The sequence below is a fragment of the Esox lucius genome, chromosome 20, assembly GCF_011004845.1.
Source record: "Esox lucius isolate fEsoLuc1 chromosome 20, fEsoLuc1.pri, whole genome shotgun sequence".
Taxonomy (NCBI): Eukaryota; Metazoa; Chordata; class Actinopteri; order Esociformes; family Esocidae; genus Esox; species Esox lucius.
The window spans coordinates 23,632,420-23,694,507 of NC_047588.1; the positions used below are offsets into that span (position 1 = coordinate 23,632,420).

Sequence of the window (62,088 nt, forward strand, 5' to 3'; positions counted from 1 at the left end):
CAAACAACTTTAAACAACAAATCAATTTCCCATTCTGCCTTCATATCTGACACCCAAAAAAACAAAAGTTTATTTTGACTGTAACACATTGATTATTGTTGTGGCTTAGGTAGACTGTTAAGTGCTTTGGAATGTTAGGGCTTGGGATTCTCCAAAGATAATGAACTGTACAACTGATCCAAGCATGGTCTCTAGGACATTCGATCTGGGATGCAGTGGGATGATTGGAGAACCTCCAACCCAAGTAGCACCAGGCAAGCCGTTCAGAGCCCCTGCAGTGCCAAGCAAGCCTTCCAGAGTCGTGGGAACATCCGGAGTGTCATTCAGATCCCTGGCCCTGCAGCAGCCTGCGTCCCCAGTAGGCTGTGGTCTGATTATTAGGAGAAAAAATCTGGTGCAAGCATCCTTGCCTAGGTGCACCTGCTCCAATCAGGCTTCGCCAAGGTGAGGAGGAGGGGACCCAGGAAAAGCAGCTCTGGGCAGCAGAGGAGGAAGAAAAGTGGGTCATGCTGTTTCTCCAGAACTGCCACCGTGAGGCCACTAGCTGACACCGCCTCACCACCTTCCCCAGCAAGTATGTTTCTGCCTGATACTTGTGTTAATAAAAGTACCCTAAACACTGGTCTCGTGTCTGGCACGTGTCTCTCCGTTACACAGTACGTACATATGCAGTGGAGTCTGAGCCGCAAACTGTATGCACCTTTGTTTTGACTTATTATGTATATTCACTGGGGTGTATGCCAGAGTAGCTTCTACCAAGCAATAGGGTCACAAGCTACTCGTGATATTAGATTTTTTATTACAAAATTGCTATCTATTTAACAATTTAACAACCAATGTATAACTGGCAAAGTGAAACAATAATGATAAAACGTTACAAAGGATGATTGAATACCTTGGATGGATTAGGAAAATCATCATAGTGTTTATGGCATTTTCTTTTTAATTTTCTTAAAATGTTTACACATTATATTCTGTATTTCAGAATTATGGTATGTGCTGCTAACTTATTTAATATTTAACCTGTAAAATAACAGGAAAAATCAATAATGAGAAAACATAAAAAAAATATCTGTTTTTCCACAGTTTGATTGCTTGTTTAAAAAAAGCATTATTCCTTTTACTTATATTCAGCTACATGTTTGTTGAGACTGGTTTGAAGATGCCATGGAGCTGTTTTGGGCCTACCTGTTGATTATGTCCAGGGTTGCTTTTGGCACTTGTTTGGGGGGTTGGGGGTGTGTGTGTCAAAAAAAGTGAAGACCACTAGGATGATGAAAGTTCCTACGATAGATATTTGTTCAAATATAGACAATTGTTGTTAAAAAGCCTTTTTCCAAAGAATGTTTAATAGTATAGAGCATTTTTAAGGAACAGAAAAAAAAATCTTATAAATCAGGTAGTTCTTTCTTAAAATATTTTTCTGTAATATTACAGTTTCTTTCTGGCACCTGTGTGGGAAGTCTTTTACTATTACTTTTGTTTTTACCGTGTACTAGTTAAGTTACTGGAGAAATAGCCAAGATTGGAGAAACTCAAGTCGAAGACCAGTCACAAGCGGAGAAGCAGTAGTGTGAATATATCAGCACAGACAGTGTTGCAATGGCATTTATAAATTTATTTTCTGATTTAAAATGATGTATTAAGTTCATATTAGAAGACCAAATTGCGTGCAGCAGTGCCAAGAATGTTTTGAATGACACAATGTCTTTTCTACAGTATCTACAGATATGGACCATGATACCAAGATCTTTGCCACTTTTAAAAGGACGTGTTTTTGGAGCCTTTCTGTGTATTTTTCCTGGTAGCTTCATCATGGCACTCAGAAATATAAATTATGGGTTAAGTTACCCAAAATCAGTTGATTTTAAAATAAGAAAAAAATTTAAAAAAATAATTCAGATGTTTCTAACAAGCAGGACCCTGAAAACTGAACATTTCTTTTAAACTTTTGGACAGAAGTGACACCGAAGAAGTTTAAGCATACAGGAAAGTTACTACTTTTGCTTTGTATCCTTTTTACAAACCAATGGAGAAGTGAAAGGGGTAGGGATGCAATGCCTTTGCAATTGAGATATTTTCCTCTGTATTTTTGTTAATTAACTTCACTTTGAGTTTTGCTAGCTGTGGACATGTTCTCTGACCATAAAGAAGAAAACCAGAACAAAATGACGACTCTGTGTCAGTCCTGCAAGTAGTTCTGTTGATCCAGACATCGTTATTCAAAGTGTGTAGCTGGGTGTGTTTGACACATACACTCACCTAAAGGATTATTAGGAACATCTGTTCAATTTCCCATTAATGCAATTATCTAATCAACCAATCACATGGCAGTTGCTTCAATGCATTTAGAGGTGTGGTCCTGGTCAAGACGATCTCCTGAACTCCAAACTGAATATCAGAATGGGAAAGAAAGGTGATTTAAGCAATTTTGAGCGTGGCATGGTTGTTGGTGCCAGACGGGCCGGTCGGAGTATTTCACAATCTGCTCAGTTACTGGGATTTTCACACACAACCATTTCTAGGGTTTACAAAGAATGGTGTGAAAAGGGAAAAACATCCAGTATGCGGCAGTCCTGTGGGCGAAAATGCCTTGTTGATGCTAGAGGTCAGAGGAGAATGGGCCGACTGATTCAAGCTGATAGAAGAGCAACTTTGACTGAAATAACCACTCGTTACAACCGAGGTATGCAGCAAAGCATTTGTGAAGCCACAACATGCACAACCTTGAGGCGGATGGCCTACAACAGCAGAAGACCCCACCGGGTACCACTCATCTCCACTACAAATAGGAAAAAGAGGCTACAATTTGCACAACCTCATTAAAATTGGACAGTTGAAGACTGGAAGAATGTTGCCTGGTCTGATGAGTCTCGATTTCTGTTGAGACATTTAGATGGTAGAGTCAGAATTTGGCGTAAACAGAATGAGAACATGGATCCATCATGCCTTGTTACCACTGTGCAGGCTGGTGGTGGTGGTGTAATGGTGTGGGGGATGTTTACTTGGCACACTTTAGGCCCCTTAGTGCCAATTGGGCATCGTTTAAATGCCATGGCCTACCTGAGCATTGTTTCTGACCATGTCCATCCCTTTATGACCACCATGTACCCATCCTCTGATGGCTACTTCCAGCAGGATAATGCACCATGTCACAAAGCTCGAATCATTTCAAATTGGTTTCTTGAACATGACAATGAGTTCACTGTACTGAAATGGCCCCCACAGGCACCAGATCTCAACCCAATAGAGCATCTTTGGGATGTGGTGGAACGGGAGCTTCGTGCCCTGGATGTGCATCCCACAAATCTCCATCAACTGCAAGATGCTATCCTATCAATATGGGCCAACATTTCTAAAGAATGCTTTCAGCACCTTGTTGAATCAATGCCACGTAGAATTAAGGCAGTTCTGAAGGCGAAAGGGGGTCAAACACAGTATTAGTATGGTGTTCCTAATAATCCTTTAGGTGAGTGTATGTTTAACCCATGAAAGTTTGTTTGATCGCTAAAACTATACGATATGTTTAACCCATAAAACTAAAAGATAAACAACAGCTGTTGGTTAACAATGTTGGTACTGTTAGAAATCTGCCGTTTCGTATAGTGGTTGTAATAATTAGCATACCCGTTTGTCAAGGGAGAGAGAAAGTATATTATTTATTGCAGCATTAGAAAGTCTTGTTCATGAGGTTACGGACCTGGTCTTCCTTACACAACCTCAATCTCAGTCAATCTCTTCTCACTGTAATGTTGGTTACCAGCTAGCCTATACATTAAGGGCGTTTCTAACTTTTTAGAAGTCAACCCCCATGCCATATGGCCATCGTAAACATTCCTGTCATTAGAGCACAACCTACAGAGAGGTTTCTGTTGTTCTCATTATCTAGGCACATTCACTTCCAATGAAACGTACATTCATATTGTAATTGTTAATGCTCAGATTCCACAGTACCATATTATTTGCATTGGTTGCCAAAAAGCCCCTGACCTATTCTCTCATCCACTGAATTACAAAATATATATTTGGTAAACCTTTTGCTTGGTATTTTATTTTAAAACACTGACACTCAAAATCAGTTATTTTAAGATGATATTTGTTTATCTTGGGAAATATTTATTGGGGGGAAAAAAAGAATATGTTGCTTGTATAGGTATTCAACCACTGCACCAGTTAACACAATTTTAAGAAATGACCCTAACAAGCAAAAAAGCTGCTGAAATCATTGGTTAGGAAAACGCATGTCAAAAATGTTATAAATTGATTTGCATTTTAACCCTGTAAGGTCTACATTGGAAAAGGGTTTTGAGAATTTTCAAAACCCATTTGTGAGTTTTAATACTGAAACTAAAAGAATGAAGTATTCAACAAGAAATGGGGGATTGTGGAGCCACTGGAAAAAAAAATTTGGAGTACGATTTGATTCAAGACAAAATAAAAATACAGGTACTTATGATCAGGTCCCAGTAAAAGACACTTGTGTTTACATTCCAATTTTGGAAACTATACAATGTATCTGTCGCAATTCTTATATTTGTGAACTACTTGCAAAACCATTTGTATCAAAAGACAGATATGAAGACTTTTGTGATGGAAGTTATTTTAAGTCACATCCATTGTTTTCAAAAACACAGATATTGTGTGGAAAAGAGCTTTTTGAAATGCACTGCAGTGAGTTGCAATCAGATCCACAAAAGATGTGTGTGATGGGTCTAAAGAAGAATTCTACTCTTAACAGCCTACAGTACTTTCACGTTTGCTACAACTTTTCTTTGGACATAATGCATGACATACTTGAAGGGGTGGCTCACTATGAGAGAAAGTTACTGTTTGAATATCTCTCTGAAAATGTTTTGTCAAAACCTGATCTTTTGTCACAAATCTATGCTTTTGACTATGGCTACTTGGAGCGCGAAAATCTTCCGACAAGGGTCAACTTGGACAGTATAGGCAATAATATAGGACTCAACTATTCAGACTCATTGTCTGGTAAGAAACATTCTTTTGATTTTTGGTGACATTGTGCCAGAAGGTGACAAACCAGAATTGGACTTTGCTGTTGCTTTTACTGCAGATAATTAACATCATATTCTCTCCATCTGTTACACTAGGCATGACTGTGCATTTAAAGCATTTAATAATGGAACATCATGACTTGTTCAAACACTTGTATCCAGGTAGAAACCTGATTCCTAAACATCATTTTATGTTACATTACCCGTCTTGTATTGGAAAAATTGGACCGTTAATACATATGTGGAGTATGAGATTTGAGGCAAAATAGCATCCAATTGGGAAACATCTCCTTTGAACCATGTTGAGTACAGACCTTTGAAAACATTTTAATGTGGACAATGAGGAAAATGGTGAAATGTTCGCCCAAGCCCTGCCCGCTGTAGCAAAAGACATCTTCTCTACTAACTGGTTAAAGATCAGCGGGGTAGAGTACAGAGCCGGGTTAGTCATTTGCAGTGGCACAGAACAAGAAATGCCTGTGTTTTGCAGAATAAAAAACATACTTTTAGTCAAGTGTAATCTACTTCATAGTGAACAAGCTTATGGTTGACCATTTCAGTGAGCACTTTCATGCCTACAACGTGTTTGAAAGTGATGAAATAATTGTGATGAAAGCAGACGGTCTTCAAATGTATAAGCCTTTTGACTTACAAAGTGCTTATGGTGGAGATGATAGCCTTTATATTGTACCATTATGTTCTCTGTAAATGTGCATAGAGTTCAGTTTTATGGTGCTTGGATATTTTTGTCATTAAAAAATAAATTAATCATTGTTTATTTATTTTTTTCCTGAATAACACTGAATGATTTAAATTAACACTTAAGAGTAAAGGAGTAACACAATTTAGAGTTAAAAAGTGTCATGAATTAACACTGTGAATGTTAGAAATTAACACCCTTGGTGAAAAGGAATAACACCAGTTTAGTGTAAAAATTACTCTTAAATGTGATAAGAAACAACACTTGAGTGTTCATTTTTTAACACTATTATGGAGTTAAAACATTACCACTGTCCAAAGTGCTGATTTAACTCTGAACTGGTGAGGATTATATAAACTCAGGGAAAGTGCTAAATTTGACACTATGGGAGTTGAAATAACACTGACGTTTTTGCTGTGTACTAATTAATGGTTTGCAGAGGGGTCAAATACTTATTTCACTCATTAAATACATTTTTGACATGTGTTTTTCTGGATTTTTTTGTGGTTATTCTGTCTCTCACTGTTCAAATAAACCTACCATTACAATTATAGACTGGTCATTTCTTTGTCAGTGGAGTAATGGTGAACAAATCAAGCACATTAAGAGCTCTGCATAAAACTGTCCTGAATGGGAGGGTGGGAAGAAGCTTTTACTCAAAAAGTACCTTCTTAAAGCAAGAGATTTAACCAGCAGAGTGGGAAAGTGTTTTATGGTCAGATGAGACAAGGACGCATTTCCACCGCAGGTTTGTCTTGGTTAGTATTGTGAAATTCACAGTTGGGTCAGTTTTTCCATTTCCTACGGCCTGTTTTGAACTACAGCATGTCTACATTTTTTAGCCTGTTTTGACTTCTTGTACTGAGTAGGAACTTGAAGACAGGTGGGTCTTCAAGTTTTGTACTCAGATTACAAATGTTGCAACTCAATGTTGGTCTCAAGCAATGACAGTTTTGTTCATTTTGGATGGCTATAGTCTGTATTTGGGACTCAAGGACATAGAAATAACAGCAATAATTAAATACTAATGTTGTTTATCAGCACAGCAATGCATTGTTTTTCTTTGTTAACATGCATATAGCTATGTGTTATTTAACACCTCAGCCACTCACTGTCGTTGCTCATAAGTATATAACTACAATACATAGAAGAGCCAAAGTGATGCTCAGCGGTTAGCTGGTGTATTAAGACAGGGCTAATCTGAACAAGTCAAGATCAATCTAATTTACTTATGAAGCCCTTTTTACCTCAGCAGTTAAAACACCCAGCCTGAAACCCCAAGAAGCAAGCGACAAGTCACAGTAATGTAAAAAAAAAGACTGGACTCAATAGGAGCCAATTAATGTTTTTTTTTATAATGCCAGTGTTTATGTTGGTGACTGGTTGCCATCTTTAGCTGTGGTCTGCAGATTAATAATTTGGGTAAAAAATTACCACATTCCACTATACCAACAAAAATGTGAATGTGTTGCCTTTTGTGCATGTTTCAGATTTTGTGGAACAATCCTTTTACACTCTTGTTGATTTAAAATGTAAATAAATATCAATATAAAAAGTAATCAACAATATTATTTTTATTTTTTTTACTATTGGCAAAGGTGATAAAAAATACTGAAGCATATGGTGAAATGAACATACATTAGTACAGCAGAATTATGAAAAATTGCTTGTGGCATCAATGAGTCAGAAAACATTTAGTCTAAAAAGACATTTAGTCTTCAGTTTCAGTCTAAAAAGTATAATGACATCATCCCAACCACAATGGCAAAGCAACATTGAAATGGCCCAAGAAGGCTATTGATGTGTATTTGTATATTCCCGAGTATATAGTATTTGAATAATGTGAAATAAGTACCATATACAAAACAGTTCAGAGAGTAAGTATTTGGGTTTGAACTAAACTACAAGCACCAAGTTCAATTAAAAGAGTAACAAACTTAGAAAAAATCCAACAGTTAATTCTTGGGGAATTAGGACTAGTCTACTCTTCTGTGATGTTTTCACATAAATTTGACTAGAGGTTTTTAATTGGTTTTGATTTCAGAGAGTACCTCTGCATGGAGAGTGAATTACAACTTACAGTATGGATGCATAGGTGCATTTACAAAGTACATCTGATCAGCCAATCAGTCCTCATCCCAACAGAATTTTAAATCCAGTCCTTTAGTTTGTTCTTTAAGGACAGCTGAGAATTTGGCATCCTGCTCAGGACTGAAATGGTTTTTCCAATCCCCAGCAATCCCTGAAAGTACAAAAAAGTAGTTTACTTTACCTGTAAAACAAAATGAATTGAAATAACTATATCCCTGTCACAACCGCCGTTAATGCATTTTTCTTCAGAACCCTTTTTCCTCAGAACCATAGTTGTGCTTGACTTGAACAGGAGCGGTCACTTATTCATTTGCAACAGTATACGGGTAACTGTATTTGGCACTGGAATTGTGCTGGATTGATCCAGAGCACTTCAAATGAGCTTTTTTCAATATAGCAACGTTGAGTAGCCTATGCAGTCATGGCTGTGAATCATGCTGTTAGACAGAGCGCCTACGCTTTCAACGGCGGCATGTTGTTTACGGCTGAACAGAGAGTAATTGCACATTAGTACTCATACGTTAAAACGGTCAGCGATATTCCAAGGTGCAACTTGCAATATCTATAAGAACAACCATGCCTCTCCTCTAACCCTTTTTCTCAAACTGATCCCTAGACACTGTGTGTGCACAAATCCATTGGTTAACCTTTTTTGAGTTACCTGAACCCCATTCTAGCCTAATAATCAATGTACAATACCTCGAAAAGCATAGGCGTGATAGGTCTTGTTATATCGTGGTATCTTAGTTTTTACTTTTAGAACTAGTTAGCAATGTCCCTTTCACAAGACTGACTGACTTGCTGACTTAGTTAATATTAGCAAGATAAGATGTGTTGGAAAAATCATTCTTGCTTTTATGAAATTCCAAAATACTGATTTTTGGTACACAGTTTTTTGCTAGATGTTAAATAACTAAACAGGCTAATTAAGTAAGGTCAGAATTAATAACATTATTTACAGATTGTTTTCGCAATTGCCTTAATGGTCCTAAAGATGCTGCCACAACGATGTGTTACATCACTTAACCAATACATGGAGTGCGTAGCCAGCCATTTAAGCTTATCAGTTGCCACTACCTTTCCTAAGGAAGGGGGACTTGCTGCTATCCATTATCTCTTGTGGCACCAGCGAATAGTTTGACATTGCATTTGTCTTCATGTTGCTGAAACAGCAGTGCCTGGCAACACAGTCTAGAGCCTCCTCACTTAGTTCTCGACCAAGAAAACATGAGAAGCGTTCCAACACTCCCCGTAGGTCCTTCAAGAGAGAAATTGACAAAACATGTTTAGTAAACACTTTGTGTTCACTATCCTTTCCTGGATATTTGAAATGAGGTGTTTGCACTGATTAGTTTACCTTCACCATTTCTTCATATGAAATATATAGGATTCTATCGCCCAGATCAGAATTATGCCAGGATTTCACATGGTCTGTCCACTTTCCAAATAACACTGTATAGAAACACATTTTAATTGCAAATTAACCCAGATATTTTACAATGGATTTATAATGGATCCCCTTTATTTATATTGCCTTGCATTTCTCACCTTGCCCAGAGAGAAACTTGTCTAGAAACTCATCAAACGTTCCAGGGTCATCTAGAAAACTGGCCATCTTGTGGAAGTGAAAAGATGACACCATAACATCTTTCGGGTTCCTGGTTACATAAATGACCTGAAGAAAACAAAACGTCTTAATGGGATAGTTCAAGATTTTGGAAATCAGACCATGTATCTACAATACACCCCAATAATCAGATGATACCATTTATGTCCACACTTAGCATCAAGAAAGTTAGATTGTTTCAAAAGCCGGTGCTAACTAGCATATCCACAATGACTGAAAATATATATCTGCTTGCATTCCAGCAGATACCACAGACTTCAGACATCAGTGAGCTAATTCTAGTAAAATGCAGTCAAGTGCACATAAAAATCCACAAGGAATAAATGTAACTCTGAGGAAGCAGGTAAAGGGCCTCATTGAGAAAATCCTAATGTTTTCCTTCAAAGGAGTTCTAAAGGCAAACTCACAATGGCTCAGTATAATAGTGTGCCTGAAAAAAAATATAAGATAATGATATTAAAGTGTGGCGCTGTGCTGGAAGTCAGTCCATTTGACCCAGTGGTTCAAAGTCAATCCCTTAAAGAGGCTGCAATAGTCTTGTACTATATCTCTACTGATCTCAGTTCCTAGATTGTACCTTGGCTTTGGAGGAGAAGAAAGAGCAAGGCATGAGATGGTAGGGCAGATGAGAAACCATTGCACGTGGTGAGGTCTGACGATCCAGGACTAGGGCTGCTCTTGTCTCCTCCAGCCAGGGAACCCGGTCCCAGTTGGGAATAGTTTGCACTGGAGTCAGTTCGCCTCCATTTAGTATTAAGGGGAGAATCTCTTGCATCCATGTGGTTCCTGAGAAACAGTTGTATTATAGGTTTTCTTTTGGACTATATTGATTACTTTTCTGAAAGTCAGATAAACTAATCTTTATGTATTTGCATCTAGTATTAAGAAAGTAGTTTTACAAGAAAATGATAATTAGCTAAACACAAAGAATTAAACAGTAAATCCCAAATGAACCCATCCATCCTCCACTCCAAGACGGGTTCCCATCTCCTCTTCTGCTTATCTGGCTGTATGAAATGTTATGCAAATCCTCCTTTGCCTAACAATCACAGGTTGTTAGGGTGACCTACTATAAAGGTATTATATAAGGTATTCTGTGTTGTCAAATCAATCTAAGATGGACTCAAAGTTCAGTTTTTATCTATGCTTGAGGGCATGTTGGGACAATTAATTAAGATATATGTATAGGAAATACTCTCTGGATTTTCTGGTGTAGATAAAATGAAGCCATCAAAATGCAAGCAAACATGCTGCCAAATATACATGTGGATATACATTGAATAATATTATAAACGCAACACTTTTGTTTTTGCCCCCATTTATCATGAGCTGAACTCAAAGGTCTAAGACTTTCTCTATGTACACAAAAGGCCTATTTCTCTCAAATATTGTTCACATCTTTGTCTAAATTTGTGTTAGTGAGCACATTTATCCTTTGCCGAGATAATCCATCCACCTCACAGGTGTGGCATATCAAGATGCTGATTAGACAGCATGATTATTGCCCATGTGTGCCACAATAAAAGGCCACTCTAAAATGTGCAGTTTCACTGTATTGGGGGGGTCAGGGGGGGTCCGAAAACCAGTCAGTATCTGGTGTGACCCCCATTTACCTCACGCAGTGCAACACATCTCCTTCACATAGAGTTGATCAGGTTGTTGATTGTGGCCTGTGGAATGTTGGTCCACTTCCCTTCAATGGCTGTGCGAAGTTGCTGGATATTGGCAGGACCTGGAACATGCTGTTGTATATGCCGATCCAGAGCATCCCAAACATGCTCAATGGGTGACATGTGCAGTGAGTATGCTGGCCATGCAAAAATACTGGGATGTTTTCAGCTTCCAACAATTGTGTACAGATCCTTGCAACATGGGGCCGTGCATTATCATTCTGCAAAATGAGATGATGGTCATGGATGAATGGCACAAAAACATGCCTCAGGATCTCATCACGGTATCTCTGTGCATTCAAAATTCCATCAATAAAATGCACCTGTGTTCGTTGTCCATAACACACGCCTGCCCATACCATAACCCCACAGCCACCATGGGCCACTCGATCCACAACGTTGACATCAGCAAACCGCTAACCCACATGATGCCATACACACTGTCTGCCATCTGCCTCTCCAAAGTGCCAGGCGCCATTGAATGTGAGCATTTGCCCACTCAAGTCGCTAACGACGATGAACTGCAGTCAGGTCGAGACCCCGATGAGGACGACGAGCATGCAGATGAGCTTTCCTGAGACGGTTTCTGACAGTCTGAAAAACTTTGGTAATGCAAACCGATTGTTGCAGCAGCTGTCCGGGTGGCTGGTCTCAGACGATCTTGGAGATGAAGATACTGGATGTCGAGGTCCTGGGCTGGTGGGGTTACACGTGGTCTGCGGTTGTGAGGCCGGTTGGATGTACTGCCAAATTCTCTGAAATGCCTTTGGAGACGGCTTATGGTAGAGAAATTAACATTCAATTCATGGATAACAGCTCTGGTGGACATTCCTGCAGGTGCATTGTGCGGTAGGATGGAATTGCACATTTTAGAGTGGCCTTTTATTGTGGCCAGCCTAAGGCACATCTGTGCAATAATCATGCTGTCTAATCAGCATCATGATATGCCACACCTGTGAGGTGGATGGATTATTTCCGCAAAGGAGAAGTGCTCACTAACACAGATTTAGTCAGATTTGTGAACAATATTTAAGAGAAATAGGCCTTTTGTGTACATAGAGAAAGTCTTAGATCTTTGAGTTCAGCCCATGATAAATGGGGGCTAAAACAAAAGTGATGCGTTTATAATTTTGTTCAGTGTATATTTGAGATAAGTAATTGTTTGACATACAATAGTATAAGATTGAAAACATCAATTTATCACATTTAATGGCAGGTCACATATTAAAAAACAATATTAATGTAAGGAATGGGTCACTGTTAAATACATGAAAATGGAATAAAAATATTTTTATATTGTATGGTCGCCACTGAACTTGAAGCACGACTGACAGCTTCCCCATCTGCAACTTGTTGGTAGTCTACGCATTGGTGTGGGAGGACGTCAGTTGCCCTTTCCTACTATGTAAAAAAAAAGTATATAGTAATAATAAAACAAGTTGCTTACAATTATAATATAACAAAGTTTCCTAAAAAGTTGGGACAGCGTGCAAAATGGAGAGATAAAAAACACAATGTAAAGATGTGCAAATCATTTAAACCCTTTAATTCAATAGAAAATAGTAGGCTACAAAGTTGTCTATTTTATTTTTAAATGTTGAAACTGAAAAATTGTTCCTTGATATGCCCACTTTGAATCTAATGGCAGCAACACGTCTCAAAATGCTGGGACAGGGGCAACAAAAGACTGGAAAAGTTGTGTAATACAAAAATAGTACCAGATGGAACATATCTCACAACTAATCAGGTCAATTGGCAACAGGTCAGTAAAGTGTTTCTGGTATCATAATCAGAAACCAGTACATATAAAGTATCATACGCTATATCGGTCAATATACGTTTGGGTGGGGTGATCGTAAGGACAATTATTGTTTTAAACTTCAGAATACAGTACCTGCAGCGCCGCAATATAAACTGGCAATAACAGAAAGCGAAATAAATTCCTCCAATTATTTTCAATTGTTCTTTGTAGTGTTCTGTTCTTACCAGACTTTGGATATGTCACCACGAAAATATCATCGTCATTCACTTTCATTTCCTCTGCGTATTTAAAACTCTCTGGACTGTGGGTTTCATTAGGACATAAAAGTCCGTGATAAACGATATATTTTCCATCATTTGTCATACCTATAACACAGTTAACAGCTCAAAATCGAAATTTCTTAGCCTTAAAAGACGTCTGGACGGTTTAAAAGTGTCACAGGCACTGGATTTTGAAATGGAATGTGCATTCCTTTTTTCCCCCTCCTTGTAAGTGGTTGCAAAATTAACCCTCAGGTATAGAAAGATCGTGTTTCACGTCAGAGCAGTTTTTAAATTCTTGTGACAATCCAAATGTACAAACTTTGTGTTATATAATGTAAGCTGTGGCGGCACGTGATTGGCTGTGTAGTATAGGGGAGGTGTCAAATGGGGACATTATTTTTAAATCAACATAAGCAATCAATTGCCCAAAGAAATAAAACGTGGTCGATCGCTACAACAATAAATATCCAACTAAGGATTCTGATTCACACAAGGACTAAACTTTATCGAGATACATAACCGTTATAGTCACCATCTGTGAACGCTCCATGATTACCAGTGATTTTGGAGTGCAGTTCATCTCTTTTTACGGACTCAGATCTTTTCCAGTCGATCAGTAAAGAGTTAGAATCCAGTTGGAGTGTTTTTAGATGTAACTATTCAATGTATTTTGTCTCCTTCTGTTTCAAGTTTGAACACATTGTGCATTCAGAGATGCCATTCGGCACACCGCTATTGTAAAGAATGTTGATTAGACTGTCTTTACTGTCAGCTTGAACAAGTCTGAACATTCATCTGACTTCAAATTAGCAAGGTGTTTTCACCCACATAACTGACACTCACTGTTTTTTATCACACCATTCTCTGTAAACTCTAGGGACTGTAGGGTGAAGATTCCACAAGGGTGGGCTGGGTACCTTTTTTGCCAGGAGTTTACACGGTCTTGGTATCAGCCTCTGACTGAGTGACGACCCATTTGTTATATAGCATAGTGGTTAGAGATGCAGGCTGCCACCCAGTAGGCCGGGTATTGAATCTGGTGAGGGACAGGCAGGCTGCAAGCATCAGGAGCTACATACAGTAAACCAACCAAGAGCCAAAAGGAAAATACAGCTGCGTTGGCTGAACTGTCCACGGAGGCAGGCAGGGTAGATTCAATAGATGTGTGTGTAACAATTGAAAATCCAAATACAGTGGCAGTTCTAAATGTGCCATGAAGGAAATGTTGAGGTGCCAGTCAGCATGTGCAAATTAAATACAGGAATAGCAGCAGTGACACATACCTGAAGACAACTGAAAGCATTATCAGACTTTTAAGGCAGTGACAGAGTCCAGTAGTACACAGTGTGTATAGTTAGTGATGGGATGTCACAGAATTCAGCAGGGTTACAGCAGATGGAAAGAAACTGTTCCTGAGCCTGCTGCTGTGAGAACGGACTGAACGGTTTTCCCACCATTTGCAGGGCTGTTCGGTCGGCTACGGAACAACCACCAAACCATACTGTGGCGCAGTTGGTCAGAATGCTCTCGATTGTGCAGCGGAAGAAGTTCACAAGGATCTTGGAAGACAGATGGGCTTTCTTCAGCCTCCTCAAGAAGTACAGGCTGCTGCACCTTTTTGACCAGATCTGAGATGTGGAAACCCAGGAATTTGAAGCTGGACACACACTCCACCTCAGTGCCATCGATGAGAACTGGGGGGCATGACTGCAGCATTTAGATTCCTGTAATCCACAATGAGCTCCTTGGCTTTCTTTGCATTGAGAGCCAGGTTGTTATCAGCGCACCATGCCGCCAGGCGCTTGACCTCCTCCCTTGAAGGCTGACTCGTCCTTTTCACTGATCAGGCCTACCACTGTGGTGTCATCGGCGAACTTAACGATGATGTTGGAGCTGTGTACAGGAACGCAGTCATGGGTGAAGAAGGAGTACAGGAGGGGGCTCAGCACGCAGCCTTGTGGAACACCAGTGTTCAGTATCAGGGTGGAATAGGTGAAGTTGTCTAACCTGACAGACTGGCATCTGTTGGTTAGGAAGGCCAAAGTCCTGTTACAGAGAGAAGGGCTGATCCCCAGGTCATGGAGTTTGTTGACCCACCTAGAGGGAATGACCATGTTGAATGCTGAGCTAAAGTCTATGAACAGCATTCTCACATACAGTGGGGCAAAAAAGTATTTTGTCAGCCACCAATTGTGCAGGTTCTCCTACTTGTTAGCAGTATAAAAGACACCTGTCCACAACCTCAAACAGTCACACTCCAAACTCCACTATGGCCAAGACCAAAATTCTAGACCTGCACCAGGCTGGGAAGACTGAATCTGCAATAGGTAAGCAGCTTGGTGTGAAGAAATCAACTGTGGGAGCAATTATAAAAAAATGGAAGACATGCAAGACCACTGATAATCTCCCTCGATCCAGGGCTCCACGCAAGATCTCACCCTGTGGGGTCAAAATGATCACATGAACGGTGAGCAAAAATCCCGGAACCACACAGGGGGACCTAGTGAATGACCTGCAGAGAGCTGGGACCAAAGTAACAAAGGCTACCATCAGTAACACACTACACCGCCAGGGACTCAAATCCTGCGGTGCAAGACGTGTCCCCCCGCTTAAGCCAGTACATGCCCAGGCCCGTCTGAGGTTTGCTAGAGAGCATTTGGATGGTCCAGAAGGGGCCTGATAGAATGTCATATGGTCAGATGAAACCAAAATAGAACTTTTTGGTAAAAACTCAACTTGTCGTGTTTGGAGGAGAAAGAATGCTGAGTTGCATCCAAAGAACACCATACCTACTGTGAAGCATGGGGGTGGAAACATCATGCTTTGGGGCTATTTTTCTGTAAAGGGACCAGGAAGACTGATCCGTGTAAAGCAGACCTGGGCAAACACCGGCCCGCGGGCCACATCCGGCCCATTGTACGTCCCTGTCCGTCCCACGTGAGGCCAATCATAAATTATAGGGATGCACCGAAATTTCGGCCACCGAATAATTGACACAATATTTTCTTTCGGTGTTTCGGTTTTTGGTTTTCGTCCTTTGGAAATGTTATTTTGAAAAGTGTTACGTTTGTATTACTGATGTATGGACGTATATACGTGCGTGAGCTGAGAGTGAAGGTGAACAGCGACAAGTGACGCTAGCCAGGTTACTAAGAAAAGAAAAGTTGATAACGAATGCCGTGTTTTCAACAAGACATGGACTGCCAAGTATTTCTTTACAGAAATTAAAATTAAAGCCGTTTGCTTAATCTGTGGTACACAGGTCGCTGTGTTAAAGGATTATAATTTGAATCACCACTACACAACCAAGCATGAGGATAAATACAGAAATGTGTCTGATGAAGAGCGCGCGTGGGAGCCTGATACGTTGCTAGCAAAACTGCAAACCCAACAAGGACTTTTTATGAAACTTCACACCCCCAGAGATGCAGCCGTCAGGACAAGTTATGTCATTTCTCACAAAATCGCCAGAGTTTTCTGACAGAAAGTTTATTGGACTCTGTTGCGTTGTTGTGCCCGGAGAAAAAGGGCGCATTTTAGAACGTGTCACTCTCCCGACGAACTGTAACGAGGCGGGTTGAGGACATCGCTGGAAACTTGGAGCTTCAGCTGAAGAACAGAGCGGCCGACTTTGACTATTTTTCTCTGGCTTTGGATGAGAGCTGCGATGTACATGACACCGCCCAGCTACTCATCTACTTATGTGGGATAACTGCAGACTTTCAAATCACGGAGGAGTTTGCAGCCATGCAGTCAATGAAAGGGACAACCACTGGTAATGACTTGTTCACAGAGGTAAATGCATGTTTGGACATGTTAGGACTGAAATGGGACAAACTGGCAGGTGTGACAACAGACAGTTGTACATCAGGAAGTGTTATGTAAGACAGTGTTAAAAATGAACCATGTTGTTGATGCTGTAACTAAAACATTAACTTCATCCGAGCAAAGTTCAGGTCAGTCTCACTTCAGGTCAGTCTCACTGCTGGACCTTTACTCCTCCCTCAAAGAGGAGAACTTTCCACACCTGAGCAGGCATGCTCAGAGGATTCTAGTCCTCTTTGGATCTACCTATGTATGTGAACAGACATTCTCAGTGATGAAATTCAACAAATCCAAACACAGATCCTCTATCACTGATGACCACCTCTCAGCTGTCCTTCGCATAGCCACCTCAGACATTCAGCCAGATTTCAGTGCCCTTTTTCAAGCCCAGAACAGACTGGATAATTCTCACTGAAGAGGTAAAATGAGGTGGAAAACATTACAAGTTATTGTTTGTTGTATTGCTGTATTTCTATAAACTTGTTAAGTTGTTTTTCATTGTTTGTGGAGATTAACAAGTAAAAAAATAATTGCACTGATTCAATAATTGCTTTTGTCTTCTTATTTGACCTATACACCACAATTTCACATTGCCTAATATAAATATTTACACAATAGTTTTATTCTTCCGATTATCAGTACCAGCTATTCAAAATATATAATTTAGTGCATTTTACAATGGAAGAAAGTTGAGCAGAATTAAGTTCAAGTTATCGTTGGTGTGGCCCTCTGACACAATTCAGGTTTCTCATGTGGCCCCTTGTAAAAATGTATTGCCCACCCCTGGTGTAAAGGAAAGAATGCATGGGGCCATGTATCGTGAGATTTTGAGTGAAAACCTCCTTCCATCAGCAAGGGCATTGAAGATGAAACGTGGCTGGGTCTTTCAACATGACAATGATCCCAAACACACCGCCCAGGCAACGAAGGAGTGGCTTCGTAAGAAGCATTTCAAGGTCCTAGAGTGGCCTAGCCAGCCACCAGATCTCAACCCCATAAAAAAATCTTTGGAGGGAGTTGAAAGTCTGTGTTGCCCAGTGACAGCCCGAAAACATCACTGCTCTAGAGGAGATCTGCATGGAGGAATGGGCCAAAATACCAGCAACAGTGTGTGAAAACCTTGTGAAGACCCACAGGAAACGTTTGACCTCTGTCATTGCCAACAAAGTATTGAATTTAACTTTTGTTATTGACCAAATACTTATTTTCCACAATTAATTTACCAATAAATTCATTAAAAAATCCTACAATGTGATTTTCTGGATTTCTTTTCCTCATTTTGTCTTTCATAGTTGAAATGTACCTATGATGAAAATTACAGGCCTCTCTCATCTTTTTAAGTGGGAGAACTTGCACAATTGGTGGCTGACTAAATACTTTTTTGCCCCACTGTAAGTGTTGGATTTGTCCAGGTGGGTCTGGGCAGTATCTAGAGCTATGGAGACGGCGTCCTCTGTGGACCTGTTTGACCGGTAGGCATACTGGTAGGGACCCAGTGTTGAGGTGAGGCAGGACTTGAGGTGGGCCAGAACTAGTCTTTTGAAGCACTTCATGATCGTGGGGATGAGTGCTACAGGTCAAAAGTCATTCAGGCTAGATGCAGAAGACTGCTTCAGCACTGGCACAATGGTTGCAGTCTTGAAGTATGTGGGGACCACCGTCTTGGCCAGTGACAGGTTGAAAATGTCAGTGAAAAACTCAGCCAGCTGACCAGCACACATTCTGATCACACACCTGGGGACACCATCACGACCAGCAGCCTTGCGTGCATTCATCCTGCTCAGTGCAGACGACACATCTGGGGCAGAGAGACGGGGGGGGGCATACGAGGGGGGTTCAGCTTTAATGGCTGGCTCTTTGTTGTCCCTGTCGAAGTGAGCGTAGAACCTGTATAACTCTTCGGTGATGGAGACTGTTGCTGGCTGTGGGGGTGGGGTTATTTGGCCGGTAGTCAGTGATGGCTTGGATGCCCTGCCACATGCGTCAAGGATCACAGTTGTTGTTCCTTGATCCACAGTTGGTGATAATTTTTTGCCAACTTGATGCCCCTTTTCAGGTTGGCCCTGGATGAGCAGCAGGCCTCCACGACGACAAATCTGAACGCAGCGTTGAGTACCTTTACGTTCATCCAGGGCTTCTGGTTGGGGAAGGACTGATGTCATTAGTGCAGGTGCTGATGTAATCCAGATCAGAACAATATGAACTTGAATATGAACTTTTGACTTTCAACACTCGCAGAATTATCCTTCCCACCCGAAACCACCCTGGTTATAACGGTCTCGTTTGGTGAGATGAGACAAGTTGTGTCATTGTTTTGAGGCAGCATTCTAGACAGTGCCCCTTCAAGTTGTCTTTCATTAATTCTAATATTCAAATTCCCTAATCAATTAGCTTTGGCTTACATCTTTGCTAATAGCTAGCTAAGCTTTGCAAAGTATTCCCTAAATGTACAGCCATGCTTTTGTCCTTTTCAGTAAACTTTCCATTTCAGTAACAAGTGTATTTTTCCAAGTAATGAGCATTTTGTAGTTATTTGATGCTACCGAGATGCCACTGGTAGTAAATAACTAAAATGTTTGTTTTTAACAATCTTTTCTTTAACAGTGAAATGTGAACATTTTTACCTTATGTTACTATAATACACACCGCTGCAAGTTAGAGCAGTTATGTTTTGAACATTTTAAAATGGGTCCATATAAAACATGCATACCACACTATGATATCAAAATATATTGCATAACTTTAGCTGATTTGTGATTAGTTTCAGTAAATATAATTTCTAAATCACTGGCATATTTCAGACTCTGAGCCACAGTCGGCAGGGAGAGTTAATTGTGAAGTAAGCACCTGTCTGATGTCATGCCACACCTGATATGCAGTGTAGGGGAGAGTTGGGTAATACGAGCCAGTTGTTTCCTAGACAAGGGGAAATGAGACAGAAATAAAACATTTACATCTACCCTTATTTCAGGATGTCCCCTGACAAGTCAAATGACAAGTATGTACCAATGACAAAGGTGGTCTATAGTTTCCTATATATTTTATAATATTGACTTAATGCCTCTTGACTGAAAAACATGCCAGATCCCGGCTTGTAATAATTGCTAATATTACAGGCTCAACAAAGTTCACCTCAAATTCCTGTGACTGGGAGAGGTCACAATGTTGGTTTTGCATTGGGCCATTTCAATATAATCAGATAACTTTGGACAATGTCAAATTGCTGTAATTCAGTCTGACAAATCAGTCAACACCAAAATATAAAGCAGTGGTTCTCAACTTCAAATCTACCAGGTAGTTTAATGTAGTCATCTGGTGTCCCAGGTCTAGACCAGGCCCTAATTTGAGGGCTAGAATGAAAATATATAATTTGGGGCTTGGTGTCTGGAGTTGAGAATCATTGCCTTGCAGTATACTGAAACACTTTCATACAAGGAGCTAAACCATAAAGCTTAACATTTTATTTTTGGTAGTATCTAGTGTAATAAGCACACAGTGCACCAAAGTACTATATTAAAACATTTATTGAACACTCATGCCTCACTAAACCAGTTTGTGGGATCACTCTACCACATGTTTTACGTAATCTTACAAATATGACAATATAAATAATCCATTACGTTGCTTAATTCATAAAGAACAAAGGGTGCCAATGTTTTATAATTATTTCTAAGGAAATTAAGTTAATCTCATTCATACCTGCAGTAACCAAGCTGAGCACAAAGTAACAGTATTGTATCATCAGCATAGATAAAAAGGTAATTTAGTAACGGTACTAATAAGGCATGTTCTTTCATATGCTTGTTATAAATAATGAATCATACTTAATCCAACAAAAATAACATCAGCTCGAAGTATCATAAATCGGAATTATGAATGATGACATTCCAGCACCCTTTCTGTGTGATAAAAAAAATGTTTTGTAGAGGACCAGTCTAGTTGAAAGACCCTGTGTGTGTACTAAAGAACCCAGACAGTGTCAGTTACTATGCACCAGTGTGACAAAGAGGAACAGGGAACAAATGGAGATGGATCCAGTGAGAACTGCCTTTACTAGGAGGGCAGTCCAACTCCCCAGCAGGAATACATGGACAAACAACCTAAGAGGACAGAGGAGAAAGATTAGAGCCTCTTATAATATGCCAGTTACTATGTAACATATGTTTATTGCACTAACTTCTAATTATTACAGTGGATGATATGATCTTGGAAGGTTTAATTGTTTTGATTACCAATGTTTCCTCTAAGCAACTTCACGAAATTAGCATTTTATAGATACTTTATAGATATAATATTTTAATTATATATTTTACACAATTATCAACATGATAAGGACCAAGATTTTACATAAAAAATAGGTACATTACATAATAGGTACAAAAAGATAAGCAATCAAAACCTAGACTAAAACCTACTTGGACTGGATAATGTACCAATTATGTAATTACAGAGTACATTATGTATGATATAAATGGTTGCCATCTCCTTGAAAATGTATAATTGGTACACCTAAGACAAGAGTTGTTTTAGTTAAGCTTAAAAAAGAACATTACATCTTTGAAGCATTGAGAAATAGAAGGGTGATGAGCAGACTTCCACAGGAAAATATTCTACATCGAGCTAATGAAGTTTTGGGTCCAAGGAGAACAAGTCTTCTGGAGTACCAAAACAGCCTTCAACTGGCATGGTTGCAGGTTGATATCATGAAAATAAACACTTTGTGAACACTGATCATTAACAGTCAACAATGTCTTTAAAGGGCCCTACATAAAAGTATTAAAACAGTAAAAAGTCAAAATTGCTTTTGCTGTACAGTCAAGGCACCTGAAAAGACAATTAAAAGATTGAATGAGGATCACGTATAGACCACCACCTTTCATTTGTTTGTTTCAACATGCATCTTTCACCAATTAAGAGTAACAGCACTTTCAGAGTTCCAATCCCCTATTTTGTGCCAGCACACGTATTGGGAGAATTATAAGTATAGAATTGTGTATTTATTCTCTAATCCCTTGTGTGCAATAATAACAATGATCCAGCGACCAACTGACGTCACTAAACTCTTGGTATCATCCTCTGAGGTGCTTTGCCAAGCCTTTACAGAATCCATTTTGAGCTGTTGCCTGTCCTTTTCAGCAAGTGAAATGCATGTTCAGTTGGATTTAAATCATGTGATTGACTTGGCCAGTCTAAAACATTTTACTTTTCTCCCAGATGAAGACATTGGTTGCATCGGCAGTGTGTTTTGAGTCATTGTCCTGTTTGATAGTGAACTGTTGCCCAATAACTTTGCTGGCATTGTCTTGTACATTGGTAGCCAAGATGCTTCTGTACACTTCGGAGTTCTGCTGTTGCCTTAATTCGTTACATCATCAACAAAGATTAGTAAGCCCACAGATGGCAGGCTCTGGATCATCTGTAGTTCCTTTTTTCTTCACACTTTCCATCACTTTGAAAAATATTCTACCTTTGTTTCATCTGTTCAAAACTGTTCTGGCTCATCTCTTTAGTTTTAGCAAATTCTAATCTGGCCTTCCGGTTTTTGGTGCGGATCAAAGTTTGCATCTTGAAGAGTCCTCTTCTCTTTTAGACTCCAAATTTCTAGCTTTTCTTTCATAGACATCTCCCTAGTCTTCAAATTGGATTATTACTACTCTCCAAACACAGACTCCAAAAGCAAAGAATAGAACAAATGACACATTCAGAGCTGAACAATCAATGCAACAGGAAACACCTGATCAATTAGAAACAAATGTGAGCCAAATGTACCAACACTGATGCTCACATAAATGGAGTATGGAACTCAGACTACGCTGTCATTCTTTGTTGGCAAAACATAAATGTAACTGACAAATAAAATGAGACATTCTGTACCTCTGCCTCACATTCATCTTTTAATCGTATTTTCATATGCCTTGGGATTTTACAGTTACTGATGGAGGGCACTGGAAATGTTGCTACAAAGACCACTAGTAGTGTACAGACAACTTTAGTACCATGCCCAGAAAAGGTCAGCACTATTAATTAAAATGCTACTGTGAGCACGACCATTTCTGGAGTATGCTGTTCCAGTGATCCCTTTTCTGGCTATGTTTAGGTATGTGAAACTCACTCCATAAGGAAAGCCTTGTAGACACACAGCCCAAGCAGTACAGTCACAGGTAGGCGGAAGCTCTTGGGGAGGTCATAGCGTGTGAACATCCACACCACTGCTGCCATGGCTATATAGTGCACCTGAAATAGCAGAAAGAAACACTGATTTCTTTCCTAACCGCTTCCAAACCCACCATCCAAGTACTCATTATCGATTGAAAATCAATACAAATTATTATATGATTCAGCAGTATATCAGTGAAAGGTGACTTACCAGGCTGATATTGGAGTCAAAGCTCATTTGTATGTATTTCCAGTCAAACTCAATGCCCCTGGCACCCACCCATAGAGGGATACACCTGTTGGACAGGGCAAGACGATTAAAGACAAAATACACCAATGGAATTACACAAACTTGCCACTTCAATATTCCAGTGAGATTTCACAGTAAATGACCCACGGAAAGCAGAAAGAGATGTTACCTTGACATAACAAGCTCTGCTGTAGCCCACCCCATTGCTGCCACCATGATCTTGTATTCGCCCTTTCCAGCATTCCTGGACATGACCAGGTGCAGGCCCAGAAGGTCAGCTAGGTCAACCGTGGCCTTCATAAACTCCCCAACAAAGTCATACACTCCAGCTCCCCCCTCCCATGTTGGGAAGAATGTGGCTAGAAACAACATCTGGAAGAGTACCGTTATAATAATGCTGGTTACATAGTTATCAAAGCAGTGTTTCATGTGCATCCCCATGTGATCAGCTCTGCTGATGGAATGATTATATATTACATTGCAAGTCAGAACAGACATTTTTCTAGGAAGGAATTAAGTTACGGTAATAGCCCTGCTACAAGACAGACATCTACGTTATTTTTCATCAATCATTAGGCAGAGGGAATCTTCCATTTGAAGTCAATGAAAGTTGCGTTTCATCCAATGGCATTGTTGAAGCTCATGATTCACCAAGGTTTGATTCTCAATGGCTGATGCATGCATTCATTTGGTCTTGTTAATAAAAGGAGAAAAAAAACAATGGTTGTTGGTTTCTGATGTAGCAGGTAGAACGTCAACTGACACGATTCTGATGGTAAAGCAATGCAACACTTGTAGTGATGCTGAAAAGTACGGTTGTCCCAGACAAAAAATAAATACTGGTCAACCAACAGTATTGAGTCTTTCAGCTCATGCACTGGTCGATATTTTAAGATGTGTATTTTTCCATAAAAAGACATACTATGTTTTAGTGAACACAACTATATGCCCTGAGCTTGTCTGATGCATTAAAATCCAACTGAATTATTACAAATAACTCCAGAGGGAATGAACATCATTATTTTAGATGCCAGAGATCAAAGAAACAAAACAAAACCTGATCATTCACAAATTGTGCAGTTATGCTCCTGGCACCAAAGCATTTTCATAACACAAGACGGATTTTGTATCTTCATTTTGTGCAAAAGTCTATCAAATATCCATTGATAGTTGAAGATGAATGCTGCATAGAAACTATTCTACAGGAAACTCACTTAGAATGTTAGTACGTAAGATAAAGTAAGGTGCACCATAAATCACCTGCAAATTGAGTGGAATGCTGTTGTTCAAATATTTTAATCCCGGAATGGCACTTTGGGTGCCGTCTATTCCTTTACATTTAACAAATGCTCTTATCCAGTAAGTGCAAAGATGTTTGTACAGGCCCAGCATGGGAATCAAACCTAAAACCCTAGCATTGCAAGTACTCTACCGCAGTATGTGCTTGATCAAACAATGCTTTTTAAAAACTGATCGACAATACAAATCTTGGTTGACCGAAAGCAAAACGCATTAACAACTGACCAGTCGACTAAAGGGGGTCAGCCCAGAGTTATTGAATGCTCACCTTACATAGCTGCACAAATAGGTAGGTAGCTCCTGCTTGGACACATCTCCAGAATGCATTGTATTCTGATCTATAAAAGAAAGAGATACATTTTTTACATCTTTTTTTAATCCATCATTGAGACACATGGTTGGCTACAGTGGTAGCAGGACCCTCCTAACACTCAAAGGAAGCTGACCTTTTAACTATTCAGTAAACATTTGACACTAAAACATTTTTTACTTCATTTTACCAAGTAGGTACATTGAGCCTTACACTGAACAAAAATATAAAAGGCAATATGTAAAAAGTTGATCGCCTTTTTCATTTGCTGACATAAAAGATCCCAGAAATGCTTAATGTGCACAAAAGGCTTATTAAACAGCATGATCATTCATAACAGAACTGCACCTTGTGCTGAGGACAATAAAAGGCCACTACAGTAAAATGTGCAGTTTAGTCAAAAATCTATACCACAAACATTGAGGGAGCATGCAATTTGGAACTGCAGGAATGTCCACCAGAGCTGTTATGAGATCAACCATGCAAAGATGTCAGACAGGATGAGGCAAATAGTGGTCACCAGACACTGACTGATCCTCACCCACACCCTGACTAACAGATGTATGTCTATATTCCAGGTCAGATGACATCCATATATTCCGACCATCATTCATTTAAATTAACTGCTTCCCTCGTAAAATGTACTGTTTTCCACGTAAAATATTTGATATTGCTTCATGTTGCACTTCTCTCTTTGTTTAGTGTGTTTTGACCGCCTGGCATAAAGCCTCCTGTTGAGCAGTGATTAAGAGCATGTGATTGTAATAATTTAAGCAAGTGGGCTCAAGCTACCATAAGAGTTGATAGAATGTACAATTGAAATTTCATCTCTGGAGAGCCACAAGTGGCATTGAGGCCCAAAATAATTTTAAAACAGTTTAATGACTATGATATGAGAAAACAAAGAATGGATTCCACAGTAGCACAATAAATGAAGCCTTTACAGAATATCCCCATCATCCCATTGACCGGCCCAAACATTTCTGTTGTATTTTGAGTGAAAGTTTTAAAAACCTCTTGTTGCTTGGTAATTATGGGATGTTGTGTGTAGATCAGAGGACAAAAATCTATACATTTTAGAATATGGCCGCAACGTAACAAAATGTGGACAACGTGAAGGGTCTGAATACTTTCTGAATGCACTGTATGGCATGTACATAACATTATGACCACAGATAGGTGATATAACACTGATAATCTTGTTATCTTGGCACCTGTCAGAGAGTGAGATATATTAGGCAGCAAGTGAAAAGTCTGTCCTCAAAGTTGATGTGTTAGAAGCAGGAAAAATGGACAAGCGTAAGGATCTGAGCGACTTTGACAAGGGCCAAATTGTGATGGCTGGATGACAGAGTCAGAGAATCTCCAAAACAGCAGCCCTTGTGGGGTGTTCCCGGTCTGCAGTGGTCAGTACCTATCAAAAGTGGTCCAAGGAAGGAAAAGCGGTGAACCGGCGACAGGGTCATGGGCAGCCAAGGCTCATTGATGCATGTACAGACCGAAGGCTGGCCCATGTGGTCCGATCCAACAGATGAGCTACAGTAGCTCAAATTGTTTAAAAAGTTAATGCTGGTACTGATAGGTGTCAGAACACATAGTGGATCGCAGTTTGTTGCAGATGGGGCTGCATAGCCACAGACCAGTCAGGGTGCCCATGCTGACCACTGTTGAAAGTGCCTACAGTGGGCACGTGAGCATCAGAACTGAACCACACAGCAATGGAAGGTGGTGGCCTGGTATGATGAATCATGTTTCCTTTTACATCATGTGGATGGCGTGTGTGTCGCTTACCTGCAGAACACATGGCACCAGGATGCACTATGGGAAGAAGGCAAGTGTGATGCTTTGGGCAATGTTCGGCTGGGAAACCTTGGGTCTTGCTATTCATGCGGAAGTTACTTTGACATGTACCACCTACCAGAGCATTGTTGCAGACCATGTGCACCCTTTCACATGTTTTCATTTGAGTATTTGTTTTTATGTTATTGTATTTTCATATATTTTTCTTTGTAAAGCACATTGAATTGCTTCGATGTATGAACTGTGCTATATAAATAAAATGGCTTGCTTTCATAGCAACGGTGTTCCCTGATGGCATTGGCCTCTTTCAGCAGGATAACGTGCCCGGCCACAAAACAAAAATGGTTCAGGAATGGTTTAAGGAACACAATGAGTTCAAGGTGTTGACTTGGCCTCCAGATTCCCCAGATCTCAATCCAATCGAGCATCAGTGGGATGTGCTGGACAAACAAGTACGATCCATGGAGGCCCCACCTCACAACTTACAGGACTTAAAGGATCTGCTGCCAACGTCTTGGTGCCAGATACCACAGCAGACCTTCAGAGGTCTAGTGGAGTCCATGCCTCGACGTGTCAGGGCTGTTTTGGTGGCAAAAGGGGGACCTAACCAATATTAGACAGGTGGTCATAATGGTATGGCTGATCGGTGTATGTGCTTATGTGCCAAATGCCATCAAAACCACTTGCTTGTAAACATGGAACTTAATGGCTACATGAGCAATTACTGTTGAATAAAGCTTATTTTAGTAATGGTGATTTTGGTCTTTATGCCTTACAAACTAGAAACTATGAGGAATCCTAATAGCCAGATACTGCCCATCCATATTCTGTCCATATCCTCCTACCTTCATCTGTGTGTGTTTAAAATGCAACTGCAATTAAATTATACAGCAGCGCCTAACTCTTTGCTCCATCAACCACTGAGGTAGGGTTAAAACAAATGAACAGTTGCACTAGGCATTTGCTATTTATTCATGACATGACTGGTAATAAATTATTTTTATTCTTTTAACATTAAGGACCTCACAGATTAAGTTTTAAACCATTCACCCATCTAATTCACAATATAAATGTGCTTGAGGTTCTGATACTTACAAGCCACTGCATTTGTAGGTGATAAAGTAGGGGAAATAGGCCAAGGCAAAACAGTTCCCGAAATGAAATAGCGTCATACTGCCAGGGAGTTCCACTCCGGTGAATCCTGTGAAAGAAACGAGACAGGACACACTTATTTTAGTCAGCTAGGAAGCTACATTTATTCATAAATTTATTTAGGAAGCTATCTAGCCAAATTGCATGTCTGAACTGATAGCGTGCACTGTCAATGCCTGAACTGTCAGTTGTATTTAAAGCAAAGTGAAGTTAATAAAATAATGTATTAGGGTTGGGCAGTGCCTGGACCGACAACATCCCACTGACCTTCCCAAACATTGTTGATAGACAATGGCATTTTTATTCATAAATTGGTTGTACAGACAGGAATACCACAATATAAAATACTTAAGTTAAATAAATTGGAACTTGTTACCAAGGCCACAAAAAGGTTTTCTACACTGCTAAAAAAAAAATTAGGGGAACACTTAAATCACATACCAGAACTCGATGAAGATGATATATTAAAGAACAAAATGTTTACTACCCTTTGTGTAATTCGTTGAGAACAAAATGAAATAACAACGGTCAACGGAAACCAGAATCAACCGACCAACCGATTTAGGGCTGAATTCAAACTCACACGGAAAATCAAAGTAAACTATTGAAATCACAGGCTGTTCCAACTTGTGTGAATTTCATCACTGCAATTCATAATGGGACTCAGTAGTGTGTATGGCCCCTATGTGCCTGTATGCACTCCTGGCAATGTCTGGGCATAATCTTGATGAGATGATGGATGGTGTCCTGGGGGGTCTCCTCCCAGACCTGGATCAGGGCATCAGTGAGCTCCTGGACAGTTTGTGGCGCTACTTGGCGGTGTCGGATACACTGATACATAACATCCAAGAGGTTCTCAATTGGAATCAGGTCTGGGAACATGAGGGCCAGTCAATGGCATCAATGCCTTCATCATCCAGGAACTGCCTACACATTCTGGCCACATGAAGCCGGGCATTATCCTGCACCAGAAGGAATCCAGGGCCCACTGCACCAGCATAAGGTCTGATGAAGGGTCTGAGAATTTCATCCCGGTACCTAACAGCGGTCAAGGTACCGTTGCCTAGCATGTGGAGGTCTGTGCGACCCTCCAAGGATATGCCTCCCCAGACCATCACAGACCCACCGCCAAACTGGTCATGCTGGATGATGTTGCAGGCAGCATAACGTTCACCACGGCGTCTCCAGACTCTTTCATGTCTGTCACGTGAGCTCAGTGTGAACCTGCTCTCATGGTGTGAAAAGAATGCAGTGCCAATGGTGGATCTGCCAATTCTGGTGTTCTCTGGCGAACGTCAATCGAGCTGCATGGTGCTGGACTGTGAGCACAGGTCCCACTAGAGGACATAGGGCCCTCATGCATGTTTCTGACAGTTGGTTCAGAAACATGCACACCAGTAGCCCACTGGAGGTCATTTTGTAGGACTCTGGCAGTGCTCCTCTTGTTCCTCTTCGCTCAAAGCAGCAGATTCCGGTCCTGTTGCTGGGTTGATGCCCTTCCATGGCCCTGTCCAGCTGTCCTTGTGGAACGGCCCATCTCCTGGTACCTCCTCCATGCTCTTGAGACTGTACTGGGAGACACAGCAAACCTTCTTGCGACGGTACGTATGGACGTGCCATCCTGGAGCTGGACTGCCTGTGCAACCTGAATAGGATACAGGTACCGCCTCATGCAACCAGTAGTGACAAGGACACTAGCAAAACACAATACTAAAGAAGAATCAGTCAGGAAGGATAAGGGGAGAGCAATAGTCTGTGGCCACCACCTGCAAAACAATTACATTTATGGGTTTTGTCTTGCTGTTGCTTCTCCAGTGCACCTGTCATCACTTTCCTTTGCACCAAACAGATGACATCGATTAACAATCAATTTTGCTTCGTAACTAGACAGATTAATATCCTTGCAGTTTAATTGACTTGGTATTATACAGAGATGATTAAGTGTTCCCTTTATTTTTTTAGTGTATATAGTGACAGCATCACACAGTGGGGATGCTACTCAACAGTACGGACTGAGCATCATGTTCAACAGTTGGAGGAAATACCGCAAGAGAATCGTCTTCAGTCCGCAAAAACATTATCGGGAGGACAGTCTTTACAGGTCAAGCAACATTGGAGCTCAGTAACAAAAAGGAAAATGCCCTACATTGACCCAGTCTAATCTCAATTCCATTCAGAACTGCTGCACTGTTGGAAAATTGCGGTCCTCAAGCATCATCCAACAAACCTGAAATATCTGGAGCACATCTGCTAAGACAGGAACAAAATCGCTCTGACACTGAACAAAGCTGGTACTTACCCAAAAAGGCTTACATCTGATATTGTTGCAAAATGTGCTTCGGGTTTTATATGAGGAGTAGTCTACGGTGCAGCCAATTAGTATTTGGACAGTGACACCAGTTGTTTTGGTTCTGTACTCCAGCACATTTGGATTTTAAGTGAAATACTGTACAGTATTGACTGAGATTAAAGGGCCGCCAGTCATCTTTAATTTGAGATTACTTACAGTACATTCGTAAATCGTGAAACATGCAGCCTTTTATACTGCTGGTCAAAGAGAACTATATGAAGCTAGCTTTTTAAGACTAACTGTAACCAACATAAGCCTCTTAAATTAGCTAACTTAGCCGCGAGCAAGGTAATGTCAGAAAACCACCCTGAATCTCCTCTTAACGTTCTGCTTCTCTACGGACTTATGTCGAAGATATAACACATTTCATATGTATTTAAATAAAGCAGGTTAAATGTGCAGACATAAAACTTAAATTAAAATAATTAGTGTACTTACTGAAATTGATTTTTTTATTGGTAATACTAGCTAGTTTGCTCACTCTAGCTACCAATGAGGCTTTAATAGGTAGATCATTGGATGAATACCGGAAGCTAAACTAACAAAGTTCGCGATATAAATGACCCCGGTTACACTCCGACCTATTGTTCCTCCCACTTGCTTTCTACAAGTTTTATTCTTTCTTCTTCACTGCCACCTACTGTTCTGGAGTGTGGGGCTGTTAACGACTTGAATATTTTTTGCTGTTGTGATTCTAATGAATGTACCCAAATCCCTACGTACGTTACTAATCTGAACCCCTATCTCAAAATACCACCCAGTTACCTAAAGGCTGCGTTTACAGTCAGCCCAATTTCCTTAGATGTGAAAATACCAATAAGGGAAAAACATTTTAGATTTGGAATGGAAGAAAAAGGAATATTTGTCCGTTGGGCAAATTTCCCATCAAAAATTGAGTAATTAGTGTTAACTGCCTTGCTCACTGACAGAACAGAAATGTTTTCACCTTGTTGTTCAGGAATTGAATCTAGTACACAACAAATTGCAATGTGTATGTGTTCAGTACCAGCATAAACTTTTTTAGCAATTTAAGCTACAAGTGCATCAATGAGCCTTGGCTGCCCATGACCCAGTCACCGGTTCACAACTTTTCCTTCCTTGGACCAATTTTGATAGGTACTGACCACTGCAGACTAGGAACACCACACAAGGGCTGCAGTTTTGTAGATGCTCTGACCCAGTTGTCTACCCATCACAATTTGGTCCATCACAATCAAAGTCGCTCAGATTCTTACATTTGCCCATTTTTCCTGCTTCTAAAACATCAACTTTGAGGACAGAATGTTTACTTTCTGCCTAATATATTCCACCCACTTACAGGTGCCATGATAACAAGATTATCAGTGTTAATCACTTCACCTGTTAGTGGTCATAATGTTATGGCTGATCAGTGTATTTTCCTTGTTTATTTAACAAAGGTGGTTTATTCAATAAAAAAATCTGATTTCATGTTTTCAAAATAAAACCCTTTCATTCAATAACTTGTGGGACCTCCGTTAGCAGTGATAACTTGGAGTAAACGTCTCCTATAGCCATTAACCATCATCTGACATCTTTGAGCGATTTTTAGCTACTCCTCCTTATAAAACTCAAGGTTTGAGGGGTGTCTGACATGTACTTCCCACTTCAGCACTTCAATTGGATTAAGGTCGGGATTATTGGCCAATCCAAAAAAATCTTTCTCTGTAGACATTCTTTGGTAGATATGCTTGAATGCTTTGGGTCATGTCTCATCTGAAGACCCATTTTCACCCAAGGTTTAGCTCCTTTACGGTTTTCCTGATGTTCCGTTTAAGAATCTCCCAGTACACCTCTGATTTCCTGGTTCCCTTGATGACATGCAGTCGACAAGGTTTATAAGAGCACAATGTGTGACTGTTGGCAATATTCTTTGTGTGGTAGGCAGTGTTGGATTTTCACCAAATAGTGGTTTTGATTGTGACCAAAACATTTTTTTGACCCATCGGACCAAAGAATGGACTTCCTGAAATGTTTAGGTTTGTCCAGGTGGTCTCTGACAAAGTTGATGAGCAGTTTAGTTCTTTTTTGACAGCTGAGGATTCTAATTTGTTGATCCAGTGTTCTCATTGTTGAAGCATCCACAGTAGCCAGAGATGCAGAAACGGATTTCCGCAAATCTCAGATATTATGCTTAGGTTGACATTTAACTGATTTATTATTTTTCTTGTGGCTCTTGGTTATATTTTGGAAGGACATCCACTTCTAGGCCGAGTTGCTGTCATGCTAAATGCTGTTCATTTGTAAATGATTTGCCTCACAATGGACTGATGGTGCTCAAATCTTTTTGACATGTTGTATAGCCTTCCCCGTACTGATGTGCTCCCAGTTGGTAAAATCAAACTCACCACTTCACTCATGATTTCCTCTGAACTAACATATTAAATTGGTAACCTGCCATGTCAGATAAACACTGGTTCTTATTAAAGATTATATGGTGAATACTAAAAAAAGTGATAATTGCACAAGGGATTCAGATACTTTCAAGCATCACTTCACACATATGAGACTACAAGTCAATTCAAACTGGAAGATGGACTGGCAACAATGTGTAAATGGGAAATATCTTGTACACTCTGAACAATTTTGCATATTTGTTTATAACATTCATGCTTGTGTCTATACTAGTAGTACAGTAAAACATAGGGCCCCTTTAAGGTAATAAGGTCATCTCCCAGGGGCTCAGATTTCTAGTTAGCACAGTCCACATTATTAAGTACTTGAGCATGTGAAAGGCATATTCAATTTAGTTGATTATCAAGGTGTTTTGGGGTGCAATGTTCAAAATTCCATATGGGTATCTGAAAATCCCATATGGAAAAATCATTGGTGAAATAAATAAGAGCCCCTTTCAGATTTCGGTTCTAGGTGTTATGGGGATTATTGTGATTCAGTCTATACTGTTATATGCTTTGTAACAGATTCATGTAGTTTTTATGAATGCATTATGAAGCATTCATAAACTCTACATATTTTAAAGCGGGACCAATATTGCTATGAATTCTCATCTCTGAATGTTTTTTTGAGCTGGTATATGACACCTCAGTGTATTTCCCCAACAGTACTTTCCAATGTGCAATATATTGCACTAAAGTGGCAGCTCTGGGGAAGAAAAGCTCTGGGGCATGTTTGTGTGTGGTGTGACAACCGTGATACAATTATTGGTACTAGGCAGCCTACAATCAAATGTTGCTGACATTTGGGGCTTTGTATGCTGACTTAAGATTTGTTACTGTCAAGGGAATTGCATTTCCACCTTCGAACCAAATATCTACCCATAAATTGAAAGACATTTCGGACTGCATGTCGTTCGTTTAAAATGTTTGTTCCATTAGAATTTGGGCAGTGTGAATCCATGGGCAGTGTGAATCTGACTTCATGAGAATGGAAACAAAGTATTTCACAGACTACAAAGTGAGAAAACGATCAGAATACCCTGATACTATCCCAACTAGATGTTTTTGGAGGAAATTTGCTATTTCAATGAGACTTTACCTTTTTTATAGACAGAAACTTTTTTTTATCAACTGCGATGTTAAACTTCTAAAAGTGCACAGAGAACATGTATAATGATTTTTCTAATGTTTAACATGTCAAATCATAAAATTATCTTCATAATCTGTACCCTGTCATTTCTTCTAAATGCAGATGCACTTTCTGCCCACTTTACAGCACTGCTTCAGCTGTCATATTTGAGAGCTTTCTTGTATTTTAAAGTGGGACCAATGCACTTATACACTTATTCAAGTCTGAAAACATGTTCTAATAACACTGGGCAAAAAACAATAAGAGGCAAGACAGAGACATTCATATAGGTTTTCCAGATTTATTACTCTTTTAGCAGAGTTACAGTAGCTTGTCTTTCTCACTTAAACTATAATTCTTTAACACCAATATCACATGGTAACACCCAGTATGGAAACACCTACAGCAATGCTCTGGGGAGACAGACACAAATACTCTCAAGTTAAAACCGTCTCAAAGGGGGATTTTTTTATAAAGGAAAAAAAATACTTGTACACACAGCCTTGTCTTGTAAAGAGTTGTGAAGGACTGGGGTGCTAGGGTGTGATTCTATGGCTTGGCTATGGACAGTGCTAGTGGATGGAAAAGGTGTTGTGGTCCCATTCGTTTTCTGGAGCAGGAAATTTACTCCTTGGAATGCATGTACAACAACAGATCGGCAACACGGTGGCTGTAACCAAACTCATTGTCATACCTGTAGAAACAGAGACAGTGTCATAATTAAGTTGAGTGCTGGGTATAAGCAAAAGGAGGTCTACTACTGGACTGTGAAGGAACTAGTGCTGGGCATAATGGAATAAAATCCATGTTGAGATATATTGCCTGGTAGATGAAGTAGTAATACATAGAACAATGCGTTCATAACCATGTTCATCACTGACTTTAATGAATACCCTTTAAACTACTACTGCTACTAATTACATTTTTTATATCATCCATTATCTCATTAGAACCACCTATATTACAGTAACTAAAATGACAAATTTCACATTTCTTATCGTAAAGAACAATATTTTAAAAATCCATGCGATAAGTGGTTGCAATTGTCCGTGTCTATTATATTTGGTTTGTCATCCGAGGTCTTAGAAGATCAATGGAATTAGATATAAGATGGAAGATTTTATCAAATTCTAATGGAGAAACCTACCAGGAAATGAGTTTGACAAAGTTGTCATTGAGGGAGATGCCAGCGCCAGCATCAAAGATGGAGGAGTGAGTGTCTCCAATGAAGTCAGAGGACACGACCTGGTGGGACAAAATAAAATTAGCAATTAGAAACCCATCTAAATAACACCTTATGTTTATAGCAATTGAGCAGTCTTACATAGTCAAAGACCCTTGCCCTGTCAACTATACATTTTTGCAGTTCTGCTCTTCCACATTAACACAGTTCATACATGCTTTTTTATACTGTACAAAGCATTTTAAAATATTGGTCCCGCTTTAAAATATGTAGAGTTTATGAACGCTTCATAATGCATTCATAAAAACTACATAAATACAAAGCATGTAATATGAATCACAATAATCCCCATAACACCTAGAACTGAAATCTGAAAGGAGCTCTTATTTATTTCACTAATGATTTTTTCAGATACACTTCAATCACGGTCTGACACTGGGTTGAACATTGCACCCCAAAACACCTTGATAATCAACTAAATTTAATATGCCTTTCACATGCTCAAGTACTTCATAATGTGGACTATGCTAACTAGAAATCTGAGGTCCTGGGAGATGATCTTACTTTGAGCAAACTGTACATTATTTTTTGGTTGCCGTTAAGAAGTTGAGTTAATGTTCTAAATTTTAAAGGTAATTTTAGTGCAGCATTGCTAAAGTAGTTTGCATGCCAGAAAAGTTTGTAGATACCTGTATTTGAGTTTTACAGAAAATGTATTAATCAACAACAAAAAAGCATAGGGTCAGTGGTCTTTGCAAAAACAGCTGATTAATGATACAGTAAAAGCACATGTTAAGAATTGTGCAAACCAAGGGGTGGCCCACAAATAGGGAAATAACAATACAGGAAAAAAGTATTAAGTAGAAGGGAACACAAAAATGATTCTCTTCATAGAGAACCTATTAACCGGGTTCCACTCCAATCAGCTAAACAAAAAAGAAGTAGCGGCTTCCTTGGGCACACCAAAACCACCACTGGCAAATTGAGGAGTGAAAAACAGGGCCTTGTTAGTTTACTAGAGTGGCCTGTACAGTACTGACAATCCAGTAGATATGAGTGGTCCTAATAAACTGGCCACTGAGTGTTAATATTTGTTAATACACTTACTGAGTCCTCGGTGTATCCCAGGTATCCTTTCATTGGTCCGTGGGCAGCTTTCTTGACAGCCTCCTTTATCTCAGCGTAGCTGCCGGGCCGGGACAGGCGGCAGGTCAGGTCCACCACTGACACATCAGCAACAGGGACACGGAAGGCCATGCCAGTCAGCTTGCTGGTAGAGGCGAGAGAAACAGAGAGTTGCAGGCACAATCACATAAATGTATTCAACACAGTCTCTCTCTTACACACACACACAGTTTGATTTTCTATCCTTGTGGGGAAACCCAGAAACCCATGTGTCCTGTCCCCTAGCTCTAATCCTTACCCTAACCTAACCTCAATAACCTGACCCTAAACTTAAAAGAAATACATGCCCAACTGCAAGATCTTCCCTAAACCTAAACCAGAAATCCCATTTTTACTATCGGGGAAAAGCAAAAAAACATTGTGGGGACAGATTGGCCAGGTTTTACATCTTCATGGCGACGTTGGGACCCCACACATGCACGTGGATCACAAACACACACTCCTACTGACCCGTTGAGCTCGGGGATGACCTTGCCTACAGCCTTGGCTGCACCGGTGGAGGCGGGGATGATGTTCTGGTGGGCACCACGGCCATCACGCCATGCCTTTGCAGAGGGACCATCCACAGTCTTCTGGGTTGCAGTGTAGGCATGGACTGTAGTCTGGGAAGAGGTACAGAGAGAAAAAGAGGAAAGAGATAATAAGCATGGGTTCCATACCGTCAGTGGATGGATTGATATGGATCACAAGACAAAAAACTCATCCTGATCCTGGTTTATCATCAGGGTGCAGGGACAGACAGTGGAATGGAAAACACCCACCATTAGGTGCAGGGACAGACAGTGGAATGGAAAACACCCACCATTAGGTGCAGGGACAGACAGTGGAATGGAAAACACCCACCATTAGGTGCAGGGACAGACAGTGGAATGGAAAACACCCACCATTAGGTGCAGGGACAGACAGTGGAATGGAAAACACGCACCATGAGGGCTTCTTCGATGCCAAAGTTGTCGTGGATGACTTTAGCCAGGGGGGCTAGACAGTTGGTGGTGCAAGATGCATTGCTGTGACCAGAGAGAATGACAATAGGTTACCGCACCAGAGGACTTTAACCAACCAACACAACCTGACCAATCAATTATTGTAGTGTATGAGGATGACTAGTCCTGCGTAGACTTCTGAAGGAATAATTACGCAGGCACTGGTCCAAAATAAAAGAGACTCACCTGACAATAGTCATGCTGGAGGGATCGTACTTGTCCTCATTGACACCCATGACAAACATGGGGGCATCAGGGGAGGGGGCAGACACCACCACGCGCTTAGCACCGCCCTGGATGTGGGACTTTGGAATCACAAAAGGAAACACATTGAGCACATCTTAAATTGCATTCACACTTAATGCTGTGGCTCTTAATAGTATTCACCTCCTTTGGATGTTTCCACATTTATTTATTGTGTTACAACATGATATCAAAATGGATGTAATTCATTTTGACCATGACAACACAAAAGAAGCCCATATCGTCATAGTACAAAATAAATTCAGCAAATTGTTCAAAATGAATCAATATCCAAAAGAAAATAAATGTGGAATAAAGTTCCAAGGGGGTTAATAATTTGAGTGCCACTGCACGTGGATGTAACTCATAGACACGTCCTAATAAAAATACATATTAACTATTAATTAAGCAAGGCCTTGGCTATAGTTGTCAGTGCTTGGGGGGATAAGCGCCTCAGTTGATAGGAGTATCAGCTTCTTTCATCAGCCTGTAAGGGAACTGCTACTTACTGATGCCTTGTCGATGCTGAGGAAGACTCCGGTGGATTCAACAACGTACTCAGCTCCAGCATTACCCCATGGGATCTCATGGGGCTTCATACTGAAACAGAAAAATAGAATTACAGTTTCCTTCTCTACCCTGTATACATACACAGTATATATATGGACAAGATAGCAGAGACACCACATGAAAAAGGACTGTCACTTTGAAGAAAATAAATCACATTTGCAAATGCAGCTGCAGAGGTCACATTTGGTTGGTTGCCAATTAGCATTACATATGTGTCAGCCATAAAAGAGGTCTGACAATAAGCACTTTGTTAGTTGCCTCATGTGGCTTTGAAAACATCAGAGTTCCAAGGACGCCAAATAGTCAGTGCCCAAACTACAGGTGCATTGGTCACAAAAACTCAAAAAATTATTCAATATGTCAAGGAGGAAATCTCAAAAATCATGACAGCAAGAAAAGAACTTGGACAAATCGCATCGGCAAAGAAGAGCGGTCGCAAGTCAAATCTGACCAACAGGGACAGATAGATACTTAACAGGATAGTTAGTCCAAAAGCACAGCCTCAAAATTACCACAGAACTGAATAAAGGTCCAAGGGGGTTAATAATTTGAGTGCCACTGTATGTGCCTAGATGTAACTCATAGACACGTCCTAATAAAAATACATTTGAGAATTAACTATTAATTGCCCTCCTTGATGAAATCTTCCGATTATTTCATAAAGTGCATTTGGCTTCTGCAAGGCCTTGGCTATAGTTGTCAGTGCTTGGGGGGATAAGCGCCTCAGTTGATAGGAGTATCAGCTTCTTTCATCAGTCTGTAAGGGTACTGCTACTTACTGATGCCACATAATTGAATCAGCACCTCTGTGACCCAGTTTTAACAAAAAAATTACGTTATGAGCTTCACAGAACTGGAATTTGTGGAAGGATATGTATTCCAAAGCCAACACATAAAGATGCATAACTTGGTGTAAGAAGCACAAAACCTGGACCCCTGAGCGTTAGAAAAATTTAATATGGTCCAATGAGGCATCTTTAACCCTATTTCTTACATCTGGATGGTTTTGCATTTGGAGAAAGCCAAAGGATTCCTGCAGCAAACAATGTCTGCTGCCAGATTTTAAACATGGTGGGGGATCCGTAATGGTATGGGCAGCCATTCTGTGAGTGTCAGCCCTGCTAATTACGGAGTTCAGGTGTTTCAACCACACCCATTGCTCACAGGTGCATACAATCCAGCACACAGCCAGGAAATCTCCATAGACAAACATTGGCACTACAATGGGTCGTACAATTACATTAAACTGGGCACTGTCATAGGATGCCACCTTTGCCACATGTCAGTTTGTGAAATTTCTGCCCTACTATATCTGCCCAGGTCAACTGTAAGTGCTATCGTTAAGTGGAAGCGTCTAGGAGCCATAACAGCGCAACCACACTCAGAGCAGGGCCGGCAAGTTCTGAAGCATGTAGCACGTAAAAATCACCTATAATCTACTGCATCCAAACTGCCTCTGGAAGCAACATTAGCACAAGAACTGTACGTCAGGAGCTTCACAAAAGGGTTTCCATGGCTGAGCAGATGTACGCAAGCCTCACATCAACATGCAAAATGCCTAACATCGGCTGGAGTGGTGTGAAGCACGCCCCCACTGGACTCTGGAGCATTGGAAACGTGTTCTCTGGAGTGATGAATCACACTTCACTATCTGCCAATCTGATGGATGAATCGGAGTGTGGCGGTTGCCAGGTAAATACTACATACAAGAATGCATAGGGCCTACTGTAAAGTTGCTACAGGATACAAATACATTTTAGAAAATTGGGTGCTTCCAATTTTGTGGCAACAGATAAGGGAAGGGCCTTTCCTGTTCCAAGTGGTGTCCAGAAAGACATGGTTTGACAAGGTTGGTGTGGAGGAATTCGAGTGGCCTGCCAAGAGCCCGACCTCAATTCCATTGAACATCTTTGGGATTAATTGGAATGGCAGTTGCAAGCCAGGCCTTCTCGTGAAACATTAGTGCCTGACTTCACAAATGCTTTTTAGGCTGAATGGGCAGACATTCCCAGACACTCCAAAATCTGGAATGCCTTCCCAGAAGAGTAGCAACTGTTATAGCTGCAAACTGGTGGCCAACTCCAAATTAATGCCCATGGTTTTGGAACAGAATGTCCAACAAGCTCATTTTGGTTTGATGGTCGGGTGTCCACATACTTTTATAATTACTCTACATGACTAAAGTGAATGAGATACAATTCAGTCATATAGAAGAATTAGGGCAATCCTAAAATGTCAACAAAAGGAAAATGGCACTATTGGATCGGTACTCAGAATCTGCAATATACTCCAATTTCAGTACTTGAAATAGATACCAACAATGTGAAACACAGGTAAAGAGGTGACACAGTGGTAAAAGGTATAGATGGGTATTAAACCCAGGTCTCCAGCAGGTGGCTGCAAATGTGCATGGAGCCAAGCACATACTGTAAAAACTGCACAATTAAGTGATACATCAATCAAACATCACTTCTTCCCTGTAATGGTAAAATATTAATTGTGCCTGTCTCTATTCTTCCTCCCTATTTAAGTAACTTTGGCTTTGTTATCACTATGTATGGACCTTGCCAACTACGGACGCCAGCCCCCAAAGGGCCTGTAATAACAGTGATGAGACAATGGGCAGGGGGATTAAAGTTGCCTGGCTACCAAAACCCCTTTCTGCAGGCAAGGAGTCTGAATCAGAACACCTCCATGGGTACTTCTCAGATGCAAAAATGACTATTCACTAATACCTTTCTAAACTATTCATCCCAGAAATCAATGGGTTCTGTCTGACTGATCCCAGAATACGATGGGATGGGCTAAAGCCAGAATATGTTTAAGTAAATCAACATTTAGAAATGTGTCATTGGCTTTGACGTGTGTTTTGTGAGAATGCAATACTCTCCAGACAGCTCTCAGCTATTTTGTGCACATTCATCAAGCTTTTAACATAGTCTATTGCATTAACATATATAGAAGTAAGAGCACAGATGGGGATGTCTGATTACAAGATAATTGTCTAAACCCAGAAAGAGGTTGTGAAATATTTTAATCACCTTACTCAGAAAGTGAGGAGGTTTTTAAACAATAGTTTAGATGTATCTGAATTTTTTTTGAGGCTCCAAACAAAAAAGTCTCTATAAACCTAACCAATGCTTGCAGTGAACATATCTTTTATCACTTGTCTCAAGTGGGAATGTAATTAAAATAATGTTATAAAATGTCTCTCTGTCCCAGGCTCCTTGTTTCAACTGGCTGTGTTCTGTTGCGTGTTGCAATGTGAAGGTAGCAAGCCATTACTCACCACTGGAATACAGAGATGGATTGATTGTCCACAATCAGCTTCCCGTCCTCCATGCTCACCTCACCCTTGTAACGGCCATGGGTTGAGTCATACTTGAACATGTAAACCTGTGGAGGAAGAGAATGGTAAAGAAAGAAAAAAGCTGATGTTAACCGAGAACATAATCAAGTTCATCAGTCTGTTTAATATGAATTTTAAAATATTCATTATTTTAACACCTTAGTTGAATTTGGCAGAGTGGTATATTATAAGAAAGTTCTTGAATAAGGAGCAGTGAATAATAAAAAAAAGCTTTTATTAAAATGCTTAGCTCACCATGTACTGCAGGTCAATGAAGGGATCGTTGATGGCAACAACTTTGATTCCCTTCTGCAGGCAGGCCCTGAGGACCAGGCGGCCAATCCGGCCAAATCTGAATGGAAATAGGGAAGAAGTGTAGTCATTACACTGATGCAGGGCAACACGTTAAGGAGTTTTGGCAACAGATGCCTTTGTTGTCCAAAAAGCATAATTAACACCCAACCAGGTAATAAAACATTCTTCATTTAAGCCCAAAACTACTTTAAAATTATTTAGCCAATGCTTTATGATGATATTGCCAAGCTATTAGTAATAGCCCAAAGTACAGGGCTGTCACTATTATAGCTGAGTCGTCCATGCACTGGCAAAACTCTTGAACAATAACATTACATATTCATTGTTTGCTTTCAAAAGCATAACTACTGTATTAAGATTAACAAAAAACTACAATTATACATATTTCATTCATGTGCAGAATATATAAGTACTAGTTAGTAGGCCAGTGTTTTGTTAGCCACTGTAATGTAGCATTTCCCTAAGGCTCCTAGAGTGGCTTACAAACATTCGGCAAACTACGACCACAAAGCTAAAAATATTACTTCAAAATGTATTATGTTGCAAAAGCTGATCAGTGTTCCTCATTCTTGCATAGCTGGCTAGCTACTTACATTAAGTCAATATCAAACGGTATAAAACGTGCATGCAAACAATAGAATATACATTTCCAATTTACATTCACATTTTTTATTGTATAAAAAGGTGACCATTACCAAATTATTTTCAGAAAGAATACAGCAACAATCCCTTAATAAATGGAATGTCAGTGTTGGACATCCATCGTGTGCCCCCTTTCCTTGAAGGGCTGTTTTACAGCTTATCAGCTAAGTGTAATCCTCATTATCTCTTCATCTGTTCTGTTCATCTTCTCCTCTATCACCTCTGACTCTCCTCAAAAGAACACATACTGATGTCAACTAAAGGCTCTGTTGGGCCCTCCGATCCTCAGGATGAAACCCAGTGTTGGTTCTGTGTTTATAGTTTGCTGTTTCATAATGAAAATGTACAGCATAGGGAAGGGACATTCAACAATATTTTTTTAGGGGCCAGGCTTAACAATTGCTATTACATTTAAATAAAAAATAATAATATGTAAACCTGTTGCACAACAAAATTAGAAATTGCTGGAAGTTATGTAGGGCATCTAATTAATGAAAACATTTCTAACAATGTGGATCTCCATCAATGTCAGCAATGTTTTATTTCCTGTCTGATTTACAAAATAAATGTACCTCTAAAAACCAAGAAATTGGCACAGGTTCAGATTGACTACAAGGTCAACCATGATAAGGTCAACCAAAAACACCAAAAAGGTCTAAACACCATCGCCGACCACAATTCCCTAGCAAACAGCAACTCTATTCTACTCCCCTTGCAGTCTGTTTCCAATTGTAGGTAAACAGCACTTGTCATACCTTGACACAGAATGTAATAGCGAGTCATTTAGGACCAACAGCCCCAGGTTGTTTTCATATTGAACGTAATAGCACTGCTGATTCGTTCATAAGGAACATAACCAAACAGCAACTACTTTTTGTGAAACATTTCAACTGGCACTTAGGGCATTGGAAGCTCAAAAATGTATTTGGGGCGAAAGAGACAATACGCTGGCTGATACATAAGGGACAGCCCTAAACAAAATTCACTGGCTGTCGGCTGTACTGCGTGTTATACTGACTGCCATAATGTAATGGGCAGGACTACAGAAATTCAAATTCTTCAAACAATATTGAACAATAGCTCAAACTGTTAAACAATGATGAATGGGGTGGATCTGTCCGTGCATTTGAATAGGGCTGCCATTGAGCCTTTGGCAATAAGTGCATTTTGAAATTGCATTACAACTAAATTGCTTCATAGCCTGTTACTAAATAACTGCTGTGAAATGGGGATGCAATATATTTATAGGCGCAGATGATGGGTCATTACTCATTTAAAGAATGGTAGTGTATAACTGATGATCGTTTTTTATTAATATTCCACATACGGACACGTGAGAAATTAAAGTAAAAACCGGAAAAAAAAGTGGGGGAACAAAACGAAAAGCAAATCCTTCCTAACAGGAATTATATAACAGTGCATTATATAATTAACATGTATAAGAATTCTGAGAACGCAAAGTTGGCCTCGATATTGGATCAAGACCACAGGAGGAAAGGATCTAAGTGACTTTGAAAGAGGGTTCATTATTGGGTCTCTCCCAGGATGACAATGCCCCCATCCACAGGGCATGAGGGGTCACTGAATGGTTGATGAGAATGTAAATGATGTGAACCATACGATATGGGAAATGGCCTTTGCTGTCACCAGATCTCAACCCAGTTGAACATCTATGGGAGGTTTTAGACAAAGCTCTCCACCACCATCATCAAAACACCAAATGAGGGAATATCTGGGAATGATGATTCATCCCTCCAGTAGACTTCCAGAGCCTCATAGAATCTATGCCATTTAATCGTGGCCGACCAACAATTTAATGAGATACTTTAAGTTGTTTTTTCCTTTCATTTGTCATCTGTCTGTATATTCCCAGGGTATGAGAGTAATGTAATGCTTACCCGTTGATTCCAACACAGAGGTCTGACATAGTTGCTATTGATTGGGTTGTAGTAGTGAACCTGAAACAATAAGAAATTTGAAAACATTAGGAATCTGATTTCAACAGCATTGTGTTTCTTCCTGTAGAAACAAATTTCTTGGCCAATAACATTCATAAAGAGGGCAGGCCTAACCAACACAAAAGTTTCCTAGGCCGTCAATTCTAGCCAAGCAGTGACAATTTTTCTGCAGTAAATCTGCAATTTCTATACTGATACACATTGTATATTTGTGCCAAAGTTTATTTGCTAAATTAAGCAACAACAGGTAATCTCTTATGAGTAAAGGAGTGTGGTCATATGTAGGTGGCCATATTTCGAGTGTCCTATACGCATGTAAGACTTTGGACTCAAGACCAATAATTTAACAAGACCGATGTCTTCAAAAAGACATTATTGCAATAATGTTTTCCACTCTCTGTTATTGTCCATAATTGTTGTGGGTAATTGTCAGCACTAAAAACAAAAAATTACTGTAACAATTTACTAGTGCTATACTAAGTTGGGGATTTGCTTAGCCTCTTACGGAATTAATACTGTATACATCTGTAAGCCTTACTGAAGCTAATATAGTTGTGCTGTCTATAAGGCAATACAAATCCAAGTGTAACATCTGTGCTGCTATGTAGTGATGGACTAGTTGTAATGGCACTTGAACAGAGGGATTTATGTGCTAGATTTGTGCATTGTGAATAGACTTAGTTGTGGGAGGGGAGGCTACATTGTCCACAGGCCTGTTTAACATGCCAAACAGGCAGAGGAGAATTGGGTAACCCAGACTTCCTAACATGACTTTATTTTCAATTGACAACAAGCCTAGAATATAATTAACACTGGGCTTTGTCTGAGCCTGCAGAGGACATCAATTAGCTGCTCTCCCACCTCAGTTTTCCCTCACTGTATTAATACAGTGCCAGGTCTTCATAATTTTAAAAATACATTAGAAATACATTTCCATCTAAAATTCGCAATGTCAGCCTTGTAGAGGGTTGAGCTGGCTAATCACAACACCCCTCATATCCCACAGGCCCCGCGGTTTTATCTGGCGCATTTAGGGTCATAAAATATTTTTGGGATGAATTGTGAGAGCATACTTTTTAATTTGTGAGAATTCAGAGCACTTAACAAGCATTACTTAACAAACATATTTTTGTTGACATAATACCCTCACAACCAAGCCGACATTCTTTTCCCTGCAAAGAGCTTTTTGTTTTGCCATTGCCAGAAAACAAAAATGTGTTAAATGTAAGCTAACTTAATCAACCATAACTAAGTTGTCTAACATTAATGACATTAACTAGCTTGCTAACATTAGCTACATTATATTAGCATCAAAATGTATACAAAATATACAATCTGCATTATGAAGTTTGATCTATTTTTTTGTATTAAAAAATTTATAATATAAATGATACTATAATTAATGTTCACAATACCAGTAATGATGAATAACAAGTGAGCAACGGATAGTATTCTTCGGTCATAGTTCCCTGTATGAAATGAATACTGTGAACGAAGTATGTGAAAAAGTATTCTCAATGCATAGATCGTTTTCCAGATCTCAACAGAACTTCCGGTAAACTTAATAAACTTTACATTTTGTCTTCTTAGGTTTGGGCTGAATCTCAAGTCACATACTATACATACTATTTAGTATGCCAAATTCAGATTAGTGTGTCCCAACCCATAGTACGCTGGAAAAAGTACGCCAAAAGTGCCCAGGTTGTCTACTATTTCCAGAGGATTTTTGAAGTATGCAACCATGCATACTATAGACCAGAACCCCTTGACCAGGAGAAGAGCAGGGGTTTACAACAGTTCTCCCATCTTTTCACTTGACAAAAAATTATATTATCAGCACAATGCTTAATGGTGTCTAGCTAAATCTCTTTTTACCATAGACGTTTAAAAAAAATGACAGGTTATGGATGTATGCAATGATCAATCAGTCTGCAAAGCTATCAAGCATGACCAAGATGGCGGTGCGTGTGCATTGTGCGGCTCAGTGTCTACCCAGTTGTTACAAATTATAATGTACTTAATAGTTCTTAGTTTTACTCACTCAGTACAGCCTAGCAAACTCTCTATATAGCTGACAAGAACTCCTGGAAATCGGAGCACAATGTACAGGTAGAGTTTCTGACAACTTTCACCCCCCACCAGAGATTGTGAGGACACCACGTGAGTCGCTGTTTGCGTTGCCGTCTGGTGGTGACTGGAGGCTAATGCTAGCACTGCACTGGCCTTCACTACCTAGCCTTTTCATCGCTAACGTATGGTCACTGGCAAATCTGATGGACGAAGACTGCTCACCTATCCACCAAGAAAGCTCGCCTGTCCACCAAGATCCTTGTGAATTTTTACCACTGCACAATCGAGAGCATTCGGACAAACTGCGCCACAGTCTGGTTTAGCAGCTGCTCCATAGCTGACCAGAAGGCCCTGCAATGGGTGGTGAAAACCACTTCACTGGTGCCCAGCTTCCTGCCATCGCAGACCTCCAGTGGAAGCAGTGTCTGCACAGGGCACGCAGGATCATCAGGGACCCCTTCACACCCATGCCACCAACTGTTTGCCCTCCTTCCATCAGGCAGGCGGTACAGGCCTCTTCGGTCCCACACCAACAGACTCAGGAACAGTTTCTTCCCATCTATTGTAACCTTGCTGAACTCTGTGAGCCATCACTTACCATACCGCCCCGCCTCTCTGGGACCTTGTTGCACTACTCCTGATAATGGAAGTTTTCATTTGCTAAAGGTACGTGTCTACCTCAGGATCCTCACTGCTGTTCTCCCTGCATTTCAGTTGCACATACACCGTGTACATTCAATTTGCCTCTTTGCACATTTAGAATTGTCACTGTGCTTGCATTCTTACAGTTGTTATACACGCATGTCAACCTTGTGACCTTATAGCTGCTATCTCTGCATCTCAGGTGCACATGCTACTCTAATACATCACTCCTTCATTTGCCTCGTTTGCACATTTTGAATGCTCTTTTGAAATTGCCATTTGTACCCGAACAACTATTATTCCCAGTTGAATCATATACTATACCTAATACTTGTACATTTTCTGCCCTCCTCTATTTGCCTTATTACACATTTAGTTTTGCCATTTGAACTGCATTTGCATCTACACATTCCATGGGTAATATACATATAATTTATAATTTTCTGCCCTCCTCTATTTGCACTTCTGGTTAGATGCTAACTGCATTTCGTTGTACTGTACTTGTACTGTTCAATAACAATAAAGTATAATCTAATCTAAAAGTGAACGATCACCTTCAAAGCTCGGAAATCACTATTGCAAAAATTTTGCTATATTGGAAAAAAGTCAAGGGTACAAGACCGTGTACCTTTTGGAGAGTGAGTGAGAAAATTAACTACTAATCCCATCACACATTGCGTTCTGTAGTGTCCAATCACCAACTAAATACAAGTCACCTGGCTTATCTCCTCATAGAGCGCGCAAATGGATCTGGCGCGAAACACTGATGTCGGGAAGGTACTAGCTAGCATAACTTTGTTTGGTAACTAGCAGTGGTTAATTTGAGCAGGATCCTACTGAAACAGGATCCAGATTTTCCTTAGTTGGCACTGGCACATACTTTGCACAGATCCTGTCTGCTGCACATGACTAGTCTTCATCCATGCTTTGCAATTCAAACACTCCACTAGAAGAAATCATAGTTCATAAATCTGCCTATTTCTGCAGCCTCTTGTAGCTTCAGCACTACCTGACAAGACTGAGTTAAAAAATATTGTTGTCTGCAATTTGCGTTACTGATTTGCTTTCTTTGCATCGATTTGCCAACAAGATCCATGTCTCTCACGTGCCCCAATGTGTTCCGGGACCTCCCGATTTACAAATTAATCATTGGTAACTAGCTATATAGTTTTATATTTGCCTTCCATTGCTATACATTGCAGAAAGAACACAAGTATGCATTTTGAAACACACTTTGGGAGGGAATTGTTCTGTGCTTCTGGAAAGTAACCCTATGGACGGTGTGTTACAGCAGTATTTTCCATATTTGCGGGTGTAGGGTCGGGTTCGGATTCAGAATTTTACTGTATCCTTATCTTTGGGTGGTTGCAGATGAGTTTAGGGCTTTAAGCTTGATTTATATTTCTCTGTAGATTAATGTAAATGGCTCTGCGAAGCAACCACAGAGAAAGGGGTTTTAGGAAATAGTTTGCAGAGGCTTGCAGATGAATTTTCTTGCACACCTCCCAATCCTTAACAATGCATTGTGCGTATTCTGTGATGCTGGGCATCAAACAAACGCTGATTGGATGTGCTATCCGTCATTAAACAGATAGACATGGAGCGGTTCGAGGAGTAATTCAATGCATTCATTAACTTCTTTCTCCTTTCCGTTTTTCTGAACACAGCAATGCAATGAATCGTGCTGCCTGTTCACCACGTCTAGCTATTTCCCTTTCTTTTTCGGCCTTTACATAGTTCTGCAACAATGTGTGAGGGAGCATGAGCGAGCCTCTTCTCCATGTTCTTGCCAACATACTTATACACATAAAACTAATGCGAGCACCTGCGGGCAGTGTCATTTATTAAGCCAGAATCTACACAAAACAAAGGAGGGAAACGGCAAAAGGTTGTAAACAAAGCTGTCTACATTAATCAACTGAGAAATATAAGCCAAAGTTTATTAGGAACTGCGGACAGTATGGGTGACAAAACAGATTACCCACACATCACTAATGCCCACTCACTAAGTAGAAAAAACCCTGAAAGCCTTTCACTTCAACCTTGCACTTTTATAGAACACTTCCTAATGTGACTTCTTACAATGGTCTGATTTTAGAGAAGTGGACAAGAAAATAATTTGTGATCAACTTCAACTCTTACAAATACCGGCCTTGGTTAGGGCCTAGTTTTCACTACCATTCTGTTCTCTTTAGCTTTCCTTTCTTCATTGACAAGCTGCTGCATGTGTGGAATTTCATACAAAGTGAGTGATTGTGCAAGAGCATATTGAAAGGTTTGTTAAAACAGAGAGATACTGATCAGCAAACAAAATGTGTTTAGGAAGTCACAATTGTATCATTTTGTCATGGGTCGGGTCTTAAATTAATGATGGCCAGATGACCCTGGGGCATTTCAGTTTAACATTCCTGCCACTGAAAACCATTAAGGATTCTAGGCGGAAAGGAAGTGCTATTTGTTTGGCATATACTGGAATAGTCGATGGATTACAATCCCCTTAAAACCTAACCACAAAATGTGATATTGATTCTTTTCAAATGTATCCATTCATTTATTCAAAATGGCATTTTAGAATTGCTTCAAATAAGGTTTGTGTTTCGTTTAGGCTTACCTTGGCTCAGTGATTAGATAACCGTGTACATCCTGTTACGACAGTGATGTTTGTCAAAATATACTGTATGCTGCAATTATCACAAAAATGTAAATTGATCTAAAAATCCCCTATTAATAGGGAAATAATGCAAATGATCTACTATACTCTACAAATTGAGAATATTCAAGACCATTGGCAATCTACATAGGTCATGATGGCCTGCCAAATTCTGCCAAAGAGCTTAAAGTTGCTCATAGAAAAACCCCAGGGTAACATCAAGGGATCTACAGGAATCTCATGTTACGACCAGTGTTGAAGCTCAGAGAAACTTGTTTTCTCCGATGAAACAAGTGAGTTCAGAGAAATCAGACTATGCGCACGTATGTGTGGAACTGTCAGTAAGAGGCTGTCACATAGATATAATCCGGGTAGCTATCGTGTGAGAGACCACCAAAGGTAAGAAGCTAGCAAGCATGCTAACTGTCACAATTTGATAGCTACAATTAGCTACAACAGTTTAGTGAATTGCAGGCAACATAATTTTTTTCAGGCACAACAATAAGACTTACAGTGTTCGTATTTAGCCTGCAAATTAAATGTCCATGGAGAAAAGTTGGGTATGATGTGGGTTCAGTCGTTTTTGGAGATTTGCAGTGTTTATTGGGGGACATATTAAAGGAATAACTATGTGGGAAAAACATAAATGAAACAAAATAATTATTTAAATTCTATTTCATATAAGGTAAAGAATATCATAAGGTGAAGCACATTGAGAAATGGTTAGCGCTTAATTAAATGAATGTAGAGAACATATCTAATATAAACAAAAAAGCATATTTTGATTATTATTGCTGTTCATTTGCTGGTGCTCATAAGCTTTGGACAGGGATTGTATTAAATCCAACAACACTACCATTTTCCTCCCTTGCACTTTAATATACAAGGGATGCCCTTTGCCTTATTGAGGAAAAACTATTCTGTGCTGCAATGAATGTATTGTACCAAATGCTCTAGAGATTGTGTGAAGTCAAAAATATGTCAAATCATAGGACACTGTGTGCTACACCCAGCAGAACTATATTTTTGCTACCCCTCTTTAACCTCCAATGCAACACACTGTAATACACTGTACAGGGAGAAAATGTTGTGCCATTAGCTAGTAGGTAGTTGTTGTTAATATGCCCAGCAGGCATTTCTTTTTGTTTTAGAGAATGGTCTCCTGAGTATTTTGTACAACACTGCAGCAGGAATAGTTTTTCAAGGAGTGTCCCCTGTATATTATGGTGGGAGGTGGAAAATATAGAGTGGTTGGATTCATAACACAATCGCTGTCCAAATGTAATGAGCACCAGAAAATTAACAACTAAATAATCAAAATATTGTTTTACAATATTAGATATATTCTCTACATTTCACAGCAGACTTATTTTGTAGGACAAATATATAAACAATAAGTCTGCCATGACGCTAATCTTTATTACCGTTTGTAGCTACCAATGACAGCTAGCTAGCTTCTTACCTTTGGTTGCCATTCAGATGATGGCTACCCGCTTTATATCATGACAGCCACTTACTGAGCCAGTTTAGTTTCTCTGACCTCACTCGCTAGCTTGATACTCCGAACATCGGGTGCAGGACGTTGTTGCTCAGCTCTGATGCCCATGCAATAGCAAACTGTGTGCAATGGTAAACTGTGCTCAGCTTGTTATTAAAAAATACATAGAAAATATTGTATTTTTCTGTGGCGGAGCATCACAATTTAGCAGAGGTGCAATGCCACTCTGATTACAATAAGAGGGAACCACTGCATACAAAACATATTTTTGTAGCTTTTAACGCTACCAGCCTTTCATGTCGTTGATGTCGGTGCGCAAATGCCCAAACAAAATGCTGCTGGGGAAAGACGTAGAGGAAATACTGTTGAAGTGAATACAAGATACTGTATCTATTTCCAAATAAGTAACAACAAAACACAACTTTCTAGGGGGTTTAATTACTTATTTCACATGAATGTATTTAAGTGGACTAGTATCCTATGCTCAAGAGAAGTAAATTTCCGATTTTCCTCAGAATCTGTAATATCATCCTTCAGCAATAAACCTTAGAACTCCTCACAGATTGTAAACTGTAGCAAGGTAAATCCTTGTGCTGTCTTAGAAAGGACACACAGATTGCCCTTGCATTTGGTTGGTGTAACGTTGGACACTTTGATAATCTCTTAATCTGTGCCTATGTGTGTGCGTGTGCGTGTTTCCCACTGCACTGAAACAAACCCAGCTGGCTTATCCTAATCTGCCCATTTCTCCAATCTTTTTAAAGGGCCCCAGAATGCATTGCATTTTCAGTTTGGCCGATAATAAAAGGCTAGGTATATTGAATCCTTCTCACATAATGCAGTGTATGACTGATTCCCAGTGACAGGCATCTGTGCCACAGCTACATTTACTCCAACAGCAGGGTACTCAAACCAGTCGGAGTCTCGATATTTACAGTTGTGCTCATAAGTTTGCATACACTGGCAGAAATTGTGAAATTATGGCATTGATTTGAAAATATGACTGATCATGCAAAACAAACCTGTGTTTTATTTAAGGATGTCATATGAAGCCATTTATTATCACACAGTTGTATGGCTCCTTTTTAAATCATAATGATAACAGAAATCACCCAAATGGCCCTGATCAAAAGTTTACATACCCTTAAATGTTTGTCCTTGTTACAGACACACAAGGTGACACAAACAGGTGCAAATGGCTAATAAAGGTGAATTTCCCACGCCTGTGTATAAATTGTCAATGAGTTTGTATGCTCTGACATGGATGCACTGAGCAGGCTAGATACTGAGCCATGGGGTGCAGAAAAGAACTGTCAAAAGACCTGTGTAACAAGGTAATGGAACTTTATAAAGATGGAAAAGGATATAAAAAGATATCCAAAGCCTTGCAAATGCCAGTCAGTACTGTTCGGGGATTTAGGGATCTCTTGTTACCAAGCCAAGGTCAGATAGACCAAGAAAGATTTCAGCCAAAACAGCCAAAAGAATTGTTGGGGATACAAAGAAACACCTACAGGTAACCTCCTGAAAAATACTGAGTGCTCTGGAAAAAGATGTGTGGTCGTTTCTAGGAGCACAATACGACGATACATGAACAAAAATAAGCTGCGTGTTTGAGTTGCCAGGAAGAAGTCTTTACTGCGCGAACGTGGTTACAATTTGCCCAACAACAATTTGACACGCCTCACAGCTTCTGGCACTAATGAAATTTGGAGTGACGAGACCAAAATAGAGCTTTAAGGTCACAACCATAAGCGCTATGTTTGGAGAGGGGTCAACAACGTTTATAGTGAACAGAATACCATCCCCACTGTGAAGCATGGTGGTGGCTTACCATTGTTTTGGGAGTCTGAGCTCTAAAGGCACGGGTAAAACATTTTTTATGTTTGTGCCATTCTGTTATGACCTACAGTAGAATATTAATCCCATTAATAATAAAAGGCATGTTTTGCCTGCTCTCTCATTTTTTCTTTAGAAATGGTACATATATTACCAATTCTCAAAGGGTATGCAAACTTTTGAGCACAACAGTACATTGCCCTAAAGAATGATTTCCCCCCTTAGAAAAGGCAAGCAAAAAATGCTAATGAAATTGTAATTGTATATTAGCTTGATCTTCAATATTATGGGAGAAATCTAACTTTAAAGATACATTCTGTAATTTTTTTCAGTGGTTGGAAAATTGACCCTGTTGAGTAAAAATGTGGTCTCCAAAATATAAGTTCATGAATCACTTCAATTAATTGTTGGACTGTCTATGTTGGACTGTCTATGCACGCAACTGTCACTTAGGGAGAGCACAGTCAAGTTAGTGAGAGAGCAGCATCAGAGGGTTACATTGTCCTGCCCCAACTAAAGCGATATGATTGAATTTTGTGAAATAACAGTTATCTATGTGAAAAAATTAATGTTCTATCACAGCAAAAACTATATTTAGGAACCCCAATAAATGTTGGTGCATGCCGTTTACAGTTTGCAAATAACAAATTTACAGGTTTCAAATGTTATCTTTTCTAACATGTTCGGAGAGGGACATGGATAGAGACGGACATAGATGGAGACCCGTGTAAACACCACCAACTTGGACCCCAATGATTTGGTGTTCAAATCACAAATGATGCACAATATATATATATATTTCCAAACCTTACCCCTAAACGTAACCACACCGGACACCTTAACACACCCTTACCATTAAGCATTGTTTGTAGTACAGCGCTTCCCTCTACGTGCATCTGCATTTGGGGGTCTGTGTCACCAACACCAATGGACTCTCCATATATAACTTATATGTGAACCAGAACATGTAATTGGCAGTCAAAACTATTGCGTATAGGTGCACAATTATATTTAGGAGACAATGTTGGATCAACTACTGCTACGCTAGCTATTTAGAAACTGCATATTTTGGAAACAATTGAGACAGTGCCATTGTTTCTTGGTGTTCATCCTTTATTTTGTGCCGCTCCAGCGTAACACACAAGCTGCAAACTTCCCAACCTCCTAGCAAACTAGTTGGTTAAGCAAACTACCCAGTTAATGAACTTGCTTTTTGTTGCTGGATTGATGGTTAAGCTGGCTAATAACGTTAACAAAGTCATTACAACCTGTAGTTGGCAGGTTCTGTTACTATGTGTTTCATATTATTGTCTTATACAATACTGAACTTGTGTTCTGGAGGCCCCAAGATGTCAAACAGCTATCGATGAAGAGCTGAGGAGGTCTGTGGAAAAATGTACGCACGCAGTTGGCAACATGGTGGTGACTCTTATTAAAGCACAGCACAGACAAATGGCCATTGTCTGTACAGATACACCACTATGTCTGCCTTAATTTCAATCAATTACCAGAGCCCAAGAAAATCTTAAATGTTTGCCTAATTCAACTGAGTTCTCCCCTAAATTCATACACTGCAGTTCTCACTTTTATCACAATAGCATTGTGCTAATTTCTAAGATGGTATTGGCACCAAGGTTAACTCATTGTCAAGATTAATTGGAGAAGCACAAGTGCACTTTTGGTGTTCCTGGCAAAAAGGTACGTACACACAACCTCTTGCCTCATATTAACTTTAGCAGTTTAAAAATGCATAGGTCAATAATATGTTCTAAAACCATATTGTGTTTAAGATTACTCTAAAATGTTTTAATATTCCGAAAATTCTGTAAATTAATTGTGCATATGTTATTTAATAATTGTTTGAAACATCCACTCCGGTAGTCTGTGCCAAGTCAATCAGTCAAGTGCTATGAACCTACTGATCTGTTTGGGTGCTGCCACCCATCCGGTCACTCACATAGACGGGCAATATTCCACAGCTACAGCACCAACCCAATTATTGGTTAAAAAAAAAAACAGGGTGCATATGTAGTAACTGGGTCAGCTCCCCCAGGGGCAGACAGATATCCAGTTAGGCAGAAAATATCACAGACAATGGGTCAAAAAGGTGGATGCAGTGTGGTACTGTCGCAACACAGTACAGTTTGTGAACAGTCCTTTATTAATGTGTTTATAATGATGCTGTCATCAGGTAGCTTTTGTAATCAAGAAGCACAGATTATTTGTAAACTGTCCAGACGATAAAGAAACAAAACCGAAATCAGTGCATGGCAGGGTTGAGGGAGGAGGACCCATTCCTGTCAGCAGAGTTGAGACTGGTAGCCATTTTGAAGAAGTGCTGTGTCATACCACAACGGCCATTTACTGTTCTGTGCACAGGATGAATGAAAACCAGGAAAACATTACTCAAGATGTTGGCGGAGTATTTGCAAGTAATACACAGAACAATAAAGAGGCTAGGCTAAAATTTCCCTCAACAGGATTCTGCATTTGTCATTTGTGCAAAGAGAGAGAATGAGAAAACATGCTGCCTCACACACCCACACCCTCTCACAGCACATTCTACATTCCCAGTATTGAAGAAGCTAAGCTCAGTAGTTTTCCACTGGTGAGACCTAAGCAATGCCCTAGAACTAGCTACTAGACACAGCTCAGGTAATAATGTACATTTACTAGGCTAAATATGATCTTGCATCTGTGAACGCATATCAATCTAGTCACCTGTCCTGACAAAAGAAAGTAGCTGTACTTCTGGGTAATCAGAAAATGTTCTGAATACTAGACATTGCACACTAAAAAGGACAAACTATAAAAATGAGAATGTAACTAATGATGAATATAATGATATGAAATACAAAGTTTACTGAGTGCCTTTTTCTTTCAAAATGACTTAATTTAAAAAGATATGAGTGGTGATTTATTGCTATTTTCTTAGAATATAGATTGGGCCTGTAAAATGACCTTCCTGTATGATACGACCTTCACCATTGCAATGAGGAAGGCCTGTCACCTCGAGATGTCTGCATCATTTCCATAGTGACACTGAACAGAATCTATTGCTCCTGTCTTATAACGTTAACATCGTATTTAAAAGTGTAAAGGTAAAAAATAATTCATTTCCACCGCGTAATGTTCACAACATTTAATTCGTTAATGAGTAACCTTTTCCGCAGACACATCGATACATCATGTGCCGCATAACGCGACACAGCATACCGTCACTTGCTTTTCAAAGTGCATAACTGGGATTATAAATTAATCAATTGTCATTCATCACCGACATTAAACGCATCCACCTGAATATTGTGTAGAATTTCACGTCAATTTGTTAAAAAATGTACCCGGGTTAATTTAGCTAGAGTTCTAGATTTTTCATCACGCGAAGGTTCCATTCTAGAATGGTATGACGCAATCAAAAGAATGCGTCGTGTTGTGAGGCACGTAGCTACAGTGCCTAGCTAAAGAACATTGGGATTTCCTGTAGAACATTCATCCATGATAGATGTCGATTTACACGAACAATTTTATAGAACTATTGGGGTTCACGTGGGGTGTAATAAACTTACTGGTTATTTATGACACAAAGACAATCATAATTGGCTATAAGTCTATTTTAATATCGACTAAATTAGCCGATTCAATTATATTCTACGGATTACGATGACTGATGCTACAGACTGATGCTCATACGTCATAAATGTATTTTGTAATAAATACAACAACGTATATCAGCAACGAATGCATTTACAAGTTACTTTGTTCAGAATAAAGTGGGCTGTTTTTTACACGCTTACTCTTCCGCAAAACGCACCATCGTCAGTCGAAGCAAGCGTCACGTTACAGTACCTCCGCAATAATATACGTTCCCCTTCGAATGAGTATTGAATAATCTCCAATTGAGATTAATACTCGAAATACACATGTTTGTGTGCGTGTTAAGCATTATTTAGTAAACAACTCATAAAATATCAGAAGTATGTTGTACAGAAATACGAATGGCTGTACACATAATCGCCAGAAGGCCACATCCTTCCTTGGCGCATCCTTTCCCCGCCTCCGTCATTATTTGCTTTGTAAGGAAAATGAACTCTGAAGAACCTACACTATTTTAACGACATTCTAAAATCCCATAAGGTACATTTAAGGCGATAAGTATTTAATTAATTATTGTATGGCTTTCTATTCATTTGTGCCTACCTTGAAGGGTGATGCTGCAATGACCGTCTGTCTGTACAAGGAAGCTGAAGGTACCGCCTTCCGAATTTATAGCAGACACGTGCATTGATCTAGTCGCCCTGGAAACATGACGTAACATGATCTTCTGCTGCTGTGAACAGACATGGCTGCTATGGAAACAATTGGGGAAAGGAGGTTGCCCAATGCCAACCCACCAAGGGCGGAGGAAGGATATTACAAGCTGATGAACTCGAAGTATCCGTCCCAGCGTAGTATGTACTAATATAATAAAATAAAATGGATGCAAGTGATATGCCTACACGATATTGTATATACAAGTATATTGTAACAGAATGAACAGAGTGGACAGATTGTAAAAATATCCCAGGTCTATTAGATGCTGTATTTGATTAAAGGCTAAAATTCATACCTTGGTATGACATGACACATGACATGCTTCACTAATAAAGCAAAGCCTATTGGCCTGGCTACTGATCTATGCAGAGAATGCAGTTTGGGCATGTTTACAATCTAATGTTTAGAATGTTTTAGATTCATTTTTATTTTTTATATGGACATACAAACCATTGTGTTTCTGTTAATTATAACAATACCGTAGTGGACCAAAGGTCTTACATTTGCATTCTTTGTAGGAAAGTAATCAGAGTAGCCCATCATTTGGTACCGCACAATGAAGGCTGGTGTCAGTGTCTTGCAGCACATGACTATCTGGGTAAGTGGTCTGCACACTAAAACGTGGTAGAAAGTACATAATTATATGGTTTGCTGTATTGTTTAACGTCAGATGGCATCATTGCTTACGTAAAAGCGTTCTCTATGTATGTAATTAATGTAAATAATGAACATGGTTTCTGTGAATTCTGAATTCTGAGCCTTTATCCTCTGTGTATTCATATAGTTAACATTTCTGGACAGACATGAAAATATAAATTTTTTCTTTGTTTATCTGTTATTCATTGATATCCATATTCCTTGTACTGTGTTCTGTACAAAGAGCTATTCAATAAATAAGAATTTAAAAAAGCAATCGTGGCGCCTTCTGACGTAAATTAATGTGGTCTCAATTGCTTAGCTGGGCTCGGCTGGGGTACGTGAGAGATGAAGCGTGCCCTTGTGGAAACCACTGGATGCTAAGCGCATGTTAGCACGTTGTGGTGAATCATCCTCCATTCCGGTAGAAATACACTACAAGCTGATGAGCTCTACGTCCAGCCAAATAGTATTTATAAATAAAATATGGATCAATGCAAGTGATAATGGATTGAGTTTCAGTCTAATGCATACAACATATAGTGACAGGATGAACAGAAGAAAAAACGAAAAGATAAACACTTCAGAGGTCTGTCGACCGAGTTGGGTTATGCGCATAACATTGTATTACATCACATTTCTAAGTAACGTTGTGCTAACATCCTACAGGCGTGGCCGCGGAACCATTATATATTTTGTTTTATGCAAATAAATACGAATGTGTATTTAGTCATTCGAACTATAAACATAGTAGATCCATGGGGTTAATTCGCATCCAGAAACAAAAAATCGGATTAGGACACGGCAAGATATCGCACAACGAAAGCTCTAAATTCCATATCACAGCACGTGACAGGTTAAGTGGCCAGCACATTAACCCATTTTGCAGTCTAGAAAATAATTATCTATATGCTGTCCAGCATTGTTTTCACATCAGATGGCGTCATTACTTTAAGTGTATTTTCTTCGTCATGCTGTTTCATTTTAAACAATGTGATCTACGTGCAGGGCTAAACTGCTTGTGAGATGATGCATGCCGTTGTGGAATCCACAAGGATGCAGAGTTCAAGTTGGAGTTGCACATTTTAATGCCCTTGGCCTTGCCTTTGGGTTGTTCATTCGAATTAATCCTCAAGCAACAGCTGGCTAAATAACCATCACATTCTTAAGTGATATGAAGATTCAATTTTCTGGCAACTGTTCTAGTGGACATTCCTTCAATCACCATTCCAATTACAATGTGACAAGTACACCCCTGGAAAGTTGTCTGTTTAGTTACTTATTTGTACACATAGATAAGATAATTTAACAAACAACACTGAAATATTGTACTTAGTAATTTAGTAGTCAAAATCAACAGAAATGCATATTCATTGTAGTAAGTATACTACTAGCTTCAATGCTGGTGTTGCCCCATTTGGCTGAAATAACATTTTGTAGCATTTGTAACAGTTTTTTAGTCTCTTACATTGACCAGAATTACAGCACTGCTTGAACTGTGTCATGTTCAAGGACTTTCTTGCATGCACTGCCCACTTTAAGTCACCCAACGGCATTTTGTAGGATTGCGATCGGGGCTTTGACCCTCCATTTCTTCTTTTTGTGCCATCCTGGTATAGCTTTGCTAGTATGTTTTTGGATAATTTACCTTTTGCAAGATTCTTGTTTGGTTCATTATTTTGACAGATGGCCTCACATTCTCAATAGTTCTCTGATACAATATGGAATTCATGGTTTTCTCAGTGATGGCAGGTAAGCCAGGCCCTGAGACTGTAAAGTGGACCCAAACCATAGTACCACCATCTCCTTCCATCCCGACCTATGTAGGCCAGGTTTTGTGCAATATCTTTCTGACAGCCCTTCAAAATTGATTGTGGCAAGAGAGGCCTGTAAATCCCTTGATGTTACCCTACGGTTCTTATAGATTTCTATGAGCATTTTTGGTCAACCTTTAGCCTAAATTTGGTGGGACAACCTATCCTATTTAGATTGCCAGTGGTTTGGAATTTTCTCCATTTGTAGATGATCCATCCCACTGAGGAATTATGAACTTCAGAAGCTTGGAAATGACTCTCTAACCTGTTACATCACCTGAGGCCTATACTACGAAGCAGGATTTAGGGTTAGTGAACTAACTTCAGGTTGAACCCTGGGTTGTCAGTGTCACGACAGTGTTTCACTTGTTACCGGGTTACATCGCCATGGTAACTTATGCTGCACACCTAACCTGCTACGGAGCAGGTTATATTCAAGATAACAGATTAACATGTATACATAACCCACACAGACTCATGGGCATCAATAATGTTTCTTCTGTGGACCTCAGATAGGTGTTACCACACACCCATATGGTTGAGACCAAAGCAGACCAAGTTTCTAGTTGATATGGAAGTCTGGAACCTCCCAAATCACTTTTTATTTTCTTGTGCTTAGGGGCTCCTTTAATTTGACATTTTATCTGATTGTGAATCTAGGGGTGTACTAACTTTCATCCAACCGAATTAATGGTTTGTATGTATTTTTTGGTGTGGTTTCTTGTATTAGGTTACTTCTATCAATTAATGTAATTGGAATGTAGCTGAAACATTCATGTGTCAAAATATGTAAAAAAAATAAATACATTTAAAAAAAAATCCAGGTGGTGTACTTACTTTCATATGACTGTACATGCTCCCTCAAACTTGAGACATCTGTGGTATTGTGTGACAAAACTGCACATTATACTGTAGAGTTGACTATTCCACATATGCCAGGGATACAAACAAATTTGTGCACATAATTTGAGAAATGTTTACTTGATGCATATGGAGCATTTCTGGGATGTTTTAATTAAGCTCATGAAACATGGGACCAAGACATTACATGTTGTGTTTATATTTTTGTTTAGTCTAATAAGAACACTTTAGCCTAGTTAGTGTAATAAACACTGTAGACCACATATCATTTTTCAACATATTGGCGCCATCATGTGGTAGTCATTTGAATTGACTCAAATGGTAAGTACATCCTGTCTTTTTGCTGAATCTTCAGGAGTTAAAAACAAGCAACAGCTGTCGATTATAATTTTTGCAAGTTTACTTGAACTCTTGAATAGCAAGGTTTTGACCAACATGCTTGTTTTCCATTACTCTTAATAAAGTAGAAGGTCAACCATCTCTACAGCACTCCACCAATCAGTCTTTTATGGTAGAGTGGGCAGACAGTAGCCACTCCTCAGTAAAAGGCACTAGATAGCCCTCGTGTAGTTTACCAAAGGACTCTCAGACTATGAGAAACAAGACTGAACTCTTGTTTCCTTAATACCATGTGTCACATATGGAGGAAACTAGGCACTGCGCATCACTGGGCTAATACCATCCATAATATGAAGCATGGTGGTGACAGTTTTATGCTGTGGGGATGTTTTTCACCAGCAGAGACTGGGAGATTAGTCAGGATTGAGATAAAGATGAATGGTGGAAATGACAGATTGATCCTTTATAAAAAACAGAATGCTCAGGACTTCAGACTGGGGAAATGTTTCACCTTCCAACAGGACAACGACAATAAGCACACAGCCAAGATAACACAGGAGTTGCTTTGGGCAACATCTCTAGACAGACCTGAAAATGTCTGTGCAGTGACGTTTCCCATTTAACCGCACAGAGCCTGAGAGTTAATGCAGATAAGAATGAGAGAAACCCCAAATACAGGTGTGCAAACCTTGTAGTGTCATACCGAAGAAGAGCAGAGGCTGAAATTGCAAATTCCAAAGGTGCTTGAACAAAGTACTGATTGCACTGAAATACTGAATATGCCATTCACCACTCTGTCACTGAACTGTATTAAAAGGCCAACAGAAGTATGTAACTAAAATGTAACTAAATAGCTAAGAGGTGTTTGTAAATGTAACTAAATAGCTAAGAGGTGTTTGTTTTTTACCTTTACATTGTCATTTAGCAGAAACTCCTCTCCAGAGCAACTTACATTTTATAATTGCTAGATGGCACTACCAAACAAGTAGTGGTACATTCTACAAAATTCTTTAGTTATTATGAAAAATTCAGTGCTGGTATAGAAGACAATACAAATAACAAAGCAAGCATAAGTTTACAAAGGCTTCATGGAGGGGTAGCTTTTACTTTAGGTACTCTTTGGTACCTTTGGCTCAATCTTCTGTTTGTAATTTTTTTCCTCCACTCATTCGGAAACTGATAAGTGG

The 62,088-nt window shown here is 39.7% G+C and overlaps 3 protein-coding genes across 6 annotated transcripts; all 3 read right to left on the reverse strand.

The window, feature by feature from the left end:
- Positions 1–7,271: 7,271 nt before the first annotated feature.
- sult2st3 (sulfotransferase family 2, cytosolic sulfotransferase 3) lies at positions 7,272–20,380 on the reverse strand. Of its 4 annotated transcripts, none has more exons than XM_020041457.3 (6): positions 19,822–20,380; positions 10,011–10,219; positions 9,355–9,481; positions 9,164–9,258; positions 8,884–9,064; positions 7,272–7,957 (listed from the first exon to the last, which is right to left on the reverse strand). In XM_020041457.3, exons 1-6 carry the CDS (start codon positions 19,901–19,903, stop codon positions 7,842–7,844), a joined length of 810 nt encoding a protein of 269 aa, XP_019897016.1. In that variant the 5' UTR covers positions 19,904–20,380; the 3' UTR covers positions 7,272–7,841. The 4 variants fall into 4 exon arrangements, with proteins under 4 accessions (XP_019897016.1, XP_010883380.1, XP_010883379.1 ...); XM_010885078.3 differs by having other exon boundaries at positions 19,801–19,882; XM_010885077.4 differs by lacking the exon at positions 19,822–20,380 and adding an exon at positions 13,090–13,557.
- Positions 20,381–20,464: 84 nt separating this feature from the next.
- tmem147 (transmembrane protein 147) lies at positions 20,465–30,798 on the reverse strand. The gene is given in 7 exon segments (NM_001303637.1): positions 20,465–21,053; positions 23,066–23,187; positions 23,321–23,405; positions 23,529–23,731; positions 24,927–24,996; positions 27,864–27,969; positions 30,709–30,798. Coding segments are annotated over 6 exon segments (678 nt in total). The 5' UTR covers positions 27,941–27,969; positions 30,709–30,798; the 3' UTR covers positions 20,465–20,932.
- Positions 30,799–34,094: 3,296 nt separating this feature from the next.
- Positions 34,095–57,230, reverse strand: gapdhs (glyceraldehyde-3-phosphate dehydrogenase, spermatogenic). Its single transcript, XM_010885074.4, has 11 exons — positions 57,138–57,230; positions 44,182–44,241; positions 41,582–41,678; positions 41,267–41,373; positions 37,917–38,007; positions 37,351–37,469; positions 37,107–37,188; positions 36,632–36,783; positions 36,104–36,266; positions 34,961–35,058; positions 34,095–34,507 (listed from the first exon to the last, which is right to left on the reverse strand). The coding sequence occupies exons 2-11, from the start codon at positions 44,208–44,210 to the stop codon at positions 34,438–34,440; spliced, it is 1,008 nt and encodes a 335-aa protein (XP_010883376.1). The 5' UTR covers positions 44,211–44,241; positions 57,138–57,230; the 3' UTR covers positions 34,095–34,437.
- Between the last annotated feature and the right edge of the window lie 4,858 nt (positions 57,231–62,088).

Bases quoted from the DNA above. Each gene is read 5' to 3' on its own strand.
- sult2st3 (XM_010885077.4), bottom strand. From the start codon at position 13,228: ATGACAAATGATGGAAAATATATCGTTTATCACGGACTTTTATGTCCT. The intron at 9,065-9,163 runs GTAAACTAATCA...TCTCTCTTGAAG, and splicing joins CATATGAAGAAATGGTGAAG to GACCTACGGGGAGTGTTGGA. The intron at 7,958-8,883 runs GTAGTGGCAACT...TTGTACTTTCAG, and splicing joins GTCCCCCTTCCTTAGGAAAG to GGATTGCTGGGGATTGGAAA.
- gapdhs (XM_010885074.4), bottom strand. From the start codon at position 44,210: ATGTCAGACCTCTGTGTTGGAATCAACGG. The intron at 36,267-36,631 runs GTCAGTAGGAGT...CGCCTCTACCAG, and splicing joins GTCATCCCCGAGCTCAACGG to CAAGCTGACTGGCATGGCCT. The intron at 34,508-34,960 runs GTAGGTTTCTCC...CTGTTTCTACAG, and splicing joins TTTGTCAAACTCATTTCCTG to GTATGACAATGAGTTTGGTT.